Consider the following 67,500-nt stretch of genomic DNA (forward strand, 5'->3'; position numbering starts at 1 on the left):
GCCTTTCACCAAATTATTGTGCAATTGCCATGTGTGTCTACAAAACACACAAATAAAAAAAATAAAAAATAAAAAAGGAGGTTAAGAATGAAGAACTAAAACAAACATTTCAAGCAGACGGCGCAAAACATGCATATAAATAAGGAATGTCCGCCCCCATCAAAATGAAAGCATGGGGTCATTGACCGCAGCCAAGGGATGCTTTAATTGGTCGTTTTTTCCTCAAGTGACAATAATAACCCCCCCCCCCCCCAAAAAAACTTTTATATTAACATAGTTCAGCAATTTTGAGCCATCTTCATGGTAATGAAGTGAAAGCAGCAGGAATGAAAAATTAAATAAAAACACATTTTTCCCTCTGCTGCGGTATTATTGGGGGGGGGGAGAACACACACCACACATTACCCATAGCAACCAAATCCCTCATTATGTATAGAGAGTAGTAATAATTGTTGCCTATAGAAACCAATTCCCCATTGTGTAGAATATATGTAGTAGGGTCTGGTTGCTATGGGAAACACAAACACCATTCTGTATACATAGGAAGCCGAAATGCCCATAGCAACACATACACACACACACACACACTTTATATCACAAAAGTGAGTACACCCCCCCTAAGATGTCCAAATTGGGCCCAATCAGCCATTTTCCCTCCCCGGTGTCATGTGACTCGTTAGTGTTACAAGGTCTCAGGTGTGAATGGGGAGCAGGTGTGTTAAATTTGGTGTTATCGCTCTCACTCTCTCTTACTGGTCACTGGAAGTTCAACATGGCACCTCGTGGCAAAGAACTCTCTGAGGATCTGAAAAAAAAAAGAATTGTTGCTCTACATAAAGATGGCCTAGGTTATAAGAAGATTGCCAAGACCCTGAAACTGAGCTGCAGCACGGTGGCCAAGACCATACAGCGGTATAACAGGACAGGTTCCCCTCAGAACAGGCCTCGCCATGGTTCACCAAAGAAGTTGAGGTCACGTGCTCAGCGTCATATCCAGAGGTTGTCTTTGGGAAATAGTTGTATGAGTGCTGCCAGCATTTCTGCAGAGGTTGTAGGGGTGGGGGGGGGGGGGGGGTCAGCCTGCTCAGACCATACGCCGCACACTGCATCAAATTGGTCTGCATGGCTGTCGTCCCAGAAGGAAACCTCTTCTAAAGATGGTGCACAAGAAAGACCACAAACAGTTTGCTGAAGACAAGCAGACTAAGGAGATGGATTACTGGAACCATGTCCTGTGGTCTGATGAGACCAAGATAAACGTATTTGGTGTCAGATGGTGACAAGCGTGTGTGGGGGCAACCAGGTGAGGAGGACAAAGACAAGTGTGTCTTGTCTACAGTCAGGCATGGTGGTGGGAGTGTCATGGTCTGGGGCTGCATGAGTGCTGCCGGCACTGGGGGGCTACAGATCATTGAGGGGACCATGAATGCCAACATGTACTGTGACATACTGAAGCAGAGCATGATCCCCTACCTTCAGAGACTGAACCGCAGGGCAGTATTCCAACATGATAACCACCCGAAACACACCTCCAACACCACCACTGCCTTGCTAAAGAAGCTGAGGGTAAAGGTGATGCACTGGCCAAGCATGTCTCCAGACCTAAACCCTATTGATCATCTGTGGGACATCCTCAAATGGGAGGTGGAGGAGGGAAAGGTCTCCAACATCCACCAGCTCCGTGATGTCATCATGGAGGAGGGGAAGAGGACTCCAGTGCCAATCTGTGAAGCTCTGGTGACCTCCATGCCACAGAGGGTTAAGGCAGTGCCAGAAAATAATGGTGGCCACAAAAAATATTGACACTTTGGGCCCAATTTGGACATTTTCACTTAGGGGTGTCCTCACTTTTGTTGCCAGCGGTTTAAACATTAATGGCTGTGTGTTGAGTTATTTTGAGGGGACAGCAAATTTACACCGTTATACAAGCTGTACACTCATTACTAGGGATGAGCTTGGTGTTTGAGTCGAACGCATGTTCGACTCGAACACAGGCTGTTCGCCCGTTCGGCGAAGCCAGAACTCTGTGGGCCGCTCGCGCCAAATTCGTGTGGCGCTCAATTATAGCTCAGGCTGTGTAGTACACGCCCCACACTATATAAGGTCACCAGAGCGGCGCCCTCGTGTAGTGTTCCAGCGTCTGCAGGAGTTAGTGAGTGTTGTCTGTGTACCTTCAGCGCAGTATACACCTGTATCTACCTATATTGCTCTTCTCTAATTGAGCCATCAGCCATCTGCAGGAGTTAGTTGATGTTGTGTGCCTCCAGCACAGCACAGTATACACCAGTATCTACCCTTTAATTCCTGTTCTATAATAAAGGCATCTGCAGGAGTTAGTGGGTGTTGTGTGCCTCCAGTACAATATACACTACCCAATTGCTGGTTTTCCCCATCTCCCTTCAGGCCATTACCATGTCTGGAAGGCCAACAAGGAGAGGCAGACAGACACAAGCCAATAAAAGAGGGCAAGCAGGCTCTGTGTCTAGAGACAACAGTGCTGGTCGTGGATGCGCTGCATCGTCATCAACACGTGGCCATGGGACACGCTTGTGCTTATTTTTGGCAGCTGGACGTGTTGAGCCGCATCATGCCGAAGACTTGGTAGAGTGGATGACCAAGCCCTCTTCATCCTCCTCATCCTCTCTCAACCAGGCTCAGGGTACTAGCAAAGCAGCTGACTCCTTCCCTAGACCCACCACGTCCTCCTGAGGAGTCTCCTGAACTCTTTGAGCACAGTGTTGGGTGCTCCAGGAGGAGGCCCAGTGTTTTGTAGGCTCTGATGATGATACTCAGCTAGAGGAAGGCAGTAGCATGAGTGCAGAGAGGGGATGCTCAAGAAGGACAGCAATCTGGCAGTCGTGTTCCACAAGCTGCAGCATACTGCCAGGTTTGCTCCAGTGATGAAGAGGTAGGGGATGATGAGGGCACTGACTCCACGTGGGTGCCTGATAGGAGAGAGGAGGAGGCGGCACATCTCCAACAAGGCAGGATGCCCTCAGTGGGCCAGCTTAGGGGCAGCACACCGACTGAATCACACCGCAGAGCTCCGCTTGTGCAGGGCGCTGCCTCTGCACGTTATTCTAAGTTCTTTGGTGTGGGCTTTTTTGAGACGAGTGCATCAGATCGCACCGCTGCTATTTGCAACATATGTCTCAAGCGTATCTCATGTGGCCAAAACATCAGCCGCTTGGGCACCACATGCTTGACCAGACATATGTTGACCTGCCATGCAGCTTGTTGGCAAGCTTACCTCAAAGACCCACACCAAAGAACAAAGCGGACCTCTCCTTGCTCCTCATCAACTGGGATCTCCAACCCCACTAGACCTTCAGTCCTCTCTGAAACCTGCACTGAGAGGAATGAAGGTGTAGAATTAGGTGTGTCACAGCCAAGTGCTTCCGGGCACTCTGCTAGCAGTACACCCACGTCCGATTGTAGCAGGCAAATTTCCCTGCCCCAGCTGCTGGACCATAGAAAGAAGTTCACTCCCAGCCATCCACATGCCCAGCGGTTGAATATTAGCTTGGTTAATTTGCTAGCACTTCAACTGCTACCTTTTCAGTTGGTAGACTCGGCCCCCCTCCCGTGAGTTTGTGCAATGTGCGGTTCCTCAGTGGCAGGTCCCCAAATGCCATGGACAGGGATGTTACTTGTCTTTCACGACCCATTGGTTCACTCTTCTGGCAGCTGGGAAGGATGCAGGACAAGGTGCAGTAGTGTTGGAGGTTGTTCCGCCACCACGCCTACAAAATGCTACTACTGGTTGTGACACACCTCCCTCCTCCACCCCCTCCTCCTCTTCTTCCTCCATGGCCTCTTGCAGTGCTCTGTCCTCGGAAACCAGCGGTGCTCCGTAGGCGTTCCAGGGGCTACGCAAGTACGCAGGCAAAATGATGCCATGCCGTGCTTGCGCTGGTTTGTTTGGGGGGACAGGAGCCACACTGGGGCGGAAGTTTTGTCAGCTCTGCAGGGGCAGGCCGAGAGGTGGTTGACGCCACGCCAGCTTAAGCCAGGATTGGTATTTTGCGACAATGGCACCAACCTCCTCTCCGCCCTCCGACAGGGACAACTGACCCATGTGCCCTGTGTGGCTCACGTCCTTAACCTGGTGGTGCAGCGGTTCTTGGGCAGGTACCCGGGCTTACAGGATGTCCTGAAGCAGGCCAGGAAAGTCTGTGTGCATTTCCGCTGATCATTTAATGCCTGTGCTCGGCTGTCTGAGCTCCAAAAGGAGTTGAACCTGCCCAAGAACCGCCTTATATGTGATATGCCCACCAGGTGGAACTCAACGTTGACCATGCTGCAGCAGAGGGCCATCAATGAGTACCTGTGAGACTACAGCACCAGGACAGGGTCAGGGGAGCTCAGTATTTTCTCACCCTGCCAGTGGGGCATGATCAGGGATGCATGCACTGTCCTGTCACCGTTTGAGGAGGCCACAAGGATGGTGAGCAGTGACAGTGCATGCATCAGTGACACTGTACCTCTTGTCCACCTGTTGGAGCATACGCTGCATGGAATAATGGACAGGCCACTTGAGGCAGAACAGAGGCAGGAAGGGGAGGACTTCCTTGCCTCTCAAGGCCCCCTTTATCCAGACAGTGTTCCTGCTGTCCCACCCATCACACAGGAAGAGGATGAGGATGAGGATGATTGTGTCAGCATGGAGGTGGAGCCTGGCACTCAGCATCAGCAGTCTTGTAGGGATGATTTACAGTCCCAAGAAACCCGTGGACTTGTACGTGGCTGAGAGGAGGTAGCTGCGGATCATGTTGTCCTTAGTGACCCAGAGGACTCCGGACCGAATGCCTCAGCTAACCTACGGTGCATGGCCTCCCTGATCCTGCAAAGCCTGCGGAAGGACCCTTGTATTCTTCGGATCAAGGAGAGGGACCATTACTGGCTGGCCACTCTCGATCCACGGTACAAGGGTAAGGTTGCCGACCTTATCTTGCCATCGCAGAGGGAGCAGAGGATGAGACCTCTCCAGGAGGCCTTGCAGAAAGGTCTGTGCAACGCGTTCCCAGAGACTGGGAGGTTACAAACTGCTGGTCCTGGACAACGTGACCTTGCCCCTCAGGTATCGGTCAGAAGGAGCTGTGGAGAAGGTGGCCATCTGACCGATGCGTTCAGACAATTTTTTAGTCCGCAGCCCCAAAGGTATGATCGGTTCCAGCAACTATCGCCAGTATCTGATTTACATGGTGCAGGAATACCTAGGGGCAAGGTCAGACTTGGACACCTTTCCCACCGAAAATCCTCTGGCTTACTGGGTCCTAAGGATGGATCACTGGCCAGAGCTTGCACAGTATGCAATTGAGCTACTGGCCTGTCCTGCAACCAGCGGTCTTTGGGAACGCACCTTCAGTGCTGCTTTGTAACCAATCACAGGGTGCGCCTGTCCCCCGACTCGGTTGATCGACTGATCTTCATAAAGTGACTATTCTGTTATGTTAACTGTCTATCCTCTTCCTCCTCCTCTGATATCTTGGAAGAGCATTTTTGGTTCTGGGTGATGCCACCAGCCCAATTTTTCAGTCCCCGTTTAACAGGGGCGTGTAATTACAATTTTTGATGCAATGCTTTGCAGCAGGGCTCATTCCTGCACTACAACTAGAGTATATGGGAGAGGTTGCAGTGTTGTGGCACCAGCAAGCAGTGCCTAAGGCCCAATTTTTCAGCCCCCGTTTAACAGGGGTATGTAATTACAATTCTTGATATAATATTTCACAGCAGGGCCCGTTCCTGCGCCCACCAAGTGTAACTGAGGACTTACAGTGTTGTGGCACCAGCACCACAACCAAAGGCCCTATTTTTCTACCACTGTTCAACAATGGCATGCAATTACAATTTTGATATAATCGTTCACAGCAGGGCGCTCCAGCGCCCACCAAGAGTCACTTTGAGGGCTTACACAGTGTTGTGGCAAAACCAACACCTTGTTCCGCCATTTCTGCAGAGCATATAGGGCAGGCCCCTACTTTCAAACATCCAACTTACAAACGTCTCCTACTTGCAAACAGAAGAAGACAACAGGAAGTGAGATGAAAAAAGACGGACGGCAAAACAAATTATACAGGGGTGATAACCCTTCCCTATGTTTTCCAAAAAGCTTAAAAATAGATTTTTTGACTGGAGCTACACTTTAAAAATGTAGCAGTTCAAAATTACAAACAGATTCTACTTAACACAACAAACCTACACAGTCCCTGTCTTGTTTGCACCGCCTGTATACTGCTGTTCTGAGTATATAGGGCCTGGGGGGCCACACGTCTTTCCTTTTTTTAATATGGGTACAGGGTTCCCCTTAATATCCGTACAAGACCCAAAAGGGCTGGTAATGGGCAGGGGGGGCTACCCATGCCATTTTTCTCAATGATTTTCATCCATATTGCCAGAGCCAGATATTACATTAAAAACGCAAGCAGTTTTAAATGACTTTTCCCCCCGTTAAATGTCATTTTGTGCAGGGACTGTTCTAAACACGGGAAACACGTGGCACTTCACAGGCATACTACAGACACCCCCCCAGGCACGATATTTAAAGGAATATTTTTAACTTTTTTTTTTTTTTCCACTAATAGTCATTAAAATCAGTGCTCCCGAAAAAACGTTCATTTTTAAAAACATTTTAGGCATTGACCCATGTCCCCTGGGGCAGGAGCCAGGTCCCCAAACCCTTTTAGGACAGTATCTTGCATATTAGTCATTAAAATTAGCACTTTTTATTTCAAACATTCGAGTCCCATAGACTTCAATGGGGTTATAAAGTTCGCACGAATTTTAGGTCTGTTCGAAAGTTCGGGTGCGAACCGAATGGGGGGGGGGGGGGGGGGTGTTCGGCTCAACCCTACTCACTACTTTACATTGTAGACAAGTGTCATGTCTTCAGTGTTGTCACATGAAAAGATTTACAAAAATGTGACTGAGGGGTGTACTTACTTTTTTTGATACTGTATATACCTTGCAAAATTATTCACCCCCTTTACTTTCTACCCATTTTGTTATATTACAGCCTTTAGTTCAATGTTTTTTTTAAATCTGAATTATATGTGATGGATCAGAACACAATAGTCTAAGTTGGTGAAGTAAAATTAGAAAAATACATACATAAAAACTATTTTTCAGAAACAAAAAAAAAAAAAAAAAAAAAAAAACTCATAATCGCCATGTGCGTCTGTATTTACCCCCTTTGTTATGAAGCCCATAAAAAGCTCTGGTGCCACCAATTACCCTCAGAAGTCACATAATTAGTGAAATGATGACCACCTGTGTGCAATCTAAGTGTCACATGACCTGTCATTACATAGACACACCTTTGTGAAAGGCCCCAGAGGTGGCAACACCTAAGCAAGAGGCACCACTAACCCAACACTGACATGAAGACCAAGGAACTCTCCAAACAAGTAAGGGACAATATTGTTGAGAAGTACAAGTCATAGTTAGGGATCAAAGATTTGGATTATTTATTTTTTATATAACCTAGGAGCACCATCAAATCTATCATAACCAAATGGAAAGAACATGGCACAACAGCAAACGCGCCAAGAGACGGCCGCACACCAAAACTCAGGGAGCGGGCAAGGAGGGCATTACTCAGAGAGGCGGCACAGAGACCCTGGAGGAGCTCCATAGAGTTGGACTTCATGGCAGAGTGGCCAGAAGAAAGCAATTGCTTTTAGCAAAAAACAAAATGGCGCGTTTTGAGTTTGCGAAAAGGAACGTGGGAGACTCCCAAAACGTATGGAGGAAGGTGGTCCGCTCTGATGTACGGAGGAAGGTGGTCCGCTCTCATGTACGGAGGAAGGTGGTCCGCTCTGATGTACGGAGGAAGGTGGTCCGCTCTCATGTACGGAGGAAGGTGGTCCGCTCTCATGTACGGAGGAAGGTGGTCCGCTCTCATGTACGGAGGAAGGTGGTCCGCTCTCATGTACGGAGGAAGGTGGTCCGCTCTCATGTACGGAGGAAGGTGGTCCGCTCTCATGTACGGAGGAAGGTGGTCCGCTCTCATGTACGGAGGAAGGTGGTCCGCTCTCATGTACGGAGGAAGGTGGTCCGCTCTCATGTACGGAGGAAGGTGGTCCGCTCTCATGTACGGAGGAAGGTGGTCCGCTCTCATGTACGGAGGAAGGTGGTCCGCTCTCATGTACGGAGGAAGGTGGTCCGCTCTCATGTACGGAGGAAGGTGGTCCGCTCTCATGTACGGAGGAAGGTGGTCCGCTCTCATGTACGGAGGAAGGTGGTCCGCTCTCATGTACGGAGGAAGGTGGTCCGCTCTCATGTACGGAGGAAGGTGGTCCGCTCTCATGTACGGAGGAAGGTGGTCCGCTCTCATGTACGGAGGAAGGTGGTCCGCTCTCATGTACGGAGGAAGGTGGTCCGCTCTCATGTACGGAGGAAGGTGGTCCGCTCTCATGTACGGAGGAAGGTGGTCCGCTCTCATGTACGGAGGAAGGTGGTCCGCTCTCATGTACGGAGGAAGGTGGTCCGCTCTCATGTACGGAGGAAGGTGGTCCGCTCTCATGTACGGAGGAAGGTGGTCCGCTCTCATGTACGGAGGAAGGTGGTCCGCTCTCATGTACGGAGGAAGGTGGTCCGCTCTCATGTACGGAGGAAGGTGGTCCGCTCTCATGTACGGAGGAAGGTGGTCCGCTCTCATGTACGGAGGAAGGTGGTCCGCTCTCATGTACGGAGGAAGGTGGTCCGCTCTCATGTACGGAGGAAGGTGATCCGCTCTGATGTACGGAGGAAGGTGGTCCGCTCTCATGTACGGAGGAAGGTGGTCCGCTCTCATGTACGGAGGAAGGTGATCCGCTCTCATGTACGGAGGAAGGTGATCTGCTCTGATGTATGGAGGAAGGTGATCCGCTCTGATGTATGGAGGAAGGTGCTCTGGTCTGATGTATGGAGGAAGGTGCTCTGCTCTGATGTATGGAGGAAGGTGCTCTGCTCTGATGTATGGAGGAAGGTGCTCTGGTCTGATGAGACTTTTTGGGCCATCAAAGAAAAAACGCCATGCCTGGAGCAAACCCAAGACATCACTCAAAGAACACCATCCACACTGTGAAACATGGTGGTGGCAGCATCATGCTGTGGGGAGGTTTTTCAGCAGTCAGGACTGGGAAACTGGTCAGAGTTGAGGGAAAGATGGATGGTGATAAATACAGGGATATTCTTGAGAAAAACCTGTAGCACTTTGTGTGTGATTTGAGGCTAGGACGGGGGTTCACCTTCCAGCAGGACAATGACCCCAAACACACTGCTAGAGCATCACTTGAGTGGTTTAAGGGGGAAACATGTAAAATGTGTTGGAATGGCCTAGTCCAGTGATGGTGAACCTTGGTACCCCAGATGTTTTGGAACTACATTTCCCAATGATGCTCATGCACCCTGCAGTCTATTTGAATATCATGGGAAATGTAGTTCCAAAACATCTGGGGGTGCCGAGGTTCGCCATCACTGGCCTAGCCAAAGTCCAGACCTCAATCCAATAGAAAATCTGTGGTCAGACTTAAAGATTGCTGTTCACAAGCGTAAACCATCCAACTTGAAGGAGATGGAGCAGTTTTGCAAGGAGGAGGAATGGGAAAAATCCCAGTGGTGAGATGTGGCAAGACTCATAGACTTATCCAAAGCGACTTGGAGCTGTGATAGGCGGCTCTACAAAGTATTGACTTTAGGAGGGGGGGGGGGGGGGGGGTGAATAGTTATGCACATTGACATTTTCTGTTATTTTGTCCTATTTCCTTCACAATAAAGAAAACAAACATCTTTAAAGTTGTGGGCGCGTTCTGTAAATTAAATGATCCTCAAACAATCCATGTTAATTCCAAGTTGTGAGGCAACAAAACCCCAAAAATGCCAAGAGGGGAGAATACTTCTGCAAGGCACTGTAATTGCCCCCCTGTCCAGTCCACCCCCTAAAACTTTATTAGGAGGTGGATTCTTCTACTCCAAAGTCTAATACCCCCCCCCCCTCCCTGCGTTCTCAGCTCCGCCCATTGACACGGCCATCATTTTGGAGAGGTCACTGCCAGCCACAGCCGCTTGGCCAGTTTTCCAACAATTAGGAAAATATCCCATCAGATTTCAGGTGAAAAACCCACATGGTACAGAAGGGTCCGTGGGCACCGGCCACCCGCGGGATTCAACTTTTTTTTTTTTTTTTTTTCCCCCCGTTTTGAGCAGCCAATGCAGGGTGAGAATACAAAAAGGAAAAACGACCTTTCAATTGGTACTTAGATGGTTCTGACCAATTTCCTCTCGTTCTTCGGTTACCCAGGAAACAGCTGAAGATGCCAATTGCTGGAGGACCCTTCAATTCCTTCCATTTTGGGGGTGGGGGTGGAAAACAGATGAAAAAAAGTCTCCATAAATTTAAGCATTGGGGGATACAAAGATCAATGGCCATATCCAATAAAAGTAATGCAAGTGGTAAAGTAACCACAGCATCCAATCAGAATCCAGCTACTTCAGGCAATACAGTTCCAATTGGCTGCTGGCGGTAACACCTCTTGCACTTACCGCTTGGCCTCTTTTCCCTTTCAGTGAATGCACAACGGCCGAGTGAATTGTTTTCCAGCTTCTTCTGGTCTCTGGGAGACTCCAAAACATGAAATGTTTCTTTCATGCTCCTCCCATCACCCTTACCAACCAATCAGAAACCAGCTTCTGTCACCCTGCTAATGATAACCATTGGGAAATTGAGTTTTAGTTGGCTGCTGTGGTCATAGCACAGCCCACTCACTAGATAGAATTTCTGCTATGGAGTCCATTTTTTTTTTTTTTTTTTTTATTTATTTTTTTTATAATATTGTCTAATATTTAATTGGACAAAAAAATAATAATATCGCTCCAGAAGACCACACTTGGTTATCCACTTCCCACCTCGCCCATGTTCCAGAACCTGCCTCCACTAGCAGGCCCACCAAACAATGTGGAAGAAAAACACTGCATGCCAAGTTCAACATCTTAATCCCATGTGGAGCCATCCAGTGATCACCCCACCTGGGATCAATACTGACGCATTTCGCCCAACGAAAGCTTATTCATAGAGGGCTGTGCTCAAGCCCTTGTTTAATCGGACATTATTTGTTAGAAGGCAGATTGTGAAAGCGCCACGAGACAACAACATCACCAAGATGCGCTTCAGCCTTGGAGAAAGTAGACGAATGGGCCAGCGTGAGCAGCCACTGTTGGCACCGATTCCCAGCAAACCCATGGAGCATTGCGTCAACCCTCAAAATGGCGACTGAATGGACGTCACTGACTCGAAATCTGCTGAACGTACGTTCGTGAATAGCCCTCCATCTTCCAATATGGATTCCCACGTGCTCACTCAGTGGTATCACCTATTCCTAGGCTGATTTAGCAAGCGAGCTATCAAGATGACCACGTCCACCATCAAGACCACCGGCAATTCCCCCAAATAGTGGCAACAGAGTCCAACGCATGGCTAGTGTGTAACCAGACACGGGAAGACGAGGCCAAACGCCACAATTTTTTTTTTTTTTAGGTCAGCTCAGCGGATGCTACAATATCCTGCGACATCCCAACCCATGAAGGACCATCAACTAGGAGGTATCCACCGTACTAAACATCTCCTAGCTCTCATATCGGAGGGTAATAAATCAGGAAAAAATGGCCCAAACTTCTACAATTACCACTCCTGTCCAAAGGAACATGGCTGACCAACTGAATTATTACATTTATTAAAATTATTAAAAAGGACAACCAGAATGTGGAGGGTCCGAGCAGCCAAGCCGGCCAGATCTAGAAGAGGAAAGTTTATGGGGGGGCGGTATAGATAGATAGAGGTTAGGATGGATCGATAGATGTATAGACAGATAAAGGCTAGATGGATAAAAAAGTTAGCTAGACAGTTTAAAGAAGAGAGAGATGGAAGGAAGGATGGAGAGGTAGAGGAATGGGAAGAATTAGAAGAACAAGAAGAAATAGAGAGAAGGATAGACAGATAGAGAAGATAGGATTGACAGAGGGAAGAACAGGTAGATTGATGTATAGGAGAATTGATAGAGAAGATAGAGGGAGTGATGGAAAGATTAGATAGATATCTGGAGGAAGGGACTGATATAGGGAATGATGATAGATAGACGTTACATGGATGAAGGATGAAGGGAAGAGCTGGAAGGAGAGATGAAGGGAAGAGCTGGAAGGAGGGATGAAGAGAGGGATGAAGGGAAGAGCTGGAAGGAGGGATGAAGAGAGGGATGAAGGGAAGAGCTGGAAGGAGGGATGAAGAGAGGGATGAAGGGAAGAGCTGGAAGGAGGGATGAAGAGAGGGATGAAGGGAAGAGCTGGAAGGAGGGATGAAGAGAGGGATGAAGGGAAGAGCTGGAAGGAGGGATGAAGAGAGGGATGAAGGGAAGAGCTGGAAGGAGGGATGAAGAGAGGGATGAAGGGAAGAGCTGGAAGGAGGGATGAAGAGAGGGATGAAGGGAAGAGCTGGAAGGAGGGATGAAGAGAGGGATGAAGGGAAGAGCTGGATGAAGAGAGGGATGAAGGGAAGAGCTGGATGAAGAGAGGGATGAAGGGAAGAGCTGGATGAAGAGCTGGATGAAGAGCTGGATGAAGAGCTGGATGAAGAGCTGGATGAAGAGAAGAGCTGGAAGGAGGGATGAAGGGAAGAGCTGGAAGGAGGGATGAAGGGAAGAGCTGGAAGGAGGGATGAAGGGAAGAGCTGGAAGGAGGGATGAAGGGAAGAGCTGGAAGGAGGGATGAAGGGAAGAGCTGGAAGGAGGGATGAAGGGAAGAGCTGGAAGGAGGGATGAAGGGAAGAGCTGGAAGGAGGGATGAAGAGAGGGATGAAGGGAAGAGCTGGAAGGAGGAATGAAGAGAGGGATGAAGGGAAGAGCTGGAAGGAGGAATGAAGAGAGGGATGAAGGGAAGAGCTGGAAGGAGGGATGAAGGGAAGAGCTGAAGAGAGGGATGATGACAGATAGAGGGATGGAAAGAAGGATTAAATAAGAGGATAGATAAAGGAGGGGACTGGCAGAGGGAAGGATGGATAGACGTATAGGAGAATCATAGAAGGAAGATAGATAATAGAGGGATGGAAAGAAGGATGGATGGATCGCTAATAGATAAAAGAAGGGATTAATAGAGGGAAGGATGGACAGACCTATAGATGGATGTATAGATAGATGAATTATGGAAAGAATAAATAAATAGAGAATACAGAATATGTGGAATATTGCAGACCCCAATCCCACCCCGGACAGACGCACACCCATCATCCTGAGCCCACCCTCCAGCAATCCTTCCGTTGATGCCCCCCCCCCCACTCGCTGAGCCCACCCTATACCTCTGTGCAGGAAGCCATCTCCCTCTCCAGCTGGTGCTGCAAGGGTTACACAGCGGAGAAGGGGGGGCAATCCTTTTTAACCCTTTCATCACCAGGAAGAATCTGCTACCCCCCAAATCCATCCGCTAAAAACAGAAGAAGGTCAGCCTTACTAAAAAGGTGAACACAATGGATGACATGAGAAGGGTGTAGGAGGGGGGAGGGGGGGTCTCTCTTACCTGCCCACGGTCTGATTGGCCAGCTGCCTCATCCGATTGAACTGCTTCTTCATCTTTGCAAGGTGCGGTGATTATTCCCAATAGGAGTCTCTGGTGCCTATACAGTCTATACAGGAGGCGCCTATAGAAATCTCCAGGATGCAGGAAAATAAATAAATAAATAGACCCTCCCCCCTGGTGTAGCAGAAATTCACATACCTCCAGCCCCCCCCCCCTCCCCTCCTGTGCCCTGTTATAGAGGGGCAGCCCTCAGCCTCTTCCAGTGCACAGGAGGTGCCAGGCTGCTGCTGCAGAAGGGAGCATCATCCATTGGAGGGGTGCTGGATGTTGGGTAGGGGTGTGGTGATTCCTCCAAAGGTGGGAGCAGGGGTGCAGCCTACAGCACCCCCTCTGTCTGCTTCTCCTCTGCCTGCTTTTATTGCATGCTCCAAGCCCAGATCCTCCCTCTTTATGTGGCTGCTGCTCTTACATCCCCAGCAGCAGCAGCAGCAGATCTTGCACTGCAGGCTGGACAGCAGGGGGAAGCAGTGCGCATGCTCGAGGAGGTGGCAGAGTAGAGCATGTTGGGAGTTGTAGTTTCCTTGCAAGTTGTCGGTGCAGTGATTAGATAGGAGATGGGGAAATAGAGGGTGGGGGAGGGGACAGAAGAGGGAGGGGTATTGTAGAGGGCATGAGAAGGTTTATTTATTTCTACAGCAATGGTGTATATTTATATATCATCTTTATTTGTGGATCACTTATTTGCTTTGGGTGGGGGAAATATTTACAGCAAAGTGTTGCAACATTGTAACAACATTCTCAGAATTATTTTGAGAATATAAATTGTTTATTTTAGGAATCGAAATATTAGTAGCTGCAGATTGGCAAAATTTACAGGTGTTTTGTCACATATGGTGACCTATCACGTTTGGCTACCCGCTGGAGTGCGCATGCGCGACGCGGCCACATGCGTTCCAACACCGTTGTAAGACCACGTTGCCACAGGGCCCCCTCGCCAAGATTCGGGCCACGGCCTCGCTTCGCTCAGCATAATTATAATCTAACTCTGTGTCCACTTGGACGTGGTGGGGCTTGAACCTGGACTCAGGGGTGTGGCCACAAAATTCTGCGCAAGAGCAGATCGCCACAGTGTTGGAACGCTTATGGCGGCAGCGCGCATGTGCAGTCCAGCGGGTAGCCAAATGTGATGGGTTGCCATATGTGACGAAACACAGGCATCCCCCCCCCCCCGCACGCGCTGGCAAGGCGTGTGGATCGGGAGCGCAACGCAAAATCGCACACTTTCCCATCGACCACAGAAACACACTGCAGACATGTGACGGGGCTATTAAAGTGTAATTAAAGGCAAAACTTTTTCTTTTTTGATGGGGTGGGGGGGGGGGGGGCGTTAGTTTTTTTTTGCCATCTGTGTCCCATTGGGGAGATTTCCCTTCGCTTCTATTAATGTTTTGGTGACAACCAAAAATTTGGGATTTTGGGATATAAATATATGGGACATGTAAATATGAGGTGGGGTCAGGGACAGTCAGTAGATGATGGGGGCGTCCTCCAGACAGGAAATGAGGCGGGGTCAGGGACAGTCAGTAGATGATGGGGGCGTCCTCCAGACAGGAAATGAGGCGGGGCCAGGGACAGTCAGTAGATTATGGGGGCCTCCTCCAGACAGGAAATGAGGCGGGGCCTGGGACAGTCAGTAGATGATGGGGGTGTCCTCCAGACAGGAAATGAGGCGGGGCCAGGGACAGTCAGTAGATGATGGGGGCGTCCTCCAGACAGGAAATGAGGCGGGGCCAGGGACAGTCAGTAGATGATGGGGGCATCCTCCAGACAGGAAATGAGGGGGGGCCAGGGACAGTCAGTAGATGATGGGGGCGTCCTCTGGACAGGAAATGAGGCGGGGCCAGGGACAGTCAGTAGATTATGGGGGCGTCCTCCAGCCAGGAAATGAGGCGGGCCAGGGACAGTCAGTAGATTATGGGGCATCCTCTGGACAGGAAATGAGGCAGGGCCAGGGACAGTCAGTAGATTATGGGGGCGTCCTCTGGACAGGAAATGAGGCGGGGCCAGGGACAGTCAGTAGATTATGGGGCGTCCTCCGGACAGGAAATGAGGCGGGGCCAGGGACAGTCAGTAGATGATGGGGCGTCCTCTGGACAGGAAATGAGGCGGGGCCTGGGACAGTCAGTAGATGATGGGGGTGTCCTCCAGACAGGAAATGAGGCGGGGCCAGGGACAGTCAGTAGATGATGGGGGCATCCTCCAGACAGGAAATGAGGCGGGGCCAGGGACAGTCAGTAGATGATGGGGGCATCCTCCAGACAGGAAATGAGGCGGGGCCAGGGACAGTCAGTAGATTATGGGGGCGTCCTCCAGCCAGGAAATGAGGCGGGCCAGGGACAGTCAGTAGATTATGGGGCATCCTCTGGACAGGAAATGAGGCAGGGCCAGGGACAGTCAGTAGATTATGGGGGCGTCCTCTGGACAGGAAATGAGGCGGGGCCAGGGACAGTCAGTAGATTATGGGGCGTCCTCCGGACAGGAAATGAGGCGGGGCCAGGGACAGTCAGTAGATGATGGGGCGTCCTCTGGACAGGAAATGAGGTGGGCCAGGGACAGTCAGTAGATGATGGGGGCGTCCTCCAGACAGGAAATGAGGCAGGGCCAGGGACAGTCAGTAGATGATGGGGGCGTCCTCCAGACAGGAAATGAGGCGGGGCCAGGGACAGTCAGTAGATTATGGGGGCGTCCTCCAGACAGGAAATGAGGCGGGGCCTGGGACAGTCAGTAGATGATGGGGGTGTCCTCCAGACAGGAAATGAGGCGGGGCCAGGGACAGTCAGTAGATGATGGGGGCGTCCTCCAGACAGGAAATGAGGCGGGGCCAGGGACAGTCAGTAGATTATGGGGGCGTCCTCCAGCCAGGAAATGAGGCGGGCCAGGGACAGTCAGTAGATGATGGGGGCGTCCTCCGGACAGGAAATGAGGCGGGGCCAGGGACAGTCAGTAGATGATGGGGGCGTCCTCCAGACAGGAAATGAGGCGGGGCCAGGGACAGTCAGTAGATGATGGGGGCGTCCTCTGGACAGGAAATGAGGCGGGGCCAGGGACAGTCAGTAGATTATGGGGGCGTCCTCCAGCCAGGAAATGAGGCGGGGCCAGGGACAGTCAGTAGATTATGGGGCGTCCTCTGGACAGGAAATGAGGCAGGGCCAGGGACAGTCAGTAGATTATGGGGGCGTCCTCTGGACAGGAAATGAGGCGGGGCCAGGGACAGTCAGTAGATTATGGGGCGTCCTCCGGACAGGAAATGAGGCGGGGCCAGGGACAGTCAGTAGATGATGGGGCGTCCTCTGGACAGGAAATGAGGCGGGCCAGGGACAGTCAGTAGATGATGGGGGCGTCCTCCAGACAGGAAATGAGGCGGGGCCAGGGACAGTCAGTAGATTATGGGGGCGTCCTCCAGACAGGAAATGAGGCGGGCCAGGGACAGTCAGTAGATGATGGGGGCGTCCTCCGGACAGGAAATGAGGCGGGGCCAGGGACAGTCAGTAGATGATGGGGGCGTCCGCCGGACAGGAAATGAGGCGGGGCCAGGGACAGTCAGTAGATGATGGGGGCGTCCTCCGGACAGGAAATGAGGCGGGGCCAGGGACAGTCAGTAGATGATGGGGGCGTCCTCCGGACAGGAAATGAGGCGGGGCCAGGGACAGTCAGTAGATGATGGGGGCGTCCTCCGGACAGGAAATGAGGTGGGGCCAGGGACACTCAGTAGATTATGGGGGCGTCCTCCGGACAGGAAATTAGGCGGGGCCAGGGACAGTCAGTAGATGATGCTGAGCGTCCTCCAGACAGGAAATGAGGCGGGGCTCTATCTGACTTGTTACAGCTTCTAATGCACATTGTAAGAAAGCTCACAGTGTGCAGTGAAATCAGAAGAAGCCGTTTCAGCCCAGGAGAGGAAGGGGAGGCCGGAGGTCACTGGTTTAGACCCGAGAGCTGAGCCCAGAGCAGCTGTCATGCATTATTGCATCGTACAGACTGCGATGTTCCCCCCCCCCCCCTTTGCGTTCCGTCACGGCACTCCGATGCCTCTAATATGCTTCTGTTATTCTTACCGGATCAATTATTCATCCGTTCCTCTTTCATGTTTTCATTTATTATTTAAAGAACACTCAGCCCAGTGCAGGGGGGTAATTTTCACCCCCCCCCCTCTCCAAAATGACCAGCCTCCAGTCCTGATTTTGCTCTGGTGCCCGGGGGCAGGGCAAGGACGGGGTAAAGTTACAGACGGCCCGAGCCGGTTCTCGGCTCACATTGAATCCGTCACAAACAGCTGATATAGATTTACCATTCACAAGGAGAATAGATCTCTCCCATGTGTCTGGGGCCTCAGAAGGAAATAAAGCCTTCTATAGCCTCCTGCTTCCAGTCATCAACCAGCCATTACACATCATGCAGGTTCCATAGGACAGCGGCCCCTTCCATGTGCACAACGCCCCTTTAGAAGAAACTTGCCCTCTTCTGCTGGGGAGCGACTGTCACCCAGAACTAAAGACAGGAAGTCAAACTCACCCGATTGGGTGTTAAATCCAAAAGCATTACCAACTGATGTGGCGGCTGCATTAGTTTTCTTTTTTTTTTTTTAGGTTTTCTTTCCTTTCATTTCATCTGGCGATCCAGCCAGCAAGTCTGTTGTTTTTCAACAGGACAAGCTGTCCCGCTGATGTAGCAGTTCCGCCTCCATTTACACCTCAGAGTTTTGCAGCCTGAAACTCCAAAACGCTGCAGGAGAAAAAACAAAAAAATCAATGATTCTCTATGGAGACGATTCACATCTCCTCCACGCCAAGTCGCCTGAAGCCAAACGGCTGAAGCTCAAAAAAGTTCTGGAACCTTTTTTTTTGTAGCTCGAATCTCGAGTCTTCTTCCCATAGAAGTGGATGGAAATGTGACAATCGTACGTTTTTTATGTGCATTTTGTAGCACTTTTTTTTTGCGCAAATTTACACTCAATGAAAACATTTTAAAAATAAAATAGCAATAATATATAAATAAATAAATGTAAAATACGCAAATAACTAAAAATCATCATAAATCATCATTTATCATCATAAATACAATTAATTAATAATGTGTAATAATATATTAATAAGTATGAATAACCTAACCTAATCCTAACCCCAACTCCTAATCCTAATCCCAACTCCTAACCCTAATCCCAACTCCTAACCCTAGCCCCAACTCCTAATCCTAACCCCAACTCCTAATCCTAGCCCCAACTCCTAATCCTAACCCCAACTCCTAATCCTAACCCCAACTCCTAACCCTAATCCCAACTCCTAACCCTAGCCCCAACTCCTAATCCTAATCCCAACTCCTAATCCTAGCCCCAACTCCTAATCCTAATCCCAACTCCTAATCCTAACCCCAACTCCTAATCCTAACCCCAACTCCTAATCCTAACCCCAACTCCTAACCCTAGCCCCAACTCCTAATCCTAACCCCAACTCCTAATCCTAACCCCAACTCCTAACCCTAGCCCCAACTCCTAACCCTAGCCCCAACTCCTAATCCTAACCCCAACTCCAAATCCTAATCCCAACTCCTAATCTTAACCCCAACTCCAAATCCTAACCCCAACTCCTAACCCTAGCCCCAACTCCTAATCCTAACCCCAACTCCTAATCCTAGCCCCAACTTCTAAACCTAACCCCAACTCCTAACCCTAGCCCCAACTCCTCATCCTAACCCCAACTCCTAATCCTAACCCCAACTCCTAATCCTAACCCCAACTCCTAACCCTAGCCCCAACTCCTAATCCTAACCCCAACTCCTAATCCTAGCCCCAACTTCTAAACCTAACCCCAACTCCTAACCCTAGCCCCAACTCCTCATCCTAACCCCAACTCCTAATCCTAACCCCAACTCCTAACCCTAGCCCCAACTCCTAATCCTAACCCCAACTCCTAATCCTAGCCCCAACTTCTAAACCTAACCCCAACTCCTAACCCTAGCCCCAACTCCTAATCCTAACCCCAACTCCTAATCCTAACCCCAACTCCTAATCCTAGCCCCAACATCTAAACCTAACCCCAACTCCTAACCCTAGCCCCAACTCCTAATCCTAACCCCAACTCCTAATCCTAACCCCAATTTCTAAAACTAGCCCCAACTCCTAATCCTAACCCCAACTCCTAACCCTAGCCCCAACTCCTAATCCTAACCCCAACTCCTAATCATAGCCCCAACTCCTAATCCTAATCCCAACTCCTAATCCTAGCCCCAACTCCTAATCCTAATCCCAACTCCTAATCCTAACCCCAACTCCTAATCTTAACCCCAACTCCTAATCCTAACCCCAACTCCTAATCCTAACCCCAACTCCTAACCCTAGCCCCAACTCCTAACCCTAGCCCCAACTCCTAATCCTAACCCCAACTCCTAATCTTAACCCCAACTCCAAATCCTAATCCCAACTCCTAATCTTAACCCCAACTCCAAATCCTAACCCCAACTCCTAACCCTAGCCTCAACTCCTAATCCTAACCCCAACTCCTAATCCTAGCCCCAACTTCTAAACCTAACCCCAACTCCTAACCCTAGCCCCAACTCCTCATCCTAACCCCAACTCCTAATCCTAACCCCAACTCCTAACCCTAACCCCAACTCCTAACCCTAGCCCCTACTCCTAATCCTAACCCCAACTCCTAATCCTAGCCCCAACTTCTAAACCTAACCCCAACTCCTAACCCTAGCCCCAACTCCTCATCCTAACCCCAACTCCTAATCCTAACCCCAACTCCTAACCCTAACCCCAACTCCTAACCCTAGCCCCAACTCCTAATCCTAACCCCAACTCCTAATCCTAGCCCCAACTTCTAAACCTAACCCCAACTCCTAACCCTAGCCCCAACTCCTAATCCTAACCCCAACTCCTAATCCTAACCCCAACTCTTAATCCTAGCCCCAACTTCTAAACCTAACCCCAACTCCTAACCCTAGCCCCAACTCCTAATCCTAACCCCAATTTCTAAAACTAGCCCCAACTCCTAATCCTAACCCCAACTCCTAACCCTAGCCCCAACTCCTAATCCTAACCCCAACTCCTAATCCTAGCCCCAACTTCTAAACCTAGCCCCAACTCCTAATACTAACCCCAGCTCCAAACCCTAACCCCAATTCCTAATCCTAACCCTAGCCCCAACTCCTAATCCCAACTCCTAATCCTAACCCCAACCCCAACCCCTAATCTTAACCACTATCCCCAACTCCTAACCCTTGCCCCAACTCCTAATCCTAACCCAATTCCTAATCATAACCCCTAACCCCAACTCCTAACCCTAGCTACAAATCCTAATCCTAACCCCAACCTCTAATCTTAACCCCTATCCCCAAATTTTAACCCTTGCCCCAACTCCTAATCATAGCCCCTATCCCCAACTCCTAATCCTAACCCAACTCCTAATCATAACCCCTAACCCCAACTCCTAAACCTTGCCCCAACTCCTAATCCTAACCCCTATCCCCAACTCCTAACCCTTGCCCCAACTCCTAATCATAACCCCTAACCCCAACTCCTAACCCTAGTCCCAACTCCTAATCCTAACTCCAACTCCTAATCCTAACCTCTAACCCCAACTCCTAATCCTAACCCCAACTCCGAATCCTAACCCCCAACTCCTGATCCTAACCTCTAACCCCAACCCTAGCTCCAAATCCTAATCCTAACCCCAACTCCTAATCCTAACCCCAGCCCAAACTCCTAATCCTAATCCAACCCCAACTCCTAATCCTAACCCTAGCCCCAACTCCTAATCCTAACCCTAGCCCCAACTCCTAGTCCTAACCTCAACCCCCAACTCCTAATCCTAACCCTAGCCCCAACTCCTAAACCTAACCCCCAACTCCTAAACCCAACACCTAATCCTAACCCTAGCCCTGACTCCTAATCCTAACCCTAACCCCAACTCCTAATCCTAACCCCAACTCCTAATCCTAACCCCTAAACCCTAACCCCAACTCCTAATCCTAACCCCTAAACCCTAATCCTAACCCTAACCCCAACTCCTAATCCTAACCTCTAAACTGAACCCACACTTCTAATCCTAACCCTAACCCCAACTCACAATTCTAACTTCAAATCCTAACCTCTAACCCCTAACCCTAACCCCAACTCCTAATCCTAATCCTAACCCCTAAACCCTAATCCTAACCCTAACCCCAACTCCTAATCCTAACCCCTAAACCTAACCCACACTCCTAATCCTAACCCTAACCCCAACTCACAATTCTAACTCCAAATCCTAATCCTAACCTCTAACCCTTAACGCCAACTCCTAATCCTAAACCTAACCTAAACTTCTTATGCTAAACCCAATTCTTAATCCTAACCCAACTCCTAATCCTAACCCCTAATCCTAACCCTAACCCCAACTCACAATCCTAACCCCAACCCCAACCCCTAATCCTAACCACTAATCCTAACCCCAACTCCTATCCCTAACCCCTAACTCCAATTCCTATTCCTAGCCCTAACCCCAACTCCTAATCCTAACCCCAACTCCTAACCCTAACCCCTAACCCCTAACTCCAACTCCTATTCCTAACCCTAGCCCCAACTCCTAATCCTAATCCCAACTCCTAATCCTAACCCCAACTCCTAACCCTAACCCCTAACTCCTATTCTTAACCCCAACTCCTAATCCTAATCCCAACTCCTAATCCTAACCCCAACTCCTAACCCTAACCCCCAACTCCTATTCTTAACCCCAACTCCTAATCCTAACCCCAACTCCTAATCCTAACCCCAACTCCTAACCCTAACCCCTAACTCCTATTCTTAACCCTAACTCCAACTCCTAACCCCTACCCTAACCCAAGCTCCCAATCCTAACCCCTAACCCCTTACCCCTAACTCCTAATCCTAACCCCAACTCCTCATCCTAACCTCAACTCCTAATCCTAACCTCTAACCTAACATTAGGTCTAACCCCTTATCCTGATGAAAAAAATAAATACAAATAAATTATTAATAATAATAAAATAAATAAAAACTAATGGAAAAGCTCAAAAAGCTCAAAAAATGCTGTATAAAAATGTGCAAGTCGTGCAGAAAAACTTGAAAAAAAAAAAAAAAGAAGCTATGCATAGGTGTGAATGTAGCCTTAGAGGGTTGAGGCAAACCATTTACCACTGACAGGTGGTGCTTACAATTATCAGCTTTTGTATGTACAACCTTTATCTCAAAAGGAAAATAATCTGTAACTGCTTTTAAAATAGCTGAAGTTTAGCTTCAATTTTTTAGTGTATCTAAATCTGCTGGTACATCTAACACCCAGACTGACAATGCTGCTGTCCAAAGGTGCCCCCTGTGCTCCTTCATCCAGAGTGGGGGGTGCTCTAATACAGGAGGTATGTTACTGGCCAGATCACTAGGTGAAAACCGGGGGGGGGGGGGGGGGGAGCCTAAAAAAGAAAACAAATGCAGCCGCCACAACTAATGTTTGGTAAGCTGAAATATATGACATTTTTGGTTTTGGAGTTTATTGGAGCACATTGTCCTTCTCTCACTTTTTGCTACTTTGAGGTCTATTTGTAAAAAAAATATGCATAGCCATTCCTCCAGCAAATCTGCATCCACGTTCGTTCTGTGTGAATGGGGTGACAATGAATGTTCTATAGGTTATTTTCTCTTCTGAACAAATGTTCTTTTATTACGGGCAGTTGTAAAATACCACAATGTGGCCACTAGATGGAGCTGAGGGGCATAGAAAATACATACATCTTTGGAACAGGAATACAATGTAACAATTGGTTACATTTCTTTGCTAATTTCTTTTAGCGTTCTATAGAATGTATACATTGTATCATTGTTACAAAGACGTATTCATTTTTTTATGCTGCTTAGCGCCATCTAGTGGCCATAAGGCAGTATTTCACTACTGGCCATAGTAAAAGAACAAAGGCTGGAACAAGGGCCAAGAACAAGGGCCAGGACAAGGAGTGGACAGGAGGGAGGTGCCCCAGGCACAATGGGGATTTTGGAGGGTTGTGCTAGAATTGTGATTTGGAGGGGGGATTTGTACTAGGAGAGTGGTTTTTTGTTAGGAAGAAGGATTTGTGCTAGTAGGGATGATTGAAGGGATTTGTGCTAGCAGGGAAAATTTGGGGGAGGATTAGTGCTAGGAGAGGGGATTGGGGGGGGGGGGTTGTGCTAGGAGGGGAAATTTGGGGAAGGATTAGTGCTAGGAGAGGGGATTGGGGGGAGGAATTTGTGCTAAGAGAGGGGATTTGGGGGGATTTGTTCTAGAAGTGGAAATTTGGGGGAGGATTAGTGCTAGGAGTGGGGATTTGGGGGGGATTTGTGCTAGGAGAGGGGATTTGGGCAGGATTTGTGCTAGGAAAGGGGATTTGTGCTAGGAGGCAAAATATGGGGGAGGATTAGTGCTAGGAGAGGGGATTTGGGGGGGGGGATTTGTGCTAGGAGAGGGGATTGGCGGGATTTGTTCTAGGAGAGGGGATTTGGGGGGGGATTTGTGCTAGGAGGGGAAATTTCGGGGGAGGATTAGTGCTAGGAGAGGGAATTTGGGGGGATTTGTGCTAGGAGGGGAAATTTCGGGGGAGGATTAGTGCTAGGAGATGGAATTTGGGAGGATTTGTACTAGGAGAGTGTAATCGGGGGGGATTCGTGCTAGTAGAGGGGACCTGGGGGAGATTTGTACTAGGATGGTAAATTTGGGCGGATTAGTGCTAGGAGAGGGGATTTGGGGGGATCTGTGCTAGGAGGGGAAATTTGGTGGATGATTAGTGCTAGGAGAGGGTATTTGGGGGGTATTTGGGCTAGGATGGGAAATTTGGGGAAGTATTAGTGCTAGGAGAGGGCATTTGGGGGGGGGGTATGTGTGTTAAGAGAGGGGATTTGTGCTAGAAGGGGAAATTTGGGGGAGGATTAGTGCTAGGAGAGGGAATTTGGGGTGATTTATACTAGGAGAGTGTAATCGGGGGGGGGGGGGGGCGGATTAGTGCTAGGAAAGGGGACTTGGGGGATATTTGTGGTAGGAGGGGAAATTTGGGGGGCAATAGGGCAAGGTTTTGAGCTGGAATGGGTATTTTTGGGGGTTCAGCACTCCCCCTTCATTAGAGCTAAAAAAACAGATAATGTAGGCACCTGGATTGGAAAAGCCTTTGTTACCTCCAACGTGTTTTGGGGTCTCTGTACCCCCTCTTCATCAGGACTAACAAACAGATAATGTAGGCACATACCGGTAAATAGGAAAAGCCTTTGTAACCTCCAACGTGTTTCGGGGACCACAGCACTCCCCCTTTATCAGGGCTAAAAAGCAGGTAATGTAGGCACCTGGATTGGAAAAGCCTTTGTTACCTGTGTTTCGGGCTCAGCACTTCCCCTTCATCAGAACCAACACACTGATAATGTAGACACTTGGATTGGAAAAGCCATTGTAACAGCTAACGTGTTTCGGGGGCTCAGCACTCCCCCTTCATCAGGAATAAAAACAAATAATGTAGCCCCCTCTACATTAGCCTCTGAAATGCATTGGGTGCTACACAATACAAACCTTTTAAAAGGCCTATACAAGCTGCTGTGGTGCTCCCATCCCTTCAAAACTCCAGTAGCCTGGGTTTACATGAAGTGACAGCCAACAGCTGGAGTGATGGACCTTCTGGGTTGGACAGTGTCGGCTAGAAGGTGAGTATTGCACCCAAAGCTGCTTACTTCTTAAATGTGCAAACCGATTTTTTTTTTTTTTTTTTTTTATAAAAAATGGCGAAACTGGAGTTCCACTTTAACAAATATTTTATGCATATATTCAGGGGACTATTTTCCTGCCATAAGGAAACATTTTTACCATTTTCTGAAACAGAATATAGATGGGGACCTCCTGGGCTTCCGACATCTGCTCCTGTAAGCTGTTTCCGGGCGTCCTTCGTAGTCTGAACTTGGCCGGCGTTACAATGGCCAAGGCCTAGAAGAGCGCGCAGCCAGTTGGCAGTAGCCTGCTATACAGTCCGGAGGTCCATGTTCACAGGCCGCTGGGCCGGGCGAGGAGCCAAGGCGTACTCCACACAAGAGAAGCCACGGACAATGCAGAGGGCAGCTTGTCCCCAAGAACGGCAATCGGCGGCTAAACATAAACCAACATGACAATGACCGGGGTGGCATGCCAAAACTCACCGCACAAAGGGAGAGGTGCCGTCCATCGAATCCAAGCTTTATATACCAACAGCTGCCCCGAACGTAAAGACGCTTTCCGAGGAACTACAGGGTGAGAATTTAAGGCAAAGGCCGAAATGTAAACCTCAATTTACAGGTAATTATTTCAATTTTTTTTTTATTATTATTACCGTTTATATGTCTGTTAGAAAAAAAATCTGAAATAAATACTTCTCATATGCGTGGATGATAGAAAATCACACACTGGTTTTTTTTTATACATCTTGGAGACTCCAATATCAAGAACTGTCATCCATATTTCAGAGCTGTGCAGCACCACACCCTGGAGGTCTCTCTGTTCCATCTGCAGAAAGAAGAGTCTTTGCACTCTTCTGTATTCTCCATATTGTGAAATATCTATATATACATTAAATATCAAAAAGTTGGAGGACACCTGACCATCACAACTATATAAACATGTTGAACATCCAATTTTAAAGCCACGGCCATTTAAGCAGAGGTAAAATGGTGGTGGGGCCATCATTTGCCATAACATCCAGTAATGTGAGTGAGCGGGTGGGGGAGGGCATTGCTATACCCTGGCACTTAGGACACGCGCTCCAGGTTCTCTGCCTAGTGCACAAGATCTTCTACTGAGTACCCCAGGCCCACTAGGTTCCTCAGGCCTACTACCGAGTGTCCCTTGTCTTCTACTGTGTGCTCTGGGTCTTTTACTTAGTACACTGCGTCTTCTACTGAGTGCCCCTGGCGTTCCAAAGAGTGCCCAATTCTTCTACTGGGTGTCCCATTCTTCTATTAAGTGCCCCAGGTCTTCTGATGAATGCCCCTGGTCTTGTACTGAGTGCACCGAGTTTTCTTCTGAGTGCACCGGGTCTTTTAATGAGTGTTCTGAGTCTTCTTCTGAGTGTCTTGGGTCTTCTATTAAGTTCTCTGGTCTTCTACTGGGTGCTCCATGTCTTGTTTTGAGTACATCAGGTCTTCTTCTGAGTGCCCCGGATCTTCCCCTAAGTGCCACAGGTCTTCTACTAATTGGCCCTTGTCTTTTATGAAGTGCTTCTTAGGTCTTGTACTGTGTGCCCTTGGTCTTCTAATGAGTGTGCTGAGTCTTCTTCTGAGTGCCCTGGGTCTTCCCCTAATGCCACAGGTTTTCTATCAAGTGCTCTGGTCTTCTACTGAGTGCTTCATGTCTTGTTCTGAGTACCCCAGGTCTTTTACTAATTGCCCCTGCTCTTTTATTTAGTGCCCTGAGTCTTCTACTGAGTGGCTGTGCTCTTCTACTAAGTGCCTCAGGTCTACTACTGAGTACCTTGGGTCTTTTACCGAGTGCCCTAGGTCTTCTGCTGAGTGGCCCTGGTCTTCTACAGAGTGCTCTGGGTCTTCTACTACATGCCCTGGTCTTCTATTGAGTACCCCAGGTCTTCTGAGTGCCCATGGTCTTCTACTGAGCTCCCCAGTGCTTGAGTACCCCTGATCTTTTATTGAGTATCCCAGGTATTCTTCTGAGTGCTACAGGTCACCTATTGAGTTCCCATGTCTTCCACTGAATGCCCCCCAAGTCTTCTACTAAGGCGTTTGGATCTTCTAATGAGTGTCCAGAGTCTTCTACTGAGTGCCCCTGCTCTTCAGTTAAGTGCACCCCGAGGACTTCTACTGGTTGCCCTGGGTCTTCAATCAAGTGCCCCTGGTCTTCTATTGAATGCCTCAGATTTTCTTCTGAATTTCCAGGGTCTTCTTAGTGCCCCAGATCTTTCACTGAGTGACCAAGGTCTTCTCCTGAGTACCCAGAGTCTTCTACTGAATGCCCCAGGTCTTCTTTGAAATAAGGAGATGATACATTCGATGCATTATGCAATATTAAAAATGTTGTCATCATAATGTGACGTTCAGGGCCGTCTTTAATATTGATTGGACCCTGGGCAAAACTTTTCTTAGGACCCCCCCCCCCCCCCCCCATGCAGTTTTGCTCTCCACCTGATCTGAGGCATAAAATAATCTGAGGCATGCAATAGCAGATAGACTCAAAATTAGTTTACTGAATCAGATCAGGCAGCTATTGCGATTGGTTGCCAGAGGTTACAGAGTATCATTTCCGCTCACTGACTGGTTGCTAGAGGTTACAGCACACATTACAGCTCACTGGTTAGTTGCTAGAGGTTACAGCACATGATTTATGCTTGTTGATTGGTTGCTAGAGATTACTGTGGATATGACCTTGGGGGGCATGATATACATATCAATGCTGCTGCTATTTACATATGAATGCAGCTGCTATTTACATATGAATGCAGGTTACATGTAAACACAGGGTCTGCAGGTGAGTCATCTGTACACAACAATAGGGCAGAGCTGGGCAGCATTAGTAGCAGCACTTCACACTGAGGTATTGGGACACAGCACAGGACTAAAACCTCAAGAGAAGAGGGAATTTAAACCTGGATAGTTGGCAAGTATGAGGCAGCTGCTTTGGGCCCCACAACAATGACAGGGCCCAGGGCAGCTGCCCCTTTTGCCCTGCCTTAAAATCGGCCCTGGTGACGTTGCATTTTTTAAACCAGTTCATTGTTGTTCAGTTAAAAAGATTGTATAATGCCCCGTACACACAACCAGACTTTTCAACATCAAAAGTCTGACGGAACGATTCCGGCAGACTATTCGATCGTGTGTGGGCTGCAGCGGACTTTTGATTTGCAAAAGTCTGACAGACTTTAGAAATGGAACATGTTTCAATTTTTTCCGACAGAACTCTGCCGGACCCAGTTCCTACTGAGAAATCCGCTCGTGTGTGTGCTAGTCCGACAGACAAAAACCGACGCGAGGGCAGCTATTGGCTACTGGCTATGAACTTCCTTATTCTAGTCCGGTCGTACGTCATCACGTTCCAATCCGTCGGACTTTGGTGTGATTGTGTGTGGCCAAGTCCGTTCATTCGGAAAGTCCGTCAGAACTCTGTCAGAACTCCGTCGAAAGTCTGTCAGACTTAGTCCCTCGAAAAGTCTGGTCGTGTGTACGCGGCATTAGTCTCAGATTTAATCCAAAGTGGTCACCATGGTATCCTACTATCCCCTTCACATTTTAATCTGTGCGCCCAGAGGTGCTCCTCCTGATCTATTAGAAGGACCCTAGAAAATGCCCTGGATGTGAAATCTCCCGATGTCCATTACATCCCCGCTAGTGCCACAATATCTTCCCCTTCTTTCAGGTCCACCGTCTTCTTGTTTCATTAATTGGGCCAGAACTGGTGACTTCTAAGCATGCATGCTGTACTGAGCATCCACCACAGATTTAAGATACAGATTAAAAAAATTGCTAGCAGGTAAGCAAACAAGTTGCATTTGGCAGAGGAGACCTGTAAGGTCTCTACTACCAAAAGACCCAAATCTGCTGGAAAATCTTTGCTCTCGGGGTTTATCTCCACTTTAACATGGAATTGCCCCACCCCAACCCTCTTTTGTGGCTATAACATCCTCCACTCTTCTGGGATGGCTTTACACAAGATTTTGGAGGGCTTCTGTGGGAATTTGTGCCCAAGTGTGAGGTCAGGTACTGATGTTGGGTGAGAAGACCTGGCTCACCATCAGCAATTCCTCCCAAAGTAGTAGGGTTGAGGTCAGGGCTCTGTGCAGGACACTCGAGTTCCTCCATACCAAACTCATCAAACCATGTCTTTATGCAGATGTTGGATTAGAAGACCTATCCTATTCATCCCAAAGGTATTTAGTAGGGTTGAAGTCAGGTACTGATGTTGGATGGGAAGACCTGGATCCCCATCAGCATTCCAATTCATCCCAAAGGTCTTCAGTAAAGTTGGGGTCAGGTACTGATGTTGGCTGAGAAGACCTAGATCACCACTGGAGTTCCAATTCTTGCCAAGGGTGTTCAATAGGGTTGAGGTCAGGTACTATTGTTGGATAAGAAGACCTGGATCACCATTGGTGTTCCAATTCATACCAAAGGTGTTCAGTAGGGTTATGGTCAGGTACTATTGTTGGATGAGAAAACCTGGATAAACATTGGTATTCCAATTCACTCCAAAGGTGTTCAGTAAGGTTGAAGTCAGGTACTGATGTTGGATGAGAAGATCTGGCTCACCATTGGTGATCCATTTAATCCCAAAGGTTTTCAATAGGGTTGAGGTCAGGTACTGATGTGAGGAGAAGACCTAGCTCACCATTGGTGATCCACTGCATCCCAAAGGTCTTTAGTAGAGTTGGGGTCTGGTACCAATCTTGGAAAAGAAGACCTAGCTCACCACTGGGGATCCATTTCCTCCCTATGGTGTTCAGTAGGGTTGAGGGCAGGTACTAATGTGAGGAGAAGACCTAGCTCACCATTGGTGATCTACTGCATCCCAAAGGTGTTCAGTAGGGTTGAAGTCAGGTACTGATGTGAGGAGAAGACCTAGCTCACCATTGGTGATCCATTGCATCCCAAAGGTGTTCAGTAGGGTTGAAGTCAGGTACTGATGTGAGGAGAAGACCTAGCTCACCATTGGTGATCCATTGCATCCCAAAGGTGTTCAGTAGGGTTGAAGTCAGGTACTAATGTGAGGAGAAGACCTAGCTCACCATTGGTGATCTACTGCATCCCAAAGGTGTTCAGTAGGGTTGAAGTCAGGTACTGATGTGAGGAGAAGACCTAGCTCACCATTGGTGATCCATTGCATCCCAAAGGTGTTCAGTAGGGTTGAAGTCAGGTACCGATGTGAGGAGAAGACCTAGCTCACCATTGGTGATCCATTGCATCCCAAAGGTGTTCAGTAGGGTTGAAGTCAGGTACTGATGTGAGGAGAAGATCTAGCTCACCATTGGTGATCCATTGCATCCCAAAGGTGTTCAGTAGGGTTGAAGTCAGGTACTAATGTGAGGAGAAGACCTAGCTCACCATTGGTGATCCATTGCATGCCAAAGGTGTTCAGTAGGGTTGGTGTCAGGTATTGATGTTGGAGGAGAAGACCTGGATCAACATCAACCTTCCAATTCATCAGTAGGGTTGAGGTCAGGGCTCCGTGCAGGCCACTCGAGTTCCTCCACACCATGTCTTTATGGAGCTGGGCTTCCATGTACTTTTGGCCCTATAATACATACGTTTCTGCATTGGCCAACCCAACAATCAGTCTATAATAAAAGTTGAGAAGCTTGTGCCAGCCACATTTGTACAGTAGGTCTCCTCCGAAAAGGTAATTACCTAAAATCACATTTAATTCTGAAAAACAAAAATGTAAAAAAATGTTTTGTGTGGGGTTTCACGTATTTTGAATTCTAGGTCATTGCCCTCGAACTGCGGTCATTCCTACCACACGCTGAACTTTGACAGTCTCAAAAGCTTGGAATTTTTAGAAACCACGTTTGGAGTCAGAGCTGCTAATAGCTGAAGAGGGACAATCTAAGGCAAAACACGTGAGTTTTTTTATGATTACATTTATTACAGTATTCTTTATTACATTTATTACAGGCATTTGTATAGAAATGGCCATTTACACCGCACTTTATACACCGTACTGTACTGTACTGTCCCATGGCTTCAAAGAGCTTACAATCTAAGGTCATATCTCACATACATACATATACTGTACATGCTGGAGACAATTTAGACAAGATTCAAATAAATTAGATTTTTTAAGCTTCCCATTGTCCTGGTCCAAAAATTCTCATTTGTAGGGAGTGGAATGTACAGAAAAAACGAGCAGAAAGGAGCAAATCACAATCTCTGCATGAATTATCCGAAAATCATTAACTGAATGTATAAAGCGATTACTGTCCTTTCCAAGCAGCAAATGTTACAAGTGTATCGGAGGTGGCGGCTTTAAATTCACCCTATTATAAGTATTATAAGTGCCATTGAGTCTCTTGTCGAAGAATGAGATATCCAGATCTGCAGGGACTTTAGACAGTGAATGTGGGGAGTAGATCCGACCAGAAAATGTCGGGGTGATTCTGCCCCGAAAATGTGGTTTTGAATCTGGTCAGGAAATGCGTGGAGCGAATATGGCCAGAAAATGTGGCAAGCAAGTCTGGTTGGAAAATGAGGTGGGGGGGGGGGGGGGGGGCGGTGGGATCTGGCCAGAAAATATAGGGAGGGAATTTAGGCAGAAAATGCGGGGAGCAAGTCTGTCCAGAAAATACAGGGCTGATCCTCGGCAGAAAATGTGGGGAGCGAATCTAGCGAGAAAACATGGGGGTGATTCTGGCCAGAAAGTGTGGGGGAGTGAATTTGGTCAGAAAATGTAGGGAGCGAGTCGGGCCACAAAGTGTGGAGATGAATCTCATCAGAAAATACGTGGAGTGAATCTGGATAGAAAATGGGGGGGTGGCAAATCCTGGCAGAAAATGTGGGAAGGGAGTCTGGCCAGAAAATGTGGTGGTGGTGGTGGGGGAGTGGAATCTGGCCAAAAAAATTGTAGGGGTGATTCTGGCCAGAAAATGCGGGGAGCGAATTTGGCAAGAAAATGTGGGGAGCAAGTCTGGCTAGAAAATATGGGGGTGAAAATGTGTGGAGCGAATCTGGCCGAAAAATGCAAGAGGTGAATCTGGGCAGAAAATGTGGGGGTGAATATGGCGTTGGGGGAATGGAATCTGGCCAAAAAAATATGTGGGGTTGAATATGGGCAGAAAATGTGGGGGTTGAATATGGGCAGAAAATGTGGGGTGAGAGTCTGGCCAGAAAATGTGGGGAGCAAGTCCGGCTAGAAAATATGGGGGTGAAAATGTGAGGAGCGATTCTGGCCAAAAAAATGCAAGAGGTGACTCTGGACAGAAAATGTGGGGGTGAATATGGCGTTGGGGGAATGGAATCTGGCCAAAAAAATATGTGGGGTTGAATATGGGCAGAAAATGTGGGGGTTGAATATGGGCAGAAAATGTGGGGTGAGAGTCTGGCCAGAAAATGTGGGGAGCAAGTCCGGCTAGAAAATATGGGGGTGAAAATGTGGGGCGTGAATCAGGCCAAAAAATGCAAGAGGTGAATCTGGGCAGAAAATGAGGGGGTTGAGTATGGACAGAAAATGTGGGGTGGCAAATCTGGGCAGAAAATTTTGTGGTGATCTTGACCAGGAAATATGGGGGCCAATCTGGCAAGAAAATTGAAAATATGGGGGTGATCCTAGCCAGAAAATGTGGGGAGCGAATCTGGCCAGAAAATGGAAAACATGGGGGCGATCCTGGCTAGAAAATGTGGGGAGCGAATCTGGCTAGAAAATATTGGGAGCGAATATGCAAGAGGTGAATCTGGCCAGAAAATGTGGGGAGCAAGACTGGACAGAAAATGTGGTGGGGGGGGGGGTGAGGAATTTTGTTCAGAAAATGTGGGGGTTGAATATGGCCAGAAAATGTGGGGTGAGAGTCTGGCCAGAAAATGTGGTTGTGGTGGGGGAGGGGAATCCGACCCAAAAAAATGTGGGGGTGTTTCTGGCCAGAAAATGCGGGGAGCAAGTCTGTCCAGAAAATACGGGGCTGATCCTGGGCAGAAAATGTGGGGAGCGAATCTAGCGAGAAAACATGGGGGTGATTCTGGCCAGAAAGTGTGGGGGAGTGAATTTGGTCAGAAAATGTAGGGAGCGAGTTGGGCCGCAAAGTGTGGAGTCTGGATAGAAAATGGGGGGTGGCAAATCCTGGCACAAAATGTGGGAAGCGAGTCTGGCCAGAAAATGTGGTGGTGGTGGTGGGGGAGTGGAATCTGGCCAAAAAAAATTATAGAGGTGATTCTGGCCAGAAAATGCGGGGAGCGAATTTAGCAAGAAAATGTGGGGAGCAAGTCTGGCTAGAAAATATGGGGGTGAAAATGTGAGGAGCGAATCTGGCCAAAAAATGCAAGAGGTGACTCTGGACAGAAAATGTGGGGGTGAATATGGCCAGAAAATGTGGGTGAGAGTCTGACCAGAAAATGTGGGGGGCAAGTCCGGCTAGAAAATATGGGGGTGAAAATGTGGGGTGTGAATCAGGCCAAAAAATGCAAGAGGTGGATCTGCCCAGAAAATGAGGGGGTTGAGTATGGACAGTAAATGTGGGGTGGCAAATCTGGGCAGAAAATGTTGCGGTGATCTTGGCCAGGAAATATGGGGGCCAATCTGGCAAGAAAATGGAAAATATGGGGGTGATCCTGGCCAGAAAATGCGGGGAGCGAATCTGGCTAGAAAATATTGGGAGCGAATATGCAAGAGGTGAATCTGGGCAGAAAATATGATGGGGGGGGGAGGAATTTGTTCAGAAAATGTGCAAGTTGAATATGGGCAGAAAATGTGGGGTGAGAGTCTGGCCAAAAAATGTGGGGAGCAAGTCCGGCTAGAAAAATATGGGGGTGAAAATGTGGGGTGCGAATCAGGCCAGAAAATGCAAGAGGTGAATCTGTCCAGAAAATGAGGGGGTTGAGTATGGACAGATAATAGGGGGTGGCAAATCTGGGCAGAAAATGTTGCGGTGATCTTGGCCAGGAAATATGGGGGCCAATCTGGCAAGAAAATGGAAAATATGGGGGTGATCCTAGCTAGAAAATGTGGGGAGCGAATCTGGCCAGAAAATGGAAAACATGGGGGCGATCCTGGCTAGAAAATGTGGGGAGCGAATCTGGCTAGAAAATATTGGGAGCGAATATGCAAGAGGTGAATCTGGCCAGAAAATGTGGGGAGCAAGACTGGACAGAAAATGTGGTGGGGGGGGTGAGGAATTTTGTTCAGAAAATGTGGGGGTTGAATATGGCCAGAAAATGTGGGGTGAGAGTCTGGCCAGAAAATGTGGTTGTGGTGGGGGAGGGGAATCCGACCCAAAAAAATGTGGGGGTGTTTCTGGCCAGAAAATGCGGGGAGCAAGTCTGTCCAGAAAATACGGGGCTGATCCTGGGCAGAAAATGTGGGGAGCGAATCTAGCGAGAAAACATGGGGTTGATTCTGGCCAGAAAGTGTGGGGGAGTGAATTTGGTCAGAAAATGTAGGGAGCGAGTTGGGCCGCAAAGTGTGGAGTCTGGATAGAAAATGGGGGGGGGGGGGGGGTGGCAAATCCTGGCACAAAATGTGGGAAGGGAGTCTGGCCAGAAAATGTGGTGGTGGTGGGGGAGTGGAATCTGGCCAAAAAAAATTATAGAGGTGATTCTGGCCAGAAAATGCGGGGAGCGAATTTAGCAAGAAAATGTGGGGAGCAAGTCTGGCTAGAAAATATGGGGGTGAAAATGTGAGGAGCGAATCTGGCCAAAAAATGCAAGAGGTGACTCTGGACAGAAAATGTGGGGGTGAATATGGCCAGAAAATGTGGGTGAGAGTCTGACCAGAAAATGTGGGGGGCAAGTCCGGCTAGAAAATATGGGGGTGAAAATGTGGGGTGTGAATCAGGCCAAAAAATGCAAGAGGTGGATCTGCCCAGAAAATGAGGGGGTTGAGTATGGACAGTAAATGTGGGGTGGCAAATCTGGGCAGAAAATGTTGCGGTGATCTTGGCCAGGAAATATGGGGGCCAATCTGGCAAGAAAATGGAAAATATGGGGGTGATCCTGGCCAGAAAATGCGGGGAGCGAATCTGGCTAGAAAATATTGGGAGCGAATATGCAAGAGGTGAATCTGGGCAGAAAATGTGATGGGGGGGGGGAGGAATTTGTTCAGAAAATGTGCAAGTTGAATATGGGCAGAAAATGTGGGTGAGAGTCTGGCCAAAAAATGTGGGGAGCAAGTCCGGCTAGAAAAATATGGGGGTGAAAATGTGGGGTGCGAATCAGGCCAGAAAATGCAAGAGGTGAATCTGTCCAGAAAATGAGGGGGTTGAGTATGGACAGATAATAGGGGGTGGCAAATCTGGGCAGAAAATGTTGCGGTGATCTTGGCCAGGAAATATGGGGGCCAATCTGGCAAGAAAATGGAAAATATGGGGGTGATCCTGGCCAGAAAATGTGGGGAGCGAATCTGGCTAGAAAATATTGGGAGCGAATATGCAAGAGGTGAATCTGGCCAGAAAATGTGGTGGTGGTGGGGGGGGGGGATAAATTTGTTCAGAAAATGTGGGGGTTGAATATGGCCAGAAAATGTGGGGTGAGAGTCTGCCCAGAAAATGTGGTTGTGGTGGGGGAGGGGAATCCGACCCAAAAAAATGTTGCGGTGATTCTGGCCAGGAAATGGAAAAATATGGGGGAATCTGGCCCAAAAAATGCAAGGGGTGAATCAGGCCAGAAAATCTGGGGAGCAAGTCTGGCTCGAAAATTTGGGGGGTGATCCTGGCCAGAAAATGAAGGGTGGTGAATCTAGCTGGAAAATGTGGGGAGCAAGAAAAAATGGGGTGGGGGAGGGGAATCTGAATGTGGGGGTGATTCTGGCCAGGAAATGGGGAGAGCGAATTCGGCCAATAAATGCAAGAGGTGAATCTGGCCAGAAAATGTGGGGTGGTAAATAAATCTAGATGGAAATGTAGGGAGCATATTATATTATATTATATTATATTGTACTGCCATCCACATAACATATTCCTCCATCCATGCTATACAGAGCGGATGGACAAATATCCTGCTGTGGCTATTGTATTTCTTAGGGTTCATTTACCATTTACACCTGTGGTTGGGGGGGGCTTGGTGGAAACATGTGGCCGAGCCACATTTTTACTGCCCCTGAACCGCTCCCCCTTAAGCTGCACAGATAGAGGGTTGGGGTGTACAAATGCAAGGCATCTGGGTCGCTGCAAGAATTATCACCGCCCCGTCACACGCGGCAAGAAGCACCGTCCGCTGAACTTGACCCGTTCACTTGAATGTGACCTCACCACAGCACGGTGGCAGCAGAGAGGTGCGATTTGTAAGGGTTTTTAGGAACCTGCCAAACGCTCCCTCTGAAGAACAATCTACCATGGGTCACCCCTCAGAGGGCTGATGCTAGTGTAAACTAGCCGTAGAAGATATGGGTGTGTCTGTTCAAGTATTCATGTGATCCCTCCCCCCCCCCAGTGATCAGACTGCAACATTGTAGATTTGTATCAATCCGCAAGGCGATGGGCTGCAGCAGAACGCTGCCCAGAACCGCACATCCCACCAGGATTTACATGATTGTGTCATCTGTGAACCAGTTCCTCAGTCCGGGAAGTGGATGGTGACCCTGGATGATGCCTGAACAAAGATGGCGCCGGTATCCTGGTGAGAGGAAAGGAGAGGAAGGCATTGTTAGGGGGTAAGGGATAGATACCTGCAGACTGGCCTTTGTTTTGTCCTCCTCTGTCTTTCTTGTTAAAGTCTTCAAATAAGGAATATATCTTGAAAATGTACATTTTGTTCCACGTAAAATCTTCTTATTTGAGGCAGGTACAAAATGTATAATAAAATTAATTTTTATATATATATATAAATATATATATATATATATATATATTTATATCTATATCTATATATCTATATATCTATATATATATATATATATATATATATATATATATATATATATATATATATATATATATATATAGATATATATTATATATATATATTATATATATATTCTTATTTATATTGAATTTTATATATATATATATATATATATATATATATATATATATATATATATATATATATATATATATAAAAATATATATAAAATATATATATATATATATAAAAATTCTATATATATAAAATTCAAACCAATTTCTCCAATTTCTCCATTTTGTTTCTAAGCCAAACCAAAGACAGGAGCGCCAATGGCCAAATGCGAGGAGTACCTCCAAGAGACGGAGCTCCGGGCTGCGTGCTCGGCCTCCAGGGAGGTTCCGGCCTCCAAGGATCGAGAGGAGCCCAACATTCTGGAAAAATACATTCAGCCGTGTCTGGTGGAGTTGCTGGGCAGCACGCTGTTCTTGTCCATCGGATGTCTGTCGGTTCTGGTCAACCCAGCGGGAGCGGGCCCCCTGTTGCCGGCCCTGGCACATGGACTCTCGTTGGCCGTGGTCATCTCTATCCTTGGCAACATCAGGTGAGAATTAGGGCTGGTTTACGCTTCTTTTAAAAATGGGCCATTGGACACTATTTTTTTTGAAGCGCTCTGAATGCCAATCAAAGTTCTTTGTCACTAAATAAAATGGTCACCTTACAAAAACATGTTTTGAAGCAAGTTGTGTGTTTGCTTTGCTTTATGGCACTCTCTTGGTACTTCAAAGCGTCTCCGAAGCCTCCATAGAAGTCTACGACAACGCGCGCTTACAGCACTGTCAGCTTTTGAAGGGCTTTTATTCAGCGTTAGATTCACCTTGTTTTGGAGGCATTGCAGGTATGAGATATCCCAGGATGCACTGGGAAACCAACAAGCCAACCAGAAAGACTTTATCAGCAGTCACTTCCCGTTCATGTGTAGATATTCTGGGGGTGTCTGGTGCAAAAGTCACATCTGGTGTGCAGCATAGAGCAGCAGGAAGGTAAGTGGGGTCAGGAATGAAGCGGGGCAACTAGCAGATGGCACACGTGGTGTGCAACAAGGGAGTAATATAGTGGGAGTTGAGTGGGGACCGGAGAGGGAGGACTGAGTGGCAGAGGATCAGTGGAGCTCGGGGACCGGAGAAGGAGAAACTAGCATGTAGTAAGCAGCATGGGAGCAATATAGCGGGAGGTGAGTGGGGACCTGAAAGAGAGGAAGATCAGCAAACCAGAGGAGTTACTACTGAGTGGGGTTCAGAAGAGCTGAAGATTACTACTGAACGGGGGATCAGCAGAGCTGGAGGTTACAACTGAGCAGGGGATCAGCAGAGCTGGGGGTTACTCTACTGAATGGGGGATCAGCAGAGCTGGGGGTTACTACTGAGCGGGGGATCAGCAGAGCTGGGGGTTACTCTACTGAATGGGGGATCAGCAGAGCTGGGGGTTACTACTGAGCAGGGGATCAGCAGAGCTGGGGGTTACTCTACTGAATGGGGGATCAGCAGAGCTGGGGGTTACTACTGAATTGGGGGATCAGCAGAGCTGGGGGTTACTACTGAACGGGGGATCAGCAGAGCTGGAGTTTACAACTGAGTGAGAGATCAGCAGAGCTGGGGGTTACTACTGAATGGGGGATCAGCAAAGATAGGGATACTACTGAGTGGGGGATCAACAAAGATAGGGATACAACTGATTGGGGCATCAGCAGATCTGGGAGTACTACTGAGCAAGGCATCTGCTGTACGAGGGTACTAATGAGCTGGGGATCTGCTGAATGAGGGTACTACTAAACCCCTTTAAAACAAATAGAAAATCAACACACTCACAGGGCATTTGCCAAGTTTCATTAAAGCTTTAAAAAAAGCATAATTGAAAGCAAAGAACACGGCCAGGAAGTCTGTTCCAACCATCATCAATGCTTGAGGTCGTGTCTCCGTGTTCTTGGTCTCATCTTCATATTGTATATGCTGCCCTCCTAAATCCTATTCATACTCTTTATGTATATAAAGGTTTTAATGATGTCCCCTCTTTCCCGTCTTTCCCCCAGAATGTACATATTATGGTCCTTATGTCTCTTTAGATATGTTTTATCCCTCAGAACTCTTCACCATTTTTGTTGTCCATCTCTGGACTCGTTTTATTGTATCATTCTCTTTTTGTAATTGAGATCTTTGGAACTGGACCCAGTATTTTAAATATGATCTATATAGAGCAATCAGGACCTCCTTCCTCCCGCTGGTGACCCCACTAGTGATATACAGATCTATATAGAGGAATCAGGACCTCCTTCCTCCTGCTGGTGACCCCTCTAGTGATATAAAGATCTATATAGAGGAATCAGGACCTCCTTCCTCCCGCTGGTGACCCCTCTAGTGTTATAAAGATCTATATAGAGGAATCAGGACCTCCTTCCTCCCGCTGGTGACCCCTCTAGTGTTATAAAGATCTATATAGAGGAATCAGGACCTCCTTCCTCCTGCCGGTGACCCCTCTAGTGATATAAAGATCTATATAGAGGAATCGGGACCTCCTTCTCCATGGTGATCCCTCTAGTGATATAAAGATCTATATAGAGGAATCAGGACCTCCTTCCTCCCGCTGGTGACCCCTCTAGTGATATAAAGATCTATATAGAGGAATCAGGACCTCCTTCCTCCCGCTGGTGACCCCTCTAGTGATATAAAGATCTATAGAGAGGAATCAGGACCTCCTTCCTCCCGCTGGTGACCCCTCTAGTGATATAAAGATCTATATAGAGGAATCAGGACCTCCTTCCTCCTGCTCGTGATCCCTCTAGTGATATAAAGATCTATATAGAGGAATCAGGACCTCCTTCCTCCCGCTGGTGACCCCTCTAGTGTTATAAAGATCTATATAGAGGAATCAGGACCTCCTTCCTCCCGCTGGTGACCCCTCTAGTGATATAAAGATCTATATGGAGGAATCAGGACCTCCTTCCTCCTGCTGGTGACCCCTCTAGTGATATAAAGATCTATATAGAGGGATCAGGACCTCCTTCCTCCCGCTGGTGACCCCTCTAGTGATATAAAGACCTACATGGAGGAATCAGGACCCCCTTCCTCCCGCTGGTGACCCCTCTAGTGATATAAAGACCTACATGGAGGAATCAGGACCCCCTTCCTCCCGCTGGTGACCCCTCTAGTGATATAAAGATCTATATAGAGGAATCGGGACCTCCTTCCTCCTGCTGGTGACCCCTCTAGTGATATAAAGATCTATATAGAGGAATCGGGACCTCCTTCCTCCTGCTGGTGACCCCTCTAGTGATATAAAGATCTATATAGAGGAATCAGGACCTCCTTCCTCCTGCAGGTGACCCCTCTAGTGATATAAAGATCTATATAGAGGAATCAGGACCTCCTTCCTCCCGCTGGTGACCCCTCTAGTGATATAAAGATCTATATAGAGGAATCAGGACCTCCTTCCTCCTGCTGGTGACCCCTCTAGTGATATAAAGATCTATATAGAGGAATCAGGACCTCCTTCCTCCCGCTGATGATCTAGTGATATAAAGATCTACATATACCTTTGCACTTTTAATTGCTGCTCATCTGTCCTGATGCACTTACAATGAGCAAACCCCACATAGTAAGTCAGTGATATCTCCAATGTTGGTAATTTCTAAATCTCCTCTTACTTTTAGTGGAGGGCACTTCAATCCCGCCGTCACTTTGAGCGTGGTCTGCTGCGGAGGTCTCACGCCCATCCTCCTTGTACCTTATTGGATATGCCAGCTATCGGGAGGCATACTGGGAGCTCTTTTGGCCAAGGTGGGTACAATGTCATAAAAAAATGTGATATTCCATCTAGAGAAAAGAATATCTGATACGTTTATATTATTTATGCTGTACAAAGTCTTTCAGCCGCCAGTTATAATGGACTCCTCCAGAGGACAATATTCTGGACTGCACAAGGGGCAGTGGAAGCAGGGGCGTAACTATAGGGGGTGCAGCAGTCGCAACTGCAACTGGGCCCTGTGATGCAGGGGGCTCATGCAGCCCCCTCTACATATGTCCGGCAGCAGCATAGGCAGCTAGGGGTACCAGTGCACCATGCACACGGGTGGCTGGAGGTGGAGGGTGACTAGCAGAGCTCCATGCTCAACTGGCTGCTCTTTAGTTGTGCATTCCCCACATGACCTGTGTCCTCGGCCGGCTCCTCAGAGTACCCCTCTCCTGCTCCATGCATTGCCGCTCAGTCCGATGTCTGTTCTCCCCAGCCAGAGTCCGCCCCCCCCCCCCTGAGTCTGGCCCACACTGCACTGCATACTTCTCCCGGGTAAACAAACTTTAAGCACACAGATGCAGTGCAGCCTTATGAGAGCCCCCCGGAGGACACTGCAGGCTTGTCTGCCAGCCCCCCCTCCTCCCCCGTCATACACAGATGATGAAAGGTCTTTCTGGGAGATATGGTGATCGCCCGTCCAGCACACTGGATGGTGCCCAGGCCAACATGGATGACTGCGCAGCCTACAGCTTGGTCATGGTGAGTGAGAGGACCCCACCCCCCACACACCATTACATACCCCCTCCATCTCCCCCTGGGGACAGGGACCTCTTCTCACCTGGAGGCAGTAACTTCATCTGCCCTGGAGAAAAGGACCTCATCTCTTCTGGGGACGGGGACCCCATCCTGCCTAGGGACAGTCCCCCAATGGGGCACCTAAAAAAAAAAAAAAAAACTATTGATACCAGTGGTGGAACTACAGGGCTCTCAAAGGTCATACCTGTGACCACACCCTGGAGTTCCACCGCCGCACTCGGAGGGAAGGGCCCTGGCTGGGGTTCAGGGGGGCCCTTCATGGTTTCTTGCATCGGGGCCCTGAAGGTTCTAGTTACGCCACTGAGTGGAAGGACACACTGTACTGTATGTGTCAGTAAAGTAAATGTATACTCAATGACTAAGATTTCATATGAGGATTTATTAAAATAATTCTTGGTGATCCTGCCAATGGAGGTCCTTGTTCAGGTACTTCCTGTTATAGGGGCTCCTTATTGTGCTGCTGCATTGTCACATTTTTTCATACACCCCTGTGGAGACTGTCCTCGGGTGACAACGCTCACTCACCGGGCTGTGTCTATGGAGGAGCAGTGTTGTCATCCTAGGACAGGATAATCTCCTTCTCTCTTCTTCTCCATGGTATTGAGGGGAGGCGTTCTGTAGTCTTTTAGAGTTATTTGGGAACACGGTAAGGGGTAATAGAGTGTCCGGGGGGGTCTACATAATTTCTGGGATGGGTCTAACTTTGAGGGAGTGGTCTATTGTTACCGGCTGCTGGGAGATCTATTGTTGCTGGGTGGATCCATTGTTGTTGATTTGGGGGGAGGGGGTCTATGGTTGTTGGCGGCAGGGGATCTATTTTATTATTGATATCAAATTCCATACAAATTACTTGGTTCTGCAAAAGGGTTGGTACTGAAAGGTGGGTAGGGGGTGGTATCAAGGGACGGTTCTCAGAGGTGGGTAGGAGGTGGAACCAAAGGACGGTGCTCAGAGGTGGGTAAGGGGTGGTACCAAGGCACGATGTTCAGAGGTGGGTAGGGGGTGAAACCAAGGGATGGTGCTCAGAGGTGGGTAAGAGTTGGAACCAAGGGACAGTGCTCAGAGGTGGGTAGGGGGTGGTATCAAGGGTCGGTACTCAGAGGTGAGTAGTGGGCGGTACCAAGGGACGGTGCTCAGAGGTGGATAGGGGGTGGTACCGAGGGACAATACTCGGTGGTGGGTAGGGGGTGGTACCAAGGGATGGTGCTCGTGGTGGGTAGGGGGTGGTACCAAGTGACGGTGCTCAGAGGTGGGTATACAATGCATATACGTGCATACAATGCGAAGTCTTTAAAACCACTTTCATTTTTACCATTTACTTTAAAGGGACTCTTTATAAAAAAATATCTAAAGCATTTGCAAAGTCCTCACCAATAATCCCCCTATTCTGCCAAATATGTTTATTTTCCATAAGTGTCAGCTCCCTCTAGTGGCAACAATGTGATGTTTTCTTGAACTACCATTTTCAGGAAAATACTGCATTATAGACACTAGATGGAGCTGATGATCATAAGAAATAAATGTATTAAAGTAATAAAGCAAATTAGGGGGATTATTGGTGACATCTATGTGAAGGCTTGAGGCATTCGCAGAATGATTTTTGTTATAAGTAGACCCCCCTGAGCGTTTATAATTTGCTTCTTCTAGGGCCTGGCGGACGAGGAGTCCTTCATGAATCACAGCGGAGCGGCCTGCCTGGTGGACGTGGACACTCCCGTGGGCAAGGCGGTTGGAGTGGAGATAGTCTTCAGCTTCTTCTTACTTTTCACCGTGGTGATGGGGGCGGTGGGGGAGCGTAGCCGGACTCCGCTAGCCTCGTATTCCATCGGCTTCACCGTCATCACCGGAATTTTGGCCGGGTAATTGTGAAATATATATATATAATATATATTATATATATAATATATAATATATAATAATTTAATATAATATATAATAATATAATATATAATAATATAATATATAATAATAATAATAATATAATATATTATATATAGTCTCACTCATCTTGCTGAAGAACTAGGAAAGTAAGAGCAGAGATCTTGTTATGGGAGTGCTCAAGCAAGTGTAAGAGGCCAGAAACGAAATATTAGAAACTTGTAAATGAATCATGCATGTAGAATCTATATGCAAAGATGTTTAAGTTTTGGTGCCACCTCTTTAAAGATGACCAAACAATGAACTGACCGAAAATTCGCTCCATAGTCACTAGAAAACTGTCATCTGAACAGCATCAGCATCCAATCAGATGCAGCCACTGTCCAGGTACTCTGGTAGTAGACATGTGCCCTGCCGAAAAATTTGTTTGTTTTCATTACAATTGTTTTTTGTTTTGTTTTTTAGTTTTTCTGGTCATTCGTTATGATTGAAATTGGTAAATGTGAAAAATAGAAAATTCGGAAATTCCAAAATCCGAAAATTCGAAAATCCGCAAATTCGACAATCCGCAAATTTTAAAAAAAATCTGAAAATAAGAAAAAAAAATCTGAAAATTCGAAAGAACAAACTTCGAAAATTCTAAATAATAGTTAATTAACTAACTATTAAATTATAGGTATTGGAATTGTCATCTGAACAGCATCATTATGCAATCAGATGCAGCCACTGTCCAGGTACTCTGGCAGTAGACATGGGCACTGTCCAAAAATGTGATTAGTTTTCGTTTCATTCATTTTTTTTTTTTTCGTGTCATTCGTTATGATTGAAATTCGTAAATTAGAAAATTCGGAAATCCAAAATTCGGAAATTCCGAGGTGGGGAATGAAGGCTCATTGATGGAGGTGGGGGGAGGGAAGGCTCATTGATGGAGGTGGGAAGTGGGGAGCGAGGGCTCATTGATGGAGGTGGGGAGGGAAGGCTCATAGATGGAGGTGTGGAGGGAAGGCTCATTGATGGAGGCGGGGAGGGAAGGCTCATTGGTGGAAGTGGGGAGCGAGGGCTCATTGATGGAGGTGGGGAATGAAGGCTCATTGATGGAGGTGGGGGGGAAGGCTCATTGATGGAGGTTGGGAGGGAAGGCTCATTGGTGGAGGTGTAGTGGGAAGGCTCATTGATGGAGGTGGGGGAGGGAAGGCTCATTGATGGAGGTGGGGAGGGAAGGCTCATTGATGGAGGTGGGGGAGGGAAGGCTCATAGATGGAGGTGTGGAGGGAAGGCTCATCGATGGAGGTGGGGGGAGGGAAGGCTCATTGGTGGAGGTGTAGTGGGAAGGCTCATTGATGGAAGTAGGGAGGGAAAGCTCATTGATGGAGGTTGGGAGGGAAGGCTCATTGGTGGAGGTTGGGAGGGAAGGCTCATTGGTGGAGGTGGGGAGGGAAGGCTCATTGATGGAGGTTGGGAGGGAAGGCTCATTGATGGAGGTTGGGAGGGAAGGCTCATTGGTGGAGGTGGGAAGGGAAGGCTCATTGATGGAGGTTGGGAGGGAAGGCTCATTGGTGGAGGTGGGGAGGGAAGGCTCATTGATGGAGGTTGGGAGGGAAGGCTCATTGATGGAGGTTGGGAGGGAAGGCTCATTGGTGGAGGTGGGGAGGGAAGGCTCATTGATGGAGGTTGGGAGGGAAGGCTCATTGGTGGAGGTGTAGTGGGAAGGCTCATTGATGGAAGTGGGGAGGGAAAGCTCATTGGTGCACATGGGAGCCAAGGATGATCTGTACAGTCTGATCTAATAAAAGAGCTACTGAAGCTCAGATTGCTGAAAAAGGTAATGTTTGTTGCCAGATACCAGATCTTACCTTCAGAGGTCTAGTGGAGTCCACCATGCCTCGACGGGTCAGGGATGTTTTGGCAGCAAAAGGAAGAGCTACATGATATAAGGTGGGTGGTCATGTTATGGTGGGTGGTCATCATGCTCTACTAATTGGTGTATATCAGGAATAATACAATGTAACAGAAGCTCAGGGTAAGAAAGGAGAAGAGCTTCTCATTAACTGGCCTTGTCAATGTCTTCTGGTCTTGCAGGGGCTCCATCTCCGGCTCCTGTCTGAACCCGGCTCGAGCTCTGGGTCCCGCTGTTGTCTCCGGTTATTGGGATTACCACTGGGTGTACTGGGTGGGCCCTGCCTCTGCCGCCATCTTGGTGTCTCTCATCTACAGGTGCGTATGGACTCAACAAGGCGAATGTTTCCGGAATAGAAACCAAGAACCAAGCAATATATTGTGTAGAGTTCTAGTAGAACTGTAAGGACTGCATTAGACGTGTGCAGTGCCGAAAAATTCGTTTGTTTTATCAGTTTTTCGGGTCATTCGTTATGATCGAAATTTGTTCATGGAAATAAATTCGTAACTTTGGAAAAATTTTAATTCGTTATGTTCCATTCGATTAGATCCGGTATTCGTAAATTCGACAATTTGTAAATTCGGAAATAATAACTAACTAATAATAACTATTACATTATAGGTATTGGAATTTCCTTTCAAATTTGGCTGTTTCTGAATGTAACGAATACGAATTTATCCGAAATGACGAATTATCCGAAATAACGAATGCCGCATCTAAATGAATGGAATGTAACAAATTAATAATAATAATAATAATAAATAATAATAATAATAAAAAATGTTTATTAATGGAACATAACAAATAAATAATAATAATAATAAATAAAATGTATCATTATTACTATTATTATTATTTATTATTATTATTATTAATAGTAATAATGATACATTTTATTTATTATTATTATTATTTATTTGTTATTTATTATTATTAATAGTAATAATGATACATTTTATTTATTATTATTATTTATTTGTTATGTTCCATTAATAAATTTTTTTTATTATTATTATCTATTATTATTAATTCGTTATGTTCTATTAATAAACATTTATTATTATTTATTATTAATTCATTAAGTTCCATTCATTTAGATGCGGAATTCATTATTTCGGATTCGTAACTTTGGATAAATTCGTATTCGTTACGTTCGCTAACAACCAAATTTGTAAGGAAATTCCAATAACTATAATTTAATAGTTTGTAATACTTATTATTATTAGTCAGTTATTATTTTTGCATTTTCCAATTTTCGGGTTTTTAGAATTTTCAGATTTTTGTTCTTTTGAATTTTCATTCTTATTTTCGGATTTCCGAATGTTCGAATTTTTTGAATTTACGGCACAATTTGCAGGCGCTTCGGCACCCATTCATTTCAATGGGCAGGGGTGGTGGAGGAGGGGCGTATATAGCGCTTCCGCACCGCTCCCAAAGACGCTGATTGCAGGATTTTTTTTTGCCGTCCCGCAAGCGCACCACGCTGGGGGGGGAGAGGAGGCATTTTTCAGGTGCTTTACGGGCGCTATTTTTTAGGCCTTTAGTGCAGAGAAAGATCGGCAGGTCCTCTCCCTTCGCTGTGTGGCAGAGCTGTGTAGATCTCAGGACTGGATGGACAGAAATACAAATCCTTTGGCAGGAATTGTGGCTGCTCAGTAATGGTTGGGGTGGGTTCACTGGAGTGTAGGGGTGTTGGAGTCATCGTTTATGGCATTGGCCTAAAATAGATTGTCAGCTCCTCTGATCAGGGCCTTCTGTCCCTTCTGTAATGATTTGTAATGTAACTGTAATGTCTGCCTCCGTGTTGTAAAGTGCTGTGCAAACTGTTGGCGATATATAAATCCTCTATGATAATAATAATAATAATAATAATAATCGCCCGCTCTCCATTTTTATATTGCAGGTTACTCCTGGCTGGAAGAAGTCACCGATTGATTCTAAAATAAAGAAAAAAAAAATATTTTAACAATAAAGTGAGATGAGAGTTTTCTTTGGCTTGCCCCCTGGTGGTACCCCCCCCCCCTCCCCCCATGCACCCAAACCAAAGTCCCAGTGCAGTACACCTTCACATACACCCGGACAGTTCGGGTTTTAGAATCATATGTCCGGGTTTCAAACAAACCCGGACACATTATTCAGAGTGGACTATGGGGCTTCCCAGCAGGGTTGCCGGCTGCAGTTGTCTAAGCTGAGAGTGTCCGTTACACTCTCTTTCACACTGCCCCTAACAACCCCCCCCCCCCCACACACACACACATACAGACAGGAGACGAGAGAGGGGGTGATCTGCACCTCTTCCCCCCACCCCTCTGTGTCTGCCCACACTCCAATCCCTGGCGCTGTGCCTCAGAAAAGGAAAGTGGGGGCCAGAAGTTTGAAGTCCACCAGCCTCAGATACACCTAAATGAGAGGTGCCGACTGCCAAGGGGTGAGTGAGCTCACCATCCATCCCTGCCTGTGACTGAAGTCTCCCCCCTTCTCTCTCCTGCCTCTACGTGAGTGCACTAAGGTAAATCGGGGTTCTCAGAGCACCCCTTACATCAGAGCTCCCCTTTACACCAGAGGCCACTGTGTTCCCCCTTACATCAGAGTCCTCTCCGTACATCAGAGTTCTCAGTGTTCCCACCATAGATCAGGGTTGCCAGAGCATCCCTTATGTCAGACTCCCCAGAGTTCTCCCTTACATCAGAGTCTGCAGAGTCCCCCCCTTACAGTGAAAGGGAACTCTGCGAGTTCAGATGTAAAAGGGGAACTCTGTGGACTGTGATGTAAAGGGGAACTCTGTGGACTCTGATGTAAAGGGGAACTCTGTGGACTCTGATGTAAAGGGGGAACTCTGTGGACTCTGATGTAAAGGGGAACTCTGTGTACTCAGATGTAAAGGGGGAACTCTGTGGACTCTGATGTAAAGGGGAACTCCGTGGACTCTGATGTAAAGGGGAACTCTCTAGACTCTGATGTAAATGGAGACTTTTGGTGGCATATTTAAAGGTGCACATTAGATACTTTTTAACCCCTTTGCGCTCAGCACCGAGACCCCTCAAACACAACTGTGCCGAGAGCGCGCTCCCCGTGTGCTCACCCGACACAGTTCCCGTCGGCTGACGGAAAGCTATCACGTGACAGCCAATCACGGCGGTCACATGATCATAAACCCCTTAAAGGGCCCAGAGACACGAGCGACCATGGGGGGTTAATATACAGAATGGCTTAAAGCGGTATTGAACCCAAAAGCAATGGCAGCATTCGTTTTACATAGTGAGGTTGAATAAATACACCAGTCCATCCAGAGTACACGCTGATTAACCTACCAGCATGTCTTTGGAGTACCCGGAGGAAACCCACACAGGCAGAACATGTAAACTCCAGGCAGGTAGTGTTGTGGTTGGGATTTGAACCAGCGACTCTTTTTACTGCTAGGTGAGCGTGCTACCCACTACACCACTTGTGCCACCTGCTACACCACTGTGCTGCCCGCCCGCTACACCACTGTGCTGCCCGCTACACCACTGTGCCGCCCACTACACCACTGTGCCGCCCTCTTTGCTTTAGGACTCCAGCACAGCAGAACAAAACCTCCAACTACTTGGTTTCTTCTATCTCTGCCTCTATGAGGTTTTTCTATAGCCAACGCTGACACCTGCTGGAGGTATTTGTGTACAGCATGTAGAGTTCTATGAAGTAGATTTATGGTGAAGTTACAAGTATGAAGTCCTGACTCAGAATTGCCCCTTCTTCTTGTATTCTCGGCCGCCATTAAATAAATATCCACATTCCTTCACTTTTTTTTGCTGCTGTGATGGGACTTCCTGTTAGTGGGGGGTACGTTCGCCCTTCTAAGCCCCCCTCTTTGTAGGAATGTGGGGTCACCCTGTCTCTGCGCCCCCCCCCCTTAGATGGACTATGGGAGGTGTAGATCACATAGAGCAGTGCAGGCCTGGGACAAGGGGGGTGCAGGAAATCTTTTTAATGAGAAGGGGAATTTTGGGGGGCACATCAGGGGGTGATCATTGTTCTAGGGGGGCAAATTTAGGGAGGTGTGGTAGGAATGGTGATTTGGGGGGGGGGGGATGATTTGCATTGGGGGGGGGTGAGGGAAGAGGATGTGTGCTGGGGGGGTTGAGTGTTTGTGCTATATATTTTTGAGGGGGGGGGGGATTTGTGTTACCCTGTTTCCCCTAAAATAAGACCTAGCGTGAGTGCCGGTGATGGCTGCAATATAAGCCCTAACCCCCAAATAAACCCCACCCTCTTTCCCCGAAAATAAGCCCTACCTTGAGAATAAGACATAGAAGGACTTTAACTAGGGCTTATTTGGGGGGGTAGGGCTTATATTGCAGCCATCGCCGACAATCACGCTAGGTCTTATTTTAGGGGAAACAGGGTAGTAGGGAGGATTGCAGGACACATGTGCCAGGAAGGGAGATGGTGGGGGGGTTGTTGTGATAGGATAGAGGATTGGGGGGAGGGGAGTTTGTGCTGGAAGGCAGGATTGGAGGGATGGGGGGGTATTTGTGCTAGGATGGAGGATTGAGGGAGGGGAGTTTGTGCCTGGAGGGGAAATTTAAAGGGGTAGAGGATTATTTCCTGAAGGTGTCACCAGGACAAAAGCGCAGGTAATCTTCCCAATAAGGACAACCAGCAAAAAACGCCGATACAGGTTCCTACCCTTCCCAATGCAAATCAAAGCAGACCCTTACTAAAAGGTTTAAAGGGGTTGTAAAGGTTCGTTTTTTATTTTCTAAATAGGTTCCTTTAAGCTAGTGCATTGTTGGTTCACTTACCTTTTCCTTCGATTTCCCTTCTAAATGTTTTTTTTGCTTTGTCTGAATTTCTCACTTCCTGTTTCTCCTCAGTAAACTTCACACCTTCATCCGAGCTGGTGGTTAGTCAGCCAGAACAGCTTTACTGAGGAGGAACAGGAAGTGAGAAATTCAGACAAAGAAAACAAAGAAAAAAAACATTTAGATGGGAAACCGAAGGAAAAGGTAAGTGAACCAACAATGCACTAGCATAAAGGAACCTATTTAGAAAATAAAAAACAAACCTTTACAACCCCTTTAATTCAAAACTAGATCAGTTAATGAGACCAATTATCTATTCAATATTTTTAATTATACAGGTTTATTTACATACAAATGTAGCTATTTTTAGAGAACAAAAGGACATCCTATACAAGAACATACTGTATTATAAAGGCATCATAACTGCAACTTTAGTTACAAATTGTAATAAACCCTTGAAAGACTCCAAGCACAGCATGGAGGGGCTCGGAGAAGGTTGCTTTGAAGGTGTGCAAATGTCTCATTGGGTCTCCTACTTCAAAGAAGGAGAGCTGACCGGCCTCGTAATCCAGGTAGATCCGGAATTTATGGCTGGAAGCCTTGTGAGATAAATGGATATGTTCACCATCATGCATCATGGTATAGTTATCTCGGCACCTCCGCAAGCACCAGGAGTCCTTGTCCCGGCCAACCATACTGATACGGGTTTCCCGGCTGATACTGGGGTAACACATTCCGACTTTCCAGCTCTCCGACTTGCTGGTGTCCACCTCCCAGAGATGCCTCCAAGAGGAGAAGCTGCTGAGGCTTAGAACCTCACAGCTCTGAAGTCTCTCTGGTGTTTTTGGATAGGGCAGTTCTGTGTCTGACCTGAAGACACTTTTTAAGTCGTCTGATATCCAGAGGTTATTGGCCGCCGTGCGGATGTCCAGTATTATGTCTGCGGGTTTTTGTATCCACATCTTTGCATTTGTAACTATGTCACACAATTTGTGTAACGAGCTGGAGATCAGATCCTCCTGGAGATCAGGGAATTCCGGGTCATCGGGCAATGCCTCCTCCATGTCACACAAGTCTTTGTCTAATTCCTGGTTTTGTAAGACAGTTATGGGGTCGGCCAGGTCACGCAGGCCCTCCAGGTGACTTATCTTCCTGGACAGATCGTCCTTTTTTGTTTGCAACTGTTGGGTTAGACCGGAGACCATCTGTGAAATCTGCATTTCCCACCTAGAGATCTCATCCGGGACCATCTTCTCCAGATCTTCCAGCTGCTTCTTGATGTCTCTAAGCTTGGCCGTGGCTCTCTGTGTTGCTTCGGTGGCCACTTCTTGAGCTTTTGTCCCACGTTCCTGCAGACTCTGGACTTTCTTCTCAATCTTTTCTCGCTCCAAAATCACCTTCTCTAGCAGAGGTCTTATTTTCTTCTTGGAGACCTCCTCCAGCGACTCCGCCTGGTGTCCTGTGTGTTCTCCATCCAACCTGCAAGATGCGCAGACACACACCGAGTCCTCAGTGCAATAATATTCCATGATCTTCCCGTGGACGGGACACCTTCTCTTTCCGAGATCAGCCGTTGGTGGCAGTAAAGTGTGCTCCACCGTCTCGTTGTGTTTCCTCAGGTGATCGGCGCACAAGGAGGTTTCACACTGCCGACACGACTTCACGGCCGGGACAGGGAAGTCACAGTAGACGCAGAAGACGACCTTCCTGCCCTCGTCTGGTTGACCACCATGGAATCTCTCTGCTAATCTACTGAGGACAATGTTCTTCTTAAGTGCTGATTTTGATGGTTGTCTGCATTGTGGACAGTTATAGGCTCTGGACCTTCCATGATTACCAATTTGATGATGGATACAGCCCAGGCAAAAGCTGTGTCCACACCCCAGGGTTACAGGATCCTTATAAACCTCCAGGCAGATGGGGCAGTTCAGCTCGTGTCTGAGGTCAGTAGATGCCATGCTGTAAAGAAGGCAAAAATGAAAGTAAATGTAAGTTGACTTCGGATAAAACACAAATATAGAAAGTAATCTGACAAGAACCTCCATACCTCCTCCATACCTCCTCCATACCTCCATACCTCCTCCGTACCTCCTCCGTACCTCCTCCGTACCTCCTCCATACCTCCTCCATACCTCCTCCATACCTCCTCCATACCTCATCCATACCTCCTCCATACCTCCTCCATACCTCCGTACCTCCTCCGTACCTCCTCCATACCTCCTCCGTACCTCCCAAGTTCCTCGGATCTCAAACAGGAACACCTCCCTATCTTAGCGGACCATGAGGAACCAACGCACAAAAATGAATAGTTAAACCCATAAGTCCATTTTAATCTCTATGTAGCACCCTCCTCGTTTGAAAGAGAGAGCGAGAGACCGAGAGTGAGCGAGAGAGAGCGAGCGCAAGAGAGAGCGAGACAGCGACAGAGCGAGCGCGAGAGAGAGCGCGAGAGACCGAGAGAGAGTGACAGAGCGAGCGCGAGAGAGAGCGAGAGACCGAGAGTGAGCGAGAGAGATCGAGAGAGAGCGAGAGACCGAGAGAGCGAGACAGCGAAAGAGCGACAGAGCAAGCGCGAGAGAGAGCGAGCGCAAGAGAGAGCGAGACAGCGAGCGCGAGAGAGCGCGAGAGAGAGCGAGCGCGAAAGAGAGCGAGAGGCCGAGAGTGAGTGAGAGAGAGCGAGAGACCAAGAGAGAGCGAGACAGCGAGCGCGAGAAAGAGCGAGAGACCGAGAGTGAGCGAGAGAGGGCGAGAGACCGAGAGAGAGCGAGACAGCGAGAAAGCGAGCACGAGAGAGAGCGAGAGACCGAGAGAGAGCGAGACAGCGAGAAAGCAAGCACGAGAGAGAGCGAGCGCGAGAGAGAGCGAGAGAGTGAGTGCGAGAGAGAGCGAGCGCAAAAGAGAGCGAGAGAGCGAGAGAGAGAGCGACAGAGCGAGCGCGAGAGACCGAGAGAGAGCGAGCGCAAGAGAGAGCGAGAGAGACAGAGCGAGAGAGAGCGAGAGAGAGTGAGCGCGAGAGAGAGCGAGACAGAGCGAGCGCGAGACAGAGCGAGAGCGCAAGAGAGAGTGAGAGAGAGCGAGACAGCGAGCGACCGAGAGAGAGCGAGAGAGTGAGCGTGAGAGAGAGAGAGCAAGAGAGAGCGAGAAAGAGCGAGCGCGAGAGAGAGCGAGAGAGAGCGAGCGAGAGAGCAAGCGCCAGAGAGAGAGAGCGAGAGAGAGAGAGCGAGAGAGCAAGCGCCAGAGAGAGAGAGCGAGAGAGAGCGAGAGAGAGCGAGAGAGAGTCTCGATCCAGCTACTCAAGAGGAGAGGCGACCATTGGGCAGGCGTAGATAGACGATCTTTCACTCGGGACAAAGACGCAGTTTGGTGCCCCCCCCCCCTCCCCTTTCCTGAAGAGGTATGCAAAGTAGGCGAAGGCGGAGGTTGGTGTCAGTAGGGCAGTTGATGGAGTCTAGTATTTTTTTTATTTTGTGATTTATTAGGAGGGGGGCTTTGGTGAAATATCAGGGGTCTAAGTAGACCACTAATGCTTCACTTTTGAGACCCAGAACAGAGTCCCAAGACCCTTTCCATGCAGCCCATTGAAATGAATGGACTACCCTACACGCAGCACGTGTCTGCACAGATGTGAATCAAGGGTTTGTTCACACATGAGGTTGGAGGGGCGGTAAAACCACCTGGTTGAGCAGTTTTTACCACCCCCAACTGGTCCCTCTTTATTGCCTATTTACTGCCTGTCAAATGCCCCAAAAAAGCGATCAGAGCATGGATTGCTTTTCAGAGGAGCAACAGTCCTTGCTGCTATTACAAACAATGCCCTAAAAAGAGGGCACATGTATACACCCATGTATGCTGCCCTAGGCAAGACTAAAATCGGGCGCCCTCCACATCTAGATTTGTCCCACCACTTCATTTTACGGGAGCAATTGGATCTGCCTGTCTGTTTTCCAGGACGGACCCAATTGGACCCTCCATTCTCCTCTATGGAGCAGCAGGTGCAACTCTCCAATCCATTCTAGTCCACTAAAACCAAATAGAAGGGGATCTCTTCCCCTCCGTCTGGGCGGATCGGATCGGATCGCAGTCGTGTGTAAATGGAAAGCAGAGTTCATTTACATCCGATTGGCCATAGAGCAGAGTGGGCTTCACAGAGGGTGTGCATGGCGCACTGTACAGCAGCGGACAGACATTGTGACATCACACTTCATCTGCATTGGCAACCTTAGAGCTGTAGTACCTGGTGTGAGCCACAACCCCTCCCCTCACTCTCCCTAGGTACACCACTGCCCCTCATTCCCCCCTCATTGCAGAGCTCCCCTCTCCTCCCACCCCCAGTACTGACTCCCCTCACCCCCTAGTCCCCCCATTACACAGAGCGCCAACACCCAGTACTGACTCCCCCCATTACACAGACAGAGCACCCCCCCGTACTGACTTCCCCCAATTACACAGAGAGGAGCGCCCACCCCCCAGTACTGACTCCCCCCATTACACAGACAGAGCACCCCCCCGTACTGACTCCCCCCATTACACAGAGAGGAGCGCCCACCCCCCCATACTGACTCCCCCCATTACACAGACAGAGCACTCACCCCCCATACTGACTCCCCCCATTACACAGACAGAGCACCCACCCCCCAGTACTGACTCCACCCCACTACACAGACAGAGCACTCACCCCCCGTACTGACTCCCCCCATTACACAGACAGGAGCGCCCACCCCTCAGTACTGACTCCCCCCATTACACAGACAGAAGCGCCCACCTCCCAGTACTGACTCCCCCCATTACACAGACAGAGCACCCACCCCCCAGTACTGACTCCCCCCATTACACAGACAGAAGCGCCCACCTCCCAGTACTGACTCCCCCCATTACACAGACAGAGCACCCACCCCCCAGTACTGACTCCCCCCATTACACAGACAGAAGCGCCCACCCCCCAGTACTGACTCCCCCCATTACACAGACAGAGCGCCCACCCCCCAGTACTGACTCCCCCCATTACACAGACAGAGCGCCCACCCCCCAGTACTGACTCCCCCCATTACACAGACAGAGCACCCCCCAGTACTGACTCCCCCCATTACACAGACAGAAGCACCCACCCCCCAGTACTGACTCCCCCCATTACACAGACAGAGCGCCCACCCCCCAGTACTGACTCCCCCCATTACACAGACAGAAGCACCCACCCCGCAGTACTGACTCCCCCCATTACACAGACAGAGCACCCACCCCGCAGTACTGACTCCCCCCCTATTACACAGACAGGAGCGCCCACCCCCCAGTACTGACTCCCCCCCATTACACAGACAGAAGCGCCCACCCCCCCAGTACTGACTCCCCCCATTACACAGACAGAGCACCCACCCCCCAGTACTGACTCCCCCCCTATTACACAGACAGAAGCGCCCACCCCCCAGTACTGACTCCCCCCCTATTACACAGACAGGAGCGCCCACCCCCAGTACTGACTCCCCCCCATTACACAGACAGGAGCGCCCACCCCCCCAGTACTGACTCCCCCCATTACACAGACAGGAGTGCCCCCCCCCCCGTACTGACTCCCCCCATTACACAGACAGGAGCGCCCACCCCCCCCGTACTGACTCCCCCCATTACACAGACAGAAGCGCCCACCCCCCAGTACTGACTCCCCCCATTACACAGACAGAGCACCCACCCCCCAGTACTGACTCCCCCCCATTACACAGACAGGAGCGCCCACCCCCCAGTACTGACTCCCCCCCCTATTACACAGACAGGAGCGCCCACCCCCCAGTACTGACTCCCCCCCTATTACACAGACAGGAGCCCCCCCCCCCCAGTACTGACTCCCCCCATTACACAGACAGAACACCGACCCCCCAGTACTGACTCCCCCCATTACACAGACAGAGCACCGACCCCCCAGTACTGACTCCCCCCATTACACAGACAGAGCGCCCACCCCCCAGTACTGACTCCCCCCATTACACAGACAGAGCACCCACCCCCCAGTACTGACTCCCCCCATTACACAGACAGAGCACCCACCCCCCAGTACTGACTCCCCCCATTACACAGACAGAGCACCCACCCCCCCAGTACTGACTCCCCCCATTACACAGACAGGAGCACCCACCCCCCCAGTACAAAGAGCCCACACTTCTTGCACCCAAGTACAGTACTCCTCCCTCAACTCTGCCCCCCATCCTTTACCCCACTACAAGCCTCACCCCCCCCCCCCCCCATTCTCCCCCAGTACAGAGCTTTACCCCCCATAGCACTTACTTCAGTTGATGGGCACAGTTGTCATGTTGCAGATGAGCCGGAAATGAAAGTGAATGTAAATTGACTTCTAATAAATCACAAATACAGAAAGTCACCTGACAGAAAGTCACCCATCCAGTTTTCTTCCATGCAAATAAATCCCGGATCCTGTACTTCCCGACCTCTGGGATCCCAGACAGGGACACCTTTTATAGCACATAGAGGAGGCAAAGGCCCCGTCTGAAGTCACCCCGACCATCAACAACCAAGACACAAAGAGGATTTATTCCTTTTATTTCTACTTTCCTTTAACCACTTGCTTACCGGGCACTTAAACCCCCCTCCTGCCCAGACCAATTTTCAGCTTTCGGTGCTCTCACACTTTGAATGACAATTACTCAGTCATGCAACACTGTACCCAAATGGATTTTTTGTCCTTTTTTCCCCACAAATAGAGCTTTCTTTTGGTGGTATTTGATCACCTCTGGGGTTTTTATTTTTTGCGCTATAAATGAAAAAAAGACCGAAAATTTAGAAAAAAAACGCATATTTCTTTGTTTCTGTGACAGAATTATGCAAATTATAAATTTTTCTTCATAATTTTTGGCCACAATTTATACGGCTACATATCTTTGGTAAAAATAACCCAAATTAGTGGATATTATTTGGTCTTTGTGAAAGTTATAGAGTCTACAAGCTGTGGTGCGAATCGCACAAAATTGATCACATCTGATGTACTGGTGGCCTATCTCGCTTCTTGTGACCCGAACAAGTCAGGAAAGTACAAATACCCCCCAAATCACCCCTTTTTGGAAAGTAGACATTCCAAGGTATTTAGTAAGAGGCATGGTGAGCTTTTTGATGTCATTTTTTTCCCCACAATTCTTTGCAAAATTATGATTTTTCATTTTTTTTATTTTTCTCCACAAAATTGTCATTGTAATAGGTTATTTCTCTCACGTGGCATGTGTATACCACAAATGACACCCCCCAAAAAATTCTGCTACTCCTCCTGAGTATTACAATACCACATGTGTGGGACTTTTTCACAGCCTGGCCACATAGAGAGGCCCAACATGCAGGGAGCGCCATCGCGTGTTCTTGGAGCATAAATTACACATCTAACTTGTTGACTACCTATTACACTTTTGAAATACCAGGACAATGACACGTGGCACTGATAGATGGTATTAATATGTGGCACTGATGACAGATGGCACTAATATGTGGCACTGATGACACGTGGCACTAATATGTGGCATTGATGACACGTGGCACTAATATGTGGCACTGATGACACGTGGCACTAATACGTGGCACTGATGACAGATGGCACTAATGCGTGGCACCGATGACGCGTGACACTGATGACAGATGGCACTGATAAGTTGCATTGATGACACGTGACACTGACAACAGATGGCATGTGACACTGACAGGTGGCACTGATGACAAATGGCACTGATACGTGGCACTGATGACAGATGGCACTAATACGTGGCACTGATGACAGATGGCACTATGTGGCACTGATGACACGTGACACTAATACGTGGCACTGATGACACGTGGCACTAATACGTGGCACTGATGACACGTGGCACTAATACGTGGCACTGATGACAGATGGCACTAATGCGTGGCACCGATGACGCGTGACACTGATAACAGATGGCACTGATAAGTTGCATTGATGACACGTGACACTGACAACAGATGGCATGTGACACTGACAGGTGGCACTGATGACAAATGGCACTGATACGTGGCACTGATGACAGATGGCACTAATACGTGGCACTGATGACAGATGGCACTATGTGGCACTGATGACACGTGACACTAATACGTGGCACTGATAACACGTGGCACTAATACGTGGCACTGATGACACGTGGCACTAATACGTGGGACTGATGACAGATGGCACTAATGCGTGGCACCGATGACGCGTGACACTGATGACAGATGGCACTGATAAGTTGCATTGATGACACGTGACACTGACAACAGATGGCATGTGACACTGACAGGTGGCACTGATGACAAATGGCACTGATACGTGGCACTGATGACAGATGGCACTAATACGTGGCACTGATGACAGATGGCACTATGTGGCACTGATGACAGATGGCACTGACAACAGGTGGCACTGGGGACAGATAGCACTAACAGGTGGCACTGGGGGCAGGTGGCACTGGGGGCAGGTGGCACTGGGGTGGATGGCACTGGGGCAGGATGGCACTTTTTTTTACACTTTTTTTTATTTTTATTTTTTTACACTGACGGCCGCTGCAGCCGTTCATCTCTCCCCTCTCACACGCTGTCTGTGTGAGGAGGGAGAGCGGCGCTGAGAGATGATCTCATATGTTTACATATGAGATCATCTCCCATTGGACACGCCGATCGCGCTGTAAACGGCCGCTGTGATTGGCCGTTTACAGCGATCTGTGTTTGCCTGTCCCCGGGGGACACGGCAAACACAGAACTTCCCCGATGCGCGCCCGCGGCGGCGCGCATTGCGGAAGTAAACATTAGGACGTCCAGGGACGGCCACCCGGATGAAAGCGCCTGCTCTACGGCCGTCATTCGGCTATAGGGCGGGCGCGAGGTGGTTAAATATTTCCAAAAATAACAAACACAATCATCTAAAGGATGGATAAAAAGTTTATTGCTGTATACAGCTGTATGTTCATGTACTTCTAGTGCCGCGTACTTGTCAGAAAAACCTCTGATGGTTTTCCCGATGGAATTCCGACGGAATTCGGCTCAAGCTGTCTTGCCTACACACGGTCACACCAAATTCCGATCGTTTATAACGCGGTGACGTACAACACGTACGACGGGACTAGAAAAAGGAAGTTCAATAGCCAGTAGCCAATAGCTTCCGTCTCGTAGTTGAATCTGAGCATGCGTGATTTTTGGCGTGTCGGAATTGCATTACACACGATCGGAATTTCCGATAGAAAGTTTTTCCGTCAGGAAAATTGAGAACATGCTATCAATTTTTGGCTGGCGGGAATTCGGACAGCTAAATTCCGATGGAGCGTACACACGGTCGCATTTTCCAATGAAAAGCTCTCATCTGTCTTTTTCTGGCCGGAATTCCGTGTGTACGCGGCATAAGAGGTCCAAACATCAGAGAAGAAAGAGGGACAACTAAGGAGGAAAAAGGGACAGAGGTGGGTTCAGTGGGACCTAATCTCCACTCCTTTGAAGTCAATGGGAGCCGAATGTTAAAAAACAAAACAGTAATGGCCAATTTCTAGGCCAGTGGCCTCCAAACTGCGGCCTGTGAGCCAGATGTGGCCCTTTGCTTACCTTTATCCAGCCCTTGGGGCATTCTTCCTCCCACTGATATAAAGAACTAATTCTTCCACAAACACCAATGATGAGGCACCATTCCTACCACTGACACCAATGGTGGGGCACTATTCCCTCCCCTGATACCAATGATGGGACACCATTCCTCCCACTGACACCAATAATGGGGCACTATTCCTCCCACTGACACCAATGATGGGGCACTATTCCTGCCACTGACACCAATGATGGGGCACTATTCCTCCCACTGACACCAATGATGGGGCACTATTCCCCCCACTGACACCAATGATGGGACACTATTCCCCCCACTGACACCAATGATGGGGCACTATTCCTCTCACTAACACCAATGATGGGACACTATTCCCCCCACTGACACCAATGTTGGGGCACTATTCCTGCCACTGACACCAATGATGGGGCACCATTCCTACCACTGACACCAATGGTGGGGCACTATTCCCTCCCCTGATACCAATGATGGGACACCATTCCTCCCACTGACACCAATAATGGGGCACTATTCCTCCCACTGACACCAATGATGGGGCACTATTCCTGCCACTGACACCAATGATGGGGCACTATTCCTCCCACTGACACCAATGATGGGGCACTATTCCCCCCACTGACACCAATGATGGGGCACTATTCCTCTCACTAACACCAATGATGGGACACTATTCCCCCCACTGACACCAATGTTGGGGCACTATTCCTGCCACTGACACCAATGATGGGGCACTATTCCTCCCACTGACACCAATGATCGGGCACTATTCCTCCCACTGACACCAATAATGGGGCACCATTCCCCCCACTGATACCAATGATGGGGCCCTATTCCCTCCCCTGACACCAATGATGGGGCACTATTCCTCCCACTGACACCAATGATGGGGCACTATTCCTCCCACTGACACCAATGATGGGGCCCTATTCCCTCCTCTGATACCAATGATGGGGCACTATTCCTACCACTGTCACCAATGATGGGGCACTATTCCTCCCACTGATACCAATGATGGGGCGCTATTCCTCCCACTGACACCAATGATGGGGCACTATTCCTCCCACTGACACCAATGATGGGGCACTATTCCTCCCACTGATGGCAATGATGGGGCACTATTCCTCCCACTGACACCAATGATGGGGCACTATTCCTCCCACTGACACCAATGATGGGGCACTATTCCTCCCACTGATGGCAATGATGGGGCACTATTCCTCCCACTGATGGCAATGATGGGGCACTATTCCTCCCACTGATGGCAATGATGGAGCACTATTCCCTCCACTGATACAAATGATGGGGCACTATTCCTCCCACTGACACGAATGATGGGGCACTATTCCTCCCACTGACCCAATGATGGGGCACTATTCCTCCCATTGATGGCAATGATAGGGATATTCCCCACACAGACTACACCCCCCCCCCCCCCATTACCAACTACAAAGCACTATTAAACCAGGTTTGGGTTTATGGAGTTTTTACAAAGTGTCTTATGTACCATGCCATCATTTGGGATCTGTATGTGTAACTTGGCTTCTGGGTGGATGTGTTATTATTGGAAGTATTCCAGTGTCAGTGTGTGAAGTGGGTCGTAGGCAGCTATGGCATAAAGGTGCCTTCCCATAATGTACTGGACAGCAATACTGGTAGGTCCTATATAGGGATGAGCCGAACACCCCCCGGTTCGGTTCGCACCAGAACTTTCGAACGGACCCCACGTTCGTTACGAACGTTAGAACCCCATTGAAGTCTATGGGACTCGAACGTTCAAAATTAAAAGTGCTCATTTTAACGGCTAATATGCAAGATACTGTCCTAAAAAGGGTTTGGGGACCTGGCTCCTGCCCCAGGGGACATGGGTCAATGCAAAAAGTAGTTTTAAAAATGGCCGTTTTGGCGGGAGCACTGATTTTAATGACGATTAAATTGAAAAAAAAAAAGTGAAATATTCCTTTAACCACTTGCTTACTGGGCACTTAAACCCCCCTCCTGCCCAGACCAATTTTCAGCTTTCAGCGCTGATGCACTTTGAATGACAATTACGCGGGCATACAACACTGTACCCAAATTAAATTGTTATCATATTTTTCCCACAAATAGAGCTTTCTTTTGGTGGTATTTAATCACAGCTCGGAGTTTTATTTTTTGCTAAACAAACAAAAAAAGCTGAAAAAAAAAATCATGTTTAATAGTTTGTTATAAAATTTTGCAAACAGGTAATTTTTCTCCTTCATTGAAGTGCGCTGATGAGGCGGCACTGATAGGCTGCACTGGTGGGCACTGATAGGCTGCACTGGTGGGCACTGATAGGCTGCATTGGTGGGCACTGATAGGCATAGTTAAGGCGGCACTAATAGGCACAGATAAGGCGGCACCGATGGGCACAGATAAGGCGGCACTGATGGGCAAAGATAAGATGGCACGGATGGGTGGCACGGATGGGTGGCACGGTTGGGTGGCACTAAGGGGCACTGATAGGTACCACTGATAGATAGGACTGATGGGCACTGATAGGTGGCACTGATAGGTGGCTTTGATAGGTGGCACTGCTGGGCACTGATGGGCGGCACTGATGGGCACTGGTAGATGACACTGATGGGCACGGATATGTGGCACTGGGGTGCAGCACCTTTGTTGAGGCAGATTGTGGGCACTGCTGGGTGGCACTGTGGGCACTGCTGGGTGGCACTGACGGGGGGCACTGACGGGGGGCACTTATTTTTTATTGAGGTGGCACTGGCAGGGGGCAGGTGGGCACTGGCAGGGCTGGCCATGATCGGGACTGATGTCCCGATCACGGCCGCCGGTGATCGGCTCTTTTTTATAATAGCCGATTATAGGAATAATAGCCGATTACCGGCTCCGTTGTATCACATGATCATTGGCTGACAGCTGATCACGTGATAAGGGGTCAGGATCGACCCCTTGCTCGGATCGGTGATCAGGGGGTGCGCAGGCCGCTCGTGCACGGGACGACGTCAATAGACGTAGTCCCGGCAAAGGAGGTCCGCGCTGTAGCCGTCATTCGGCTATAGCGCGGGTCTCAAGTGGTTAAATATGGTGCCTGGGGGGTGTCTGTAGTATGCCTGTGAAGTGCCACGTGTTTCCCGTGTTTAGAACAGTCCCTGCACAAAATGACATTTAACGGAAATAACGTCATTTAAAACTGCTTGCGGTTTTAATGTTATATCTGGTTCCGGCAATATGGTTGAAAACCATTGAGAAAAATGGCATGGGTAGCCCTCCCTGCCCATTACCAGCCCCTTTGGGTCTTGTACGCATATTAAGGGGAACCCCGTACCCATATTAAAAAAAGGAAATGCGTGTGGCCCCCAGGCCCTATATACTCAGAACAGCAGTATACAGGCGGTGCAAACAAGACAGGGACTGTGTAGGTTTGTTGTGTTAAGTTGAATCTGTTTGTAATTTTCAACTGGTACATTTTTAAAGTGTAGCTCAATCTCCTAACACTGACTGCAAGCTCTATTTAAAACGAGCAAGATAGTTAGCTATGTAGGTGGATATATCGGTGTATACTGCGTTCAGAGCACGCAGACAGCACGCACAATCTCCTAACACTGACTGACAGCTCTATTATAAAAGATAGATATATCGCTAGCTATATAGGTGAGGTGAATATAGCGGTGTATACTGCGGTCAGGGCACACAGACAACAACCACTACAGAAGAGCAAGATCGAAAAATTGGCCGATAACGATTGGTGTGTAACTGTGTTGAAGGTACACAGAACACCCACTAACTGCTTCAGACACCAACACACTACACAAGGCCGCCGCGCTGGCGGCCTTATATAGTGTTGGGCGTGTACTACACAGCCTGAGCTATGATTGGCCACAGGCATCCTGCCTGTGGCCAATCATGGCTCTCCTCGCTGCCGGCACTGTGATTGGCCAAGCATGTGGGGGTCACAGTGCATGCTTGGCCAATAATGAGCCAGCAATGCACTGCGCCATCGCAGTGCATTGTGGGCCGTGAGCGCCACACGAATTTGGCGCGAACGGCCCATAACGTTTGGAATTCGCCGAACGGGCGAACAGCCGATGTTCGAGTCGAACACGAAGCTCATCCCTAGTCCTATATAGCAGTGACGGGTGCATAAAGAGGCCCCCTGGCATCAGTTATGTGCTGTCTGTACATGGTAACATGTCTGCTATATGGTTCATTCCTTGGTGTTAGGTAGAGCCAGGAAGCAGGGCCGGTGCTACCTATGGGCAAGGTAGGCGCTGGCCTAGAGCGCACACCAGTCGGGGGTGCCAGAGGTGCCTCCTCCTCATTGTTCAGCTGTGTGGGACACCCCAAAAAGGAAAGGGGACTTCCAGTTGTGAAAAGCTCCCTCTCAATGGTGATGGGGAGCCCTTTCCATGTGTCTGTCCTCCCTTCCCCCTCCTCCCGGGATGACAGGTGGCGTGTGTCTGCAGTTTGGAGGGTCCTGGTGGAGCGCCCAGGTGGAGTCTAATCCCCCCGAGCACCAGGTGAGGCCTACATATCGCCCGGGACACCGATCTGCGGACTGCTCTCGCCGGGATCTACATGCGGTTTTGAGAATGCGGCCGGCCCTGGTTTCCTTCTGGCCTTCTGTTCCTGCTCTGGTTCTCGGATCGCCTGGCCGACACCTGCAGCTGCTCCCCTGTGCCCCCCAGCAGGCCTTCTGCAACCCCCGACATGGGCGAGGCCGCCTCTCTACTGCCTCAGCCTGTCCGTACATCTGTGGACCAAGGCTGGCGTGAGGAAGCGAGCCGGTGCTATTTGTCTTCAGGCTGGGCTCAGAGGCGCAGGTGTGGGCCTGTAGACCACAGTTGAAGAAATAGGTTGAGAGGCCCCCGCCACCTACATGGGCAGGGCAAAGGGGATGGAGCCAGGGGCAGAGCCAGGGGGGGGGGGCAGGGCCGAAACTTACCATTGGGCTTGACTGGGCTGTTATAGTCGGCAAAAGACTTGAGACCGGGGCGGAGGTTCCCCTTCCAGCAGGACAACGAACCGAAACATCCAGCCAGAGCTACAATGGAATGGTTTACATCAAAGCATATTCATGTGTAAGCCCTTGTACACACGGGCGGAGAATCCGTCGGAATGTGTCCTATCGGAGCGTGTTGTCGGATAATCCGACTGTGTGTGGTCTGCATCGGACTGATTCCGTCGGAATATCCGTCGGACCCAATTTTCCAACTTGTTGGAAATATTTTCCGACCAACTGGTCCGATCGGACATACTCCGATCATGTGTAGAGAATTCCGATCGGACCAAGTGCCACGCATGCTCAGATCAAATTCCTAGACCAAAGCTATTGGCTACTAGCCTGAACGTAGTCCCAACGTAACTAAATAACGTCACCACGTTCTGAATGATCGGATTTTCCGACAACTTGGTCCGACTGTGTGTATGCAACAGTTTTGGACACAATCCGTCGGACAAAAATCTGACGGATTTGTTTGGCAGAATGTCCGACCGTGTGTACAGGGGCTTAGAGTCGGCAAAAGACTTGAGACCGGGGCGGAGGTTCACCTTCCAGCAGGACAACGACCCGAAACATCCAGCCAGAGCTACAATGGAATGGTTTACATCAAAGCATATTCATGTGTTAGAATGGCCCAGTCACAGTCCAGACCTAAATCCCATTGAGAATCTGTGGCAAGACTTGAAAATTGCTGATCACAGACGCTCTCCATCCAATCTGACAGAGCTTGAGATATTTTACAAAGAAGAAGAATGGGCAGAAATGTCCTCTCTAGATGGGCAAAGCTGGTAGAGACACCCCCAAAAAGACTTGTAGAGAAAGGGGGTTCTACAAAGTATTGACTCCGGGGGGCGCCATACAAATGCCCCTCCCCCACACTTTTCACATATTTATTTGTATCATTTATCATTTTCCTTCCACTTCACAATTATGTGACACTTTGTGTTGGTCCATCACATAAAATCCCAATAAAATACATTTACGTTTTTTGGTTGTAACATGACAAAGTGTGCAACATTTCAAGGGGTATGAATACTTTTTCAAGGCACTGTATAAAACACAAATATCGATTTAAAAATCGTCAGTACTGTACCTTCACTCACCCTGCTGGGTACTGCACTGTAGGGGGAGGCAGAGAGCTCAGCACACACAGGGCAGGACACCTCTCCCTTCCTTTCCCTTTCTTATGCCTTGTACACACGGTTGTAAATTCTGAGGAAAAGGTCCGATCGGATTATATTGTCGGAAAATCCGACCGTGTGTGGGCTCTATCGGACTTTTCCCGTCTGAAATTCCGAAGGAAAATTTTGAGAACTGAATATTAAATTTTCTGACAAAAAAGTCCGATCTGACTTTTTCCAATCGTTTGTAGAGAATTCTGATGGGCAAAGTGCCACGCATGCTCAGATCAAATTATGAGACCAAAGCTATTGGCTACTAGCCTCTACATAGTCCTGTCATACGCAACGAACGTCACCTTGTTCCAAGCGATCGGATTTTCCGACAACTTTGTCTGACCGTGTGTATGCACCACCAGTTTCGGACAAAATCCGTCTGAAAAAATCCAAGGGATTTTGTGGTCAGAATGTCTGGCCGTGTGTAGAAGGCATTAGATGTAAAGCAGGTGGAACCACAGTGGCCAGCAGAGGGAGCAAGCATTTGGATATGTGAGCCCACAGGAGGAACCACAGCGGCCAGCAGAGGGAACAAGCACTTGGACAAGTGAGTCAGCAGGAGGAACCACAACGGTCACCAAGGGGAGCAGGCATTTGGACATGTGAGCCAGCAGGAAGAAATAAAGCAGCAAGCAGAGGGAATGCGCATTTGGACATGTAAACCAGCAGGAGGAACCACAGCGGTCAGCAGGGGGAGCAAGCATTTGGACATGAGTCAGCAGGAGGAACCACAGCAGCCAGAAGAGGGAGCAGGCATTGGACATGTGAGCCAGCAGGAGGAACCACAGCGGTCAGCAGAGGGAGCAGGCATTGGACATGTGAGGCAGCAGGAGGAACCACAGCAGCCAGCAGAGGGAATGCACATTTGGACATGGTAAGCCAGCAGGAGGAAAGCGGTCAGCAGAAGGAGCAAGCATTTGGATATGTGATCCAGCAGGAGGAACCACAGCAGTCAGCAGAGGGAACAAGCACTTGGCTGTATGTTGAGGCATCTGAAGAAATATAATGGATGGCAGGGGAGGAAGCATTTATTTGTAAGACCTGGTGGGAGGAACCACAGCAGTTAGCAGGTGGAACACCAAACAGGTGAGTATATTCACTCTTTTTTTATATGAGTATAACTGGCCCGGGTGATCAGGAGCGGTCCGGGTTCAGATGTGCGATGGTCATTGCTTCATGCGATTTCCTGCTTGCCCCCCGGGTCCCGTAGACTTGACGTGTTGGGCACAGCGACTGAGAAGAACATCGAGCCGGGAGAAGAACCTCACTGGACTCAATTATTATTTATGTTGTTTTTATTTATATATACAGTATATATACACAGGAACAATTACCATAGAATAAAATAAAGAGAATATAGAGGGGGGGGGGGGAGGGGGTTCCTCTTTGTTGTGAAAAGTATTTGTCCCGGAAAACGTTTTGTGTTCACAAAAAGCAACAAAAAAAAAATAAAAAAATGTTTTAATAACAAAATAGCAAATAATTACAGAACCGAAAAATAAGAATCCCCTCCCTGTGATCACATGTGAAG

At 48.5% G+C, this 67,500-nt stretch overlaps 3 protein-coding genes across 7 annotated transcripts in view; 1 reads left to right on the top strand and 2 right to left on the bottom strand.

The window, feature by feature from the left end:
• ARHGAP44 (Rho GTPase activating protein 44) overlaps window positions 1–14,055 on the bottom strand; it is a 135,077-nt gene extending 121,022 nt beyond the window's left edge. For all 4 annotated transcript variants that reach the window (XM_077458601.1, XM_077458599.1, XM_077458597.1 and 1 more), the window contains exon 1: window positions 13,543–14,055. In XM_077458601.1, coding sequence (XP_077314727.1) covers window positions 13,543–13,595 — 53 coding nt within the window. In that variant the 5' untranslated portion in view covers window positions 13,596–14,055. The remainder of the gene's footprint in view (window positions 1–13,542) is intronic.
• Window positions 14,056–30,997: 16,942 nt separating this feature from the next.
• Window positions 30,998–47,407, top strand: LOC143935026 (aquaporin-8-like). Of its 2 annotated transcripts, XM_077458605.1 has the most exons (7): window positions 30,998–31,131; window positions 37,364–37,658; window positions 40,761–40,887; window positions 43,307–43,518; window positions 45,617–45,751; window positions 46,532–46,605; window positions 47,338–47,407. In XM_077458605.1, exons 2-7 carry the CDS (start codon window positions 37,387–37,389, stop codon window positions 47,367–47,369), a joined length of 852 nt encoding a protein of 283 aa, XP_077314731.1. In that variant the 5' UTR covers window positions 30,998–31,131; window positions 37,364–37,386; the 3' UTR covers window positions 47,370–47,407. The 2 variants fall into 2 exon arrangements, with proteins under 2 accessions (XP_077314731.1, XP_077314732.1); XM_077458606.1 differs by lacking the exon at window positions 46,532–46,605.
• A 3,151-nt stretch (window positions 47,408–50,558) lies between these two features.
• On the bottom strand, window positions 50,559–58,744 carry LOC143935025 (E3 ubiquitin/ISG15 ligase TRIM25-like). Its single transcript, XM_077458604.1, has 2 exons — window positions 56,492–58,744; window positions 50,559–52,177 (listed from the first exon to the last, which is right to left on the bottom strand). Exon 2 carries the CDS (start codon window positions 52,174–52,176, stop codon window positions 50,650–50,652), a length of 1,527 nt encoding a protein of 508 aa, XP_077314730.1. The 5' UTR covers window position 52,177; window positions 56,492–58,744; the 3' UTR covers window positions 50,559–50,649.
• Between the last annotated feature and the right edge of the window lie 8,756 nt (window positions 58,745–67,500).

The sequence above is a fragment of the Lithobates pipiens genome, unplaced genomic scaffold (genome assembly GCF_037356315.1).
Source record: "Lithobates pipiens isolate NorthernLeopardFrog02 unplaced genomic scaffold, aLitPip1_a1.2 Scaffold_28, whole genome shotgun sequence".
NCBI lineage: Eukaryota > Metazoa > Chordata > Amphibia > Anura > Ranidae > Lithobates > Lithobates pipiens.

Coding starts and splice junctions, on each gene's coding strand:
- LOC143935026 (XM_077458605.1), top strand. CDS start 37,387: ATGGCCAAATGCGAGGAGTACCTCCAAGAGACGGAGCTCCGGGCTGCG. Junction 37,659..40,760: donor TCTATCCTTGGCAACATCAG/GTGAGAATTAGG, acceptor TCTTACTTTTAG/TGGAGGGCACTTCAATCCCG. Junction 46,606..47,337: donor GTTCGCTAACAACCAAATTT/GTAAGGAAATTC, acceptor TTTATATTGCAG/GTTACTCCTGGCTGGAAGAA.
- LOC143935025 (XM_077458604.1), bottom strand. CDS start 52,176: ATGGCATCTACTGACCTCAGACACGAGCTGAACTGCCCCATCTGCCTG.